This window comes from Balaenoptera ricei, chromosome 8, assembly GCF_028023285.1.
Source record: "Balaenoptera ricei isolate mBalRic1 chromosome 8, mBalRic1.hap2, whole genome shotgun sequence".
NCBI lineage: Eukaryota > Metazoa > Chordata > Mammalia > Artiodactyla > Balaenopteridae > Balaenoptera > Balaenoptera ricei.
This window is the reverse complement of record NC_082646.1, coordinates 9,063,986-9,136,074: the sequence shown is the minus strand read 5'-3', so window position 1 is coordinate 9,136,074 and position 72,089 is coordinate 9,063,986. Positions and strand designations below refer to the sequence as shown.

Genomic DNA, 72,089 nt, shown 5'->3' with positions numbered 1-72,089 from the left:
TCTACCTAAGGCCAACCCCAAGCCCCTGGATAGATGCAGCTGTTCAGATCCTGAATAACCTGGTCACCCCCATGCTCAACCACTTGATCTACAGCCTCAGGGATAAGGAAGTGAAGTCATCTCTGAGGAAAGTCCTACATCAACTGGGCTTCCTTCCTGAGCATTGTAGAGAGAGATCAGTTGCTAACACTTCAACTGCACTTCATAGTTTTATGAAACATTTTTATACGGTTCTCACAGATATCTTTGAATTTGAGATGACAGGTATCATTATGATTATCTCCATTTCACAATGTGGGGACTAAGATTGGAAGAGATAAAGTGACTTGTTAAGGACACATAAGGAGTGAATGGCAGAATGAAGACTCGAGGGCTGGCTCTCTGACCCTGGGACGTGTGCGCTCTTGAGAATATCATTCAGCTGATGGGGGAAGGAAGGAGATCACTCCAGTAGGCAGAACAACCTGGACCTTCTGCTTCTCAGTATCTGTTTTCTTCATCCTCCCACATCCCCTCCTCCTCTTCTTTTCCCCTTCACCCTGGTGCTTCTTCATCTTGGCTGCAGTGTTTGTCTCCCTCAATGCCTGCATTGAATAAGCCCTCATTTTATTGGTCTACGAGTTGTTGAAAAAATGGGACAGGTGCATCCCCAAGGCACCCTAAAAAACAAAAAAGCATTGTGCGAAGAGAAGGATGTGGGGCTGGGACCTGAGACAGGTCTCTTGTGAGTGAAGCAGAGGGGCTGGTGTACTGTATCACCTACAAACCCTATCTGTTGGGCTCATCCGGGAAGCAGTCCTGGCTGCAGACATGCAGCATGTGAATGGGGATGTGGAAAGGGCAGACGGGGGAATCCATGGAGTGGTGACTGTGCTGTGATGCTGTGTCAGAAAATCTGGACTTGGCTTTGTATTGCTCAGTATAACCAGGAGGCAATGCTGTGTCCAAGCTGTCATTGTTTTGTACCTTTGGCTTTTCTGTTTGCTGAAAGGATTTGAGTTTGGTCCCCATGCCTACATTTCTTTATTTTTTGGCTGAAATATGCTAAGGCTGATAAAAGTGCTATTTCAATACAGTGAACTATTGTTTTCACGACTGAATTCATCGACCGTACCAACACACTTGGGGAATATAGTTGCTATGAAGTTTATTCTAACAGTGATGTAGAGATAGAAGGACACTGGAAAAAGGATGATGGAAGAGAAGGGGGCAGAGGCAGAGACCATTTTTCCCCTGTCTCTGTACTTCTCAGAATCAGAGAGCAACCACGGAACCTTCCAGACCAGACCAGCACCACTGTGTCTGTGTCTCCAGGCACTGCGGTGAGCTAGCACTTGCTCCTGGAGTGGAGACAAACTCTTGCCTGGTCACTTCTCTTAAGCTCCTAAAAACCCCCTCAGTGCTGTTTCTCCCTTGTTTCTCAGTAAACAAGAACCTAAAGGGGAAGGTGCAAGTACATTTCAAATGATTCCAAATTTAGTGTATCCCAAACCCTCCTCAAGTCTCTCTGAGTCCATTTCAAGATCTTTTCCCATTCCTCAGTTTCCTGGTTGTAGCTGCTCAGATGGTCAGCCTAGAACAATTTGTAATAATAAAAGATGGGATCCAGTTCCCTTTCATTTTCACTCATTCAGATGTCATTTGATGGATAACTCGGTACTAGAAGCAGGGAAGGCAAAGATGAAGAAGACACACATGATCTTACCTGAATGATGTCATAGTCTGCTGGAGAAAGCAGATATATAACTAACTAGACCATCCCAGGATAAATACTGTGGTCAAGGTATGAAATAAAGCAGAAAATGTGGAGTATATTTTTCTGGGACTGGGGAGGGACCTCAAAGAAGAGGTGTTGAAGGTTGACTTTTGTTGTTTGTTTGAATGAATGAAATGAAGAATAGCTGAGAAATGCTTCACAGGGAGAAACAACACACTGCTGTGTGTGTGTGTGTGTGTGTGCGTGCGTGTGTGTGTGCGTGCACGCACACTCACACAGTGATGAGTTGGTATCTCTTAAGTATTTGGTATCTCTTAAGTATTTGCCATCTATGAGTGAATATTCTTGCAGGAAAAATAAAATTCATTTGACCTGTTTTCAGCGTTCTTCCTTCAGCTCAGCTCTTTGTTCCTGGATTGAAGGAATGACTCACACAGAAGGACTCTTATCATCTCCTTAAACAAATTGACCTTTCTGCTTGTCCCAGAGAATTGCTGGCAGCTCTCATGTCTCTAGGTAGTGTCTGAACTCTCTTTTCACCTGAGAAGGAGCCCAAAATGTCAGGCCCAGCCTGGGAGGTGGAGGCCCAGGCTGGCTTAGATAGTGGAATAAGACTTTTCTGTGTTCTACAATTAAAGGGACAATGTAAGAAGAACTTAAGAAAAAAATCTCAGTGGGAGAAACCCCAAATCAAGTAAACCATCTAGCAGAATATTTAATCCACATGGGCAGAGCAAAGAAAGAGAATCAAAGTCCAAGACCAGGGAGGCCAGAGAAGAACAAGAATATTAAAGCAAAGGTTCAGAGGATGTTTTGAGAAGAGTGACTACAAGCACCAGCATTTCCTGAGTCACTGGATTCAAACATGGTCTAGAAAGTGGTATCCAAGACCTGATTCCAGGTAGATTCTAGTTCCTTTAAAGGCTACTAAGTTCATCCTGACACTTATCACTTAAGTTGCAATTTTTTTGGTCAAGAATACGGGCTTTACTTTTACAAAAATAATTATTCAAGCTAAGAGAATAGCATTATTTATGCTCTGCTAGTTCACTTAGGGTAGGAGGAGTAATAATGCCTGTGATTACTGGGATGCTAAATTAGTGAAAAACAATGTAGCCGATTATTTAATCATCCCTTTATTTTACATTCCATTGTTTAAAAATAATATTTTAATGCTTGTGGCAACAATATTCTACAATGACATCAATAAGACATCCTTCATTGTCCTGTTGGAAGTCTTTTTCAAAAGTTTTTATTAAATAGTAAACAATTAAAAAATAATATTAATGGAAAATATGTAAAATATACAAAACTCTGATACAATGAACGCCTGGGTCCCACTACCTAGTTTAAGGAGGAGAGCGATGTCTGTACCTTGGATGTTCCCAGTGAACCTTGGGCTGATTCAGTGCCCTTCACTCCCTCTAGAAGTCATCACTCTCCTAAATTTTGGGTTCATTTTTCCCTTGTTTTAAAGTTTTACCTCATGTGTCCATATTGCAAGTTTTTGATCTTTATATTAATTTAATTCTACTGAAATTTGCTTTTTTTCACTGAAATTTTTACTTTTTCGACATTTATGTCATCACGTGTGTGTGAAAGTAATTCATTAACCAAAGTGTAGTATCCCATTGTGTGAGTAGATCAACATGTATTTTTCTGCTGTTGTTTTTATTTATAAATAATATGAATTTCCAGAATTTAAGAACCCTTTTCTTTTAAACATCCATAATGTTTTGGTGGGTTCTTCATACCCATCAATAGGTATAGATATGACACAAAGATACTATTACCAGCCTCCCTGCAAGAATTCCTTCTATTAGGGAAAAGAAAAATAGAAAACTTTATTCAGTTTGGATTTGCCCAATAGCAGACAATGAGACGAGGGTTTAGGTATAACCCAATTTCTTTGGAAGATGATCCCAAGAAACATGATAAGAGAATGCGAAAGTGAGTCAGGAAAGGATAGTCAGTTAAGCAAGTGTCAATGAATAGTTTACTGCTGTGGGGAACTGGGGCTCAATCACACTGGAGATTTTCTGAAAAAATGGTCTGTAAACACCTCCAGCTTGTCCCACTAGGGTGAAAAGGAAGCTGGGGTATTTTTGTACTGACTCCTGCCCCACATTGGTTCACGGCCTGCCTCATATATGTAAACCAAAAAGAGTCCTTGGCCAGAGACTACTGCCAGGCAGAGGATGTGGGGAGTCCTCAGGACATAAAGACATTGTCTGAAGGTGACCTCTGGAGTGGACTGGAGGGATGTGAACAGAGGTCCTAAGAAATGCTATGGTCATAATTCATTCACTTCTTCAACTATTATCTTTCCAAAATGCAAACCATGTAATACTGCTCTGCTTCTTTAGGATCTTCAATAATTTATTGCTTATACGTTGAATTAAAATAACTTAATAACTTTGTATAGTATTATGGAACTAACACTCAGACCCAACCTACCTCTGTAGTCCCCTCAAAGCCATGTGTTTACCCAGTAGCACACACATCTCTCTCAGGCACGCTCTACTATTTAGCTAAAATGTCCTCACCATTTCCCAGAGACACCCCTTTCATTTTTCATTCATTCATTGACTTGTTCTTTCAAGAAACACGTATTTATTGAGCATTTACTATGTTGAGCACTGTAGTTACAAAGATCTAGAAGTCCTATTCTTTAGAAGCTCATACCTGAGCATGGGAGGTAAACATACACTTGATGAAAATAAAAGGTAATAAATATTTAACAGAAATATGTAAAATATGTAATGATTAATCCTGTACAGATGTTGGAGAAGGTTTCCAAAAAGCGTTTAAAATAGATTCATTCACAATTTTGTGCCTTTAAAATTTTTACTCTCGCCACTTGGGATGCCCTTCCCTGATTCTTCTGCTGGAAAAACTTCTATACATCCTTCAAAACCCAAGTTAAATATTCATTTTCTTTGTGGAATATCCGTATCTCAGACATAGTTAAGTTCTTATTTCTTTGTGTTCCAATTTTACATCATAGCATACAACATCAATTAATCATGTGAAAATAAGATTGGTAAAGTGAACCTCAAGAGTAACAGTTAACTAGATGCAGGAAAGTGAAGAAAAGGAGACAATATTTACAGTTCAGAACTGTCCAGCCCTTCATTTGTTAACAATAAATGAAAGTGTGACTTCTCAATGACATTTTGTTGATGGCCAGAACCCCAGTCTATACATTTGTCAGAAGTTATTAAGCATCTGTTAAGAACAGATTCATGTTTTTCTTTGAGAGGAATAAACTGTAGTAATGGTTAAGCCAAGAGAAGTGATAGAATCAGAGATAGTTTTAATTTGATCTTAACATGTAAGCATTTTATGACTTGCAATAAGTTACTTAGCTAATTTAAATTGCTATGTTTTAATTAGCAAAATGGAGATATTTAAACCTACATCATTGAATTGTAAAGATTGACTTGGATGTTTCTTTAAAGCAATTCACACTGTATCTTGAACATAATAGGGATTTGGCAAATGTTATCTTCCTCTCTTCTCTGTTTCTTAAGAAATATATTTTAAGTAATAATTTTTTTAAAAAGCTAAAGAAAAGCATGTTTAGTTCACAAGGTTTTCCTTTGGATATAATTCTTCACAAATATTAGGGGCAAAGAACACTGTTGAAGAGTGTGCTGGGCTTCATAGCCAGACAGTTTAAGTTCCCACTGGTCATTCGTGTGGTGTTAGGCAAGCTCTCTGAGCACACACTCTTCAAATGCACTATGAGAAGGATACAAGTACCCGACTCACAGGTCACTGTGAAGAATAGATATTATCTGTAAAGGGCTTAGTACAGGGCTGAGTGTGTAATGAGTACATGGTAAATGTTAGCCAGTGTTAAGTATAATAAAATGTTTTAATTTAATTTAATATAAATATTTTATACATTAATTTATAATTATGTAATATTTTGAATTGAGGCAAAATTGGATGAGGCTGTTTCCTGTGATAGTTCTCACAATTACTTTTCCTTCACTTAGTCACTAAAATGCTGAACCCTTGAGTATATGATCCCACAAATATATGATAGATGGTAGAATATTAGAATTATACATTTTATCTCAACCCAACATCTATTTATGTTTTTTTCACATCTTTATTGGAGTATAATTGCTTTACGATGTTGTGTTAGTTTCTGCTATACAATAAAGTGAATCAACTATATGTATACATATATCCTCATATCCCCTCCCTCTTGAGCCTCCCTCCCACCCTCCCTATCCCACACCTCTGGGTGGTCACAAATCACTGAGGTGATCTCCCTGTGCTATGTGGCTGCTTCCCACTAGCTATCTAATTTTACATTTGGTAGTGTATATATGTCAATGCTACTCTCTCACTTTGTCCCAGCTTCCTCTTGCCCCACTGTGTCCTCAAGTCCGTTCTCTATGTCTGCATCTTTATTCCTGCCCTGCCACTAGGTTCATCAGTACTGTTTTTTAGATTCCATATATGTGCGTTAGCATACGGTATTTGTTTCTCTTTTTGACTTATTTTCTATTTATGTTTTATCTACAGCTAACAAATTGTAAAGAGATGTAAACAAAGACTTAGAAAAAAAGCCAAAAAAGACCGTTTTTCCAATTTGCCAAAAAAAGTAGACAAGATAAAAATTCTTAGGAAATATCAGAAATGCTGCTGCTGCTGAAAACTGCTACCAAAAATTGAGACTTTATCAAAGCCATTTAAAAGAAGCAAAAATACAAGCTTAAATGTTATATTAGATTGAATAGGACTTATAGTAAAGAAGCAAGCTGATAGACATTAAATTATAACTGTAGATGGAAAAGGATAAACTGAAGCTACCACCAGGAAATGTTTGAGATACCAAGAAAATGTAAATTTTTGTTGTGATTAGCTGAGATTTGTAGAGCATATATCATGTGCTGAGCGCTATGCTGGGTTCTTGCCATTCTTACCTAATTTTATTCTCCTAATGACCCTATGAGGTAAATGCTTATCATTATTATCCCTCTTTTACAGTTAGAAAAATGAGATTGAGAGCATGGGAGACTTGTTCAAAACCATACATGTGGTGGGTGCCTTGGCTAGCGTTCATCCCTATGTTTGTCTTACTCTCTGTTACGGGCTGAATCGTGTTTTTCCCCCAAATTCATATGTTGAAGGCTTAACCACCCCCTCCAGACCCCATATCACAGAATGGCCGTTTTTGGAGATAGGACCTTTATAGAGGTAATTAAATTAAAATGAGGCTGTTAGGGTGGACCCCAATCCAATGTGACTGGTGTTCTTATAAGAAAGGAAATCTACAGACACAAAGACACCAGGGATGCACTCCCGTGGGAATGACCATGTGAGGAGGCAGCAAGAGGGTGGCCAGCAGCAAGCCAAGGAGAGAGGCTGGCAGATCCCTTGTCCTCTCAGTGGAAACCAACCCTTCTGTCTCCTTGATCTGAGACTTCTAGATTCCAGAACTGTGAGAAAATTAATTTCTGTTGTTTAAGCCACCCAAGTTTGTGATATTTTGTCGCCAAAGTCCTGGAAAAGTAAGACACTTCCAAGCCCAGCTCTGCTCTGATACCTCTCATATCCAGTGTATGATTTGTGCTACTGATAATAGCATGCACTTTCTACGTTTGTTGTTTACCCTCGGCATCACGTGGCTGCCTGCGAGCTGGGGCTCACAGCTGCGCCCAGCATCACGAGAGAGTATCCCACCACACATCGTGAGCCTGGGAAAAGATCAAAATTCAAAATCAGAAGCAGGGTTTCTACTAAATGCATGTGGGTTTTGCATCATCAGAAAGTCAAAAAATCATTAGTTGAACTATTACAAGTTGGGGACTGTCTGTATTTCATTGTTTTAAATAGCCTCTTCACCCATTTGTGCCTCACCTTTCTGTCTTCGGTTCAGTAGTATGAAGATTATTATTTATAGACTCCTTACTTTGTATCCAGTATTATGCTAAATGCTATACAAAATGATCTCATTTAATCCTCAAAACAATCTTGTGACAGTTGTATTATTATCCCAATTTTTAAAATAAATGTCTAAGGCTTTAAAGAAAAGAAATTCCTTGCTCAAGATCACACAGCTAGAATATAATAGGGCCAGGTTATGAAGCTGAGGCTTTTTGCTCTTAATTATTAAGAAAGTGATTCCCAAATACCTAGGAATCTTTCCTTAAGAATAGATAAGGCACTAAATAGGAACACTTACTTTTATTCATGCCAACCCAAGAAGATAAAGTACCTAGATAAGGACATGTTTCCGACCCTTATGGAGGAAATGGTAACCAAAAGAGTCAGTGGTGTGTTCAACTACTGAAGCCCGCCTGCCTAGAGCCCGTGTTCCGCAACAAGAGAAGCCACCGCACTGAGAAGCCAGCGCACCACAATGAAGAGTAGCCCCCGCTTGCCACAACTAGAGAAAGCCAGCGCACAGCAACAAAGACCCAATGCAGCCAAAAATAAATAATAAATAAATAAATTTAAAAAACATCATAGCGTTTCTTTAAGAAAAAAAAAAGAAATAAAATTGCCAAAATGAAAACTAAAATGGCCAGTCTAAACAAACAAACAAACAAAAAAAAACAGGCATGGTTGAAGACCAAGTCACTAATATGGAATAAAAGTGTAGGAAATCTCCACAATATAGTAACAAATGACAGAAAATGGACAACGGAAATAAGGAGGCAAAGAAAAGTGATCAAACACATGACTAGTAGAAGTTCCAAAGACAGTGTAGGGGAATGTAGAAGATGACAAAATAATACAAGAAGGAAATTTCTGAGCTAAAGACAGACCTAAGCCTTCAGCCTAAAAGAGCCCATTGAGAGTCTAAAACAATGAATAAAAAAAGTTTACACTTAAGAGACACATATGGGTAAAATTTTAGAACTCTGAGTATGAAGAATATCCTTTAGAACTGCAAAAATGTATCTGCACAGGAAGAAAAATTAGACTGACATGAGTAATTCTTCACTGTCATAAGGAATTCTGGACACTATAGACAATGAAACAATGACATCAAAGTTCCATGGGGAAAAGATTTTCAACCTAGAATTCAATTCTCAGAAAACCTAACAATCAAATGTGAGGACAAAATTAAGGCATTTTTCAATTAAAAAATAAAAAAAGAGTCAGTGGTGTGTTTATCACACGATGGCTCTGGCCCCATAGTGAGATACGAAGGGGCACACCAATTAGGATCCAATACAGTGACAGAAAAGCAAGGAGGGCCACACAGCAATAAGAAGTTCTACATCTTTCTCTCTGTCTTTTTCCAGAATAAAAGGAGGGCAGGAGCTATAAATGAAGGTGCTAGAATCTTTGTATCATCTGAGGAAACTTGCAATGAGGAGAGAAGACCGAGGATACAAAAAACAGCAAGAGCTGGAGAAAAAGCTCTGTCCCCAGTCAAACATCCACCTCTTGCCCTCCTTCTGTCACCTGTGATCTCCATCCCTTTTGTTAGGAAGTTTCCTGGACCATGGAAGAGATGGATGTTATTTTCCTGGTGTTGATTCCTCACCTGATGTGGACCATGACCCTTTATTCTAGCAGCTCACAAGCCTCCTTCTCAGCCACACTATCGTTTGCATTGAGCCTGGTGAATTCACCTTCTGGAATCTCAGAAACAATACAAAGGCTCTGTTATGGGGAGGGAGCATCCTACAAAAAAACCCAAGAGCCCCTTGGTGGTTTTCAGCTTTACTCAAGGCCCTAGAGGAATGATAACAATGAGACTGCACTTCTCCTTTTTCACTAATACATATTTCTTTGTAATATTTTAAGACAAAAATGAAAAATTGAAGACAAAATACTGAAATAGAGCAGGACTCTATGGTCCCCCACCGTGTCCTCTGCCTGCGTTTTGTCTGTAGAAAAAGTTTAGTCAAAGAATAAATTTAATCAGAGAAGTGAGAAATGCAGAAGCAAAGGTAAATAGTCAAACAAGACCAAATAATAGTAGTTTAGTCATTAAACAAAGTCAAGGACCTTTAGTTTCCCTTCAAGAGCTATAGATAATATTCTGAGCCACATCCTTGGAGCTATTTTGCAGATACTGAAACCTCCACCAGGTGGAAGAAGTTAACTGCATGATGACCAGGCTGTAGCCATGACATAAGCTGCCACAGTTCCGAGAACTGGCCTCAAAGAAATGGAAACAAACCGACCCTGGAACTGAAGATTAACTGTACTTAAAACAATCAAGATGACGCTGATCAGACCACTGCATGACTAATTTCAAGACGACTGTCAGAGCTGACCCTGTTTCTGCATGTAGCCCCCGCCCTCCGCCTGTACCCCCCTGACACTCCCCTTGAAAAGCTCTTGCCCACTGTCAGTGGGGGGAGTCCACCTTTGGACATGAGTCAAAACCCCCCCACCCCCCCATTGCTGGCCTCCAAACTAAAGCAAAGTTTCCACCAACCTTGCCTTGAGTATTGGCTTTAGAGCAGCAAGCAGCGGACTCCACTTTCAGTAACAATATCACATCCTTTTTTTTTTTTAATGTATATTGTTTTTTTTTTAATACATCTTTATTGGAGTATAATTGCTTTACAATGTTGTGTTAGTTTCTGCTGTATAACAAAGTGAATCAGCTATACATACACATATATCCCCATATCCCCTCCCTCTTGCATCTCCCTCCCACCCTCCCTATCCCACCCCTCTGGGTGGTCACAAAGCACCGAACTGATCTCCCTGTGCGATGCAGCAGCTTCCCACTAGCCATCTATTTTACTTTTGGTAGTGTATATATGTCCATGCCACTCTCTCACTTCATCCCAGCCTCCCCTTCCCCACCCCATGTCCTCAAGTGTGTTCTGTATGCCTGCACGTCCACTTTAAAAGAAATGCTAATCCATTATTTTAAAAGTTTCTTATTAGTGAACCATTAATTAGTAGCTTGCTATGACTAGAGTTGAAACATCTATTTAAAACATTTCTTGCAATATTCTCTAGAGCTATGCTTCCTCTATAAATCTGTTGAGATCACTGCCAGTTACAGCGGAGAAGCTCCCGTAGGTTCTTTGTTGTTTTAACTTGCTGAAGAGAGACAGTGGAATGCACTCTATGGTTTAACTCCTCCTCCCTCTTTTCTTCTCAATTAGAAACATTTTTCTATGGCAGCCACCACTTTGGCCCTCCTCTCAGCTGGGCTGGCCACGTTAGACAGTAATTTGTTTCATAAAGAAGAGCCAGGTCCATCATCTCCCAGAGATTTCTCCCATTTTCTCCCCCAGTCACCCTCACAATCTGAAAAAAATATTAAAGTAAAAACAAACAAACAAAACCCAAACATTTTACTCCAGGAATATTTAAATTCATGTTAACAAAACAAAACATTTGCAAGATAAGTTTATTCAGTGTATCCAAGAATTTCTCCTCTGAAACCCCTGATAAGGAGATGCTGGGAGATCTGAGCCCTGACAGTCTATGATGGAAACATTAAAGTGTAACCTAGCAATGCCCCTTAAGCGGATTCAGACCCTGTGAACCCACTAACATTCTTACTACTATAATGAAACAAGGAAGAGGAACACAAAATGTGTACCTGGAGCCAACTTTAAAGTTTTCATAAAGATACTGGTTAACCATGCTTGTCAGACCACGTGTTCCAAAGTATTTTATCCTTTTCATGCCTGAAATTCTGCCATTAAAAAATGAATTTCCTCTCAAATTCTACACTGTCTTTTCAAAAACACATTCCCTTGAAAGTAACAGAGACGAGATGATGTCTAGCTGAGAAAGAAAGGTCTCTGTTTATGATTGACAAAAGGAGAAACAAAGGCAGATGAGATACAGAGATATATTTGTCTAGATTTTGATTTGGCTAAAGGTCAGCCTGATGTCCTCAGATCTCTTTTCCCACAAGACTCCCTGGAAAAGTAATTCACTTGGTATTTATTAAATGTCTGTTTTGCAGCAGATACTATTTTCATGCGAAGTAAGTCTATAAAGTCCCTGCCCTGAAGGATTCCACCGTTTGGTGTTTAGAATCAGACATAATAGAATTGTCTGTTATAAAATGTGATAACAGAAAACATTTTAGCGCTTACCATGTGCTAAGTATTATTTTTATGCATTTTACTTACAGTAACTCATTTAATCCTCACCAAAATCCTATTAAGTATTAATAGTAGTCTTATCCCCATTTTATACACGAGAAAATAGAGACACAGAGAAGTTAAGTCATTTTCCTAGCTAGTAAGTCGCAAAACTAGGATTGAAGGTCCTACGGTCTGACTCCTGTGTCTCTCCTTTTAATAATTTCATTACGACATCAACACCATAAAAACAGAGAAGCTATAAAAGCTTGGAGAAATGAGTGATGATTTTTGCTTAGGGATATTTGGAAAGGCTTTGCAAAAAGAGACACATGAGCTAGGCTTTGAAGGATGAATGGTGTGGAAGGATGAACAAATTTCAGATGAACAGTCTGGGAAATAGCAGAGAATAAGAGAGAAGGGGACAGCCTGTGAAAGCAGGGGTGTGTGATGTGCACATCATTTTCAGGGAAAACTATATCGGTAGATTGGAAGTGAGAATGGAAATGGGAGAGTGGCAGGGAGAGAGAAGGGGATGATACAAAGGAGATTAATCAAATTATTGGATTTCATATCTATGTAGGAAGGTCATTATTTCTAGGTTTACTAGGAGAGTTTACACATGATTTTTAATAGTGTCTAGACTCTCAAAAGTTTTCTGATTTGTAAGATAAATTATACAGACATCCTACTTCTGTATGACCTAAGGAGTTTTAACATAAGAACTTGGCAATGGAGACCCAATCATAGTGTGGAGGCTTAGTCTGACCTAAGTCTGCTGAGAACATCTGCCAGCACAGCCAGTGCCAAGCATAGCACGGGCAGGGCACCTCATTAACAGAGTAGAGAGGACTCTGCTCTCTTACCTGCCGCTGGGAAGTACTTAACACTTAACACTCACTAACCCCTGCACCATCAGATGGAGGCTGTCCTACTCAGTCACTCACCTCCCAGGACCTTTTCTCTTCCGTTATCTAAGCTTATGCAGCAACTTCATGGTAAAAGTGGGATTGGATCAGAGATCTCTAGTTTCTCAGTCCAATCACTTATTGGAATGTCTGGAACATATTAAACACGTAAGCAATATCAGCTATATTTTTTGTCATAGAATCTTAAGGATTTTCAGGAACATCTAATAACATTTACTCCCTTTCAAATGAAGAATTTGAGAGCTAGAGAGAGTTATGAGCCCAAATAGTTACCATATAAATATTAATTAAACCATATGTCTATAGAATTTATTGTATAAAGGCTTGTTCTGGTTTTTTGTTTTTTTGTTTTTTTGTTTTTTTAATTTATGGCTGTGTTGGGTTTTCGTTTCTGTGCGAGGTCTTTCTCTAGTTGCGGCAAGCGGGGGCCACTCTTCATCGCGGTGCGCGGGCCTCTCACTATCGCGGCCTCTCTTGTTACGGAGCACAGGCTCCAGACGCGCAGGCTCAGTAGTTGTGGCTCACGGGCCTAGTTGCTCCGCGGCATGTGGGATCTTCCCAGACCAGGGCTCGAACCCGTGTCGCCTGCATTGGCAGGCAGATTCTCAACCACTGCGCCACCAGGGAAGCCCCTTGTTCTGTTTTATAAACCATAATTTTTAATTCATGATTCAAAGATTATAGATTTTAAATTTTAAAAAAATTACATTGAAGTTACACAGTGTATCCTTTCCTAAAGTTTGTTCTTATTTGGGCTTTTACCTAGAAAAAACTACATCACTTAAGGAAAAATTTAACCTCTGCAATATGTTTTTTTTAACATCTTTATCGGAGTATAATTGCTTTACAATGGTGTGTTAGTTTCTGCTTTATAACACCTCTGTAATATTTTTTAAAAAATAGAAAGGTGAGTAGTAACATGGAAAAATGGAGAAATATTAAAAGACAGAAGACTTCTTATGTCTTGTATTTGTATAGCATACTTTAATTATGATATACAATGTTAATAAACATGAGGGTTATTTAAGCTACACTTATGGGCAAGTAAATTGAGATCCAGAGTGATTGAGATAGCCTAGGACCAAGCAAGTATAGGTACTAGTAGGATTAGGAGAACACTTATTCTTATAACTTATTAAGTGCCTTTCCAGTCTATAATCCTATTTCCTGAGTCTAATGATTTCAAGTCAATTCAATCTCAATGACTAAATATATACTACCAAGGTCCTAAAATATATATCATGAAAAAAGATGAAAATAAAATTTATCCTAGTTCAGTAAAAGCATACATTCCAGGAAAACAGAAATGCACACACAAATACATCTCTCCATATACATACATCTCTCTCTCCATATATATATGGCTGAATTAACAAGTGCTACCAGTGGAGGTCATGGAAGTTCTCTTGACTTTTCAGTCCCTCCTCATATTCCTCAAGTGTACATGTAGAAAGCTCTGGGAGTGGTGCTCCCACTGGTTTGGTGGTACCAAAACCAGTCTCTGTTCCTGGTGGGATTGCCTGCTTAAGGTCCTTTTCTCCCCATGTGTTGGTGATACTCCTCATGTCTTCCTTTCCTATACTGATAGACCGTCCCCTGGCCGTTCGCATAAAATCAGTTAATGTAGAAGATAATTAAAGGGCTTCAAGAGGGTCATATGACCCAGCATAGAAGGACTTAGAAGGTAGATCTTGAAAGATGGGTAGAATGGATACAAGTTAACTTATTGGGGGAGAATATTGGATTTGGTCTAATAATGTCCCTAATTTTAATCAGAGATGTACAGCACTGGCATCTCTGGCCTTATTACAAATGATGATAATAAATCCAAATATGTGCATAGTCATTTGTGGTTTGCAAAGTTATTCTACACAAACCATTTGATTTTATTCTCAAAATAAATCTGTGACGTTGGAAAAGTATAAAGTAAATATTATTATTTGCTCCCCCAGGCTCCCCTTGTGCCCCCTGGCTCTGTGTTCTCATGCTCCTACTACACCTCTGGCAACAACTCAGCTATCAATTTTTGAAGCAAAAATAGATTAATTTTAAAGACGTCTAATATTTTTGAGCAGTTAAGAAATTTGCTGACTTTCAGATCCCTCAATTTGGGAATGAGCAGCTAAAGTGACATTTTCAGTGACCTACATCCATTTTCAATGGATGTAAAGAGTTACGTGGATTTACTTCTGAATTGCAGAAACGCTGCTTAGGTGGATTTATTGAACGTTCCTGTTGATCTTTTTTTAACATTCCTGTCCAGGAAGAATTGACTAAGGATGGGATCTTCTAACTCAGCAGTGGAGAAATCTGTCAACTGGTGTCATAGACAGAATAACGCTCCCCAGAAATGCCCAGGTCCAAATCCCCAAAACCCATGAACATGTTAGGTGTCTGACAAAGGGGAATTAAGAATGCAGATGAATTAAGGTTGCTAATCAGCTGACTTAGACATGAGATTTTCCTAGATGATATGGGCGAGCCCAATGTAATTACAAAGATTTTTTAAATGGAAGAGGGAGGCAGAAGAGAACCAGAGAAATGATAGCTGAGAAGGAACTCAGTCCTGCCAACTCCTTGACTTTAGCACAGTGACACTCATTGTGGACTTCCAACCTCCGGAACTGTAAACGGTAAATTGGCATTGTTTTAAGCCACAACATTTGTGGTAATTTGTCACAGCAGCAATAGGAAACTAATACTGAAACCGTGCACCTCAGGTGTGGACTCGAACCCATGTGGTCAGGACTCGAACCCTATTCTAACAGCTACTACCAAGCTGAGGAAAAAGGATGAACGAAGGGAAATAAGATGACAAAGGCTTCTGAAACTAAGCTGAATACCTGATACACTGGCATCAAGCCCTACTAAAATCAGTAAGTTTATATAAAACAATAAGACCCAAATGGAATTTATAGCGGAATAACTGAGGTTCTGCAGGAAGGGTTTGAAGTACATTCATAGACTCAGATAAGCAGTTATATTTAGAATACCATGAAAACTAAAGGCATTTATTGGTAACTGGCCCATAGTGGTTATGACAGTTATGGAACCAATAGCCACCACTGAAATGTGCTTCTATTCAATACAGCTAAACTGAATGCCTCATTTTAGAGAATGATAATCCCTTATAAATTTTCCCAAATTTATGATTGTGTACTTAGGTAAAAGAGAAGTAACAAACATACAGTATATGTTAAATAGTACATTTTAAATTTATAATGGATCTGAGACACATTTATACTAATTTGTATGTCCTGGTCATAAGAATTTCTTATGTTCTGCTTCTTAACAACCCCAAGAGCTGGAGAACTTGGAACTTCCCTTTGAACAATTGTCAGTAATAGAATTTAATCTCTCCCTCTTTTGAGTCTTGAGTTACTGTAATGTGAGCAAAGGGCTGGCTCCTTTGGTCTGTGTGCCTCCAGGCTGTATTTAAATAGTCTGCTTTATCACATCAATGAAATGAAAAATGCAAAAAGAAGGTATCCAAGGTCACAGTGATCCCACTTGTGACCTATTTTACCAAACTGAAAGTAAATCGGTGGGTGCAGTATCCATTGCAAACCCAGAAGGACGGAAGATTAGGAACTCACTTTTGTACTCTCTGCGTTTGGAGCTTGTGATTCAAAAGAATGAGGCATGTAGGCTGTCTTCTAGCTCTTTAAATCATCCCTGGATATCCTGGTCTGTTCCCCATCATTTATCCCTGCACGAGATGGCAGCTATAGTCGCCTTCTCTTTTTCAACATATATTAGGTTTACAGTTAAACAGGAACCCTGGCAGTATCTTGTATCTGTGATGCAGTCTGGTAAGTCAGTAAGTCTAGACTTGAATTGCTCCAGGGTGGACACCCGCCAAGCATTTGTATTCTGCAAACTGTGCTCTGTCGCCCTCTGCTGGATGAGGAGCATCTCCAATCCTAGCACAGAATTAAACGTTCTCCCTGGCTTTAGAAATCATCAGTGTGTTTGTGTTTGGAGGGACAGGGATAGAGGAGAAAATTTGTTCTATGAGTTACTTGATAATTTTGAAGAGATGACAAACTGAATAAATGTTTATATACAGAGATGTTTGCTACCATATTTATAAGATTGGAAAATGGGAAGCAATTGAAATATTGAACAATGGTGTTAAAAATAATTATATCCAATTAATTGGATTGTGAGCATTTCTTCTGATATGACTTTTTAAAATTATAATGAATGCTTGTGATTATTGCTGTAATGTGATAAAATGTTTTCTTTAAATGACTGCTGAATAAAATTAAATATTTTTTAAAAATCAGTTTTTCCTGTTTATGTTGTCAAAAATCCAGAAAGAGCAAATTAAACCCACCGAATCAATACATAATATTTAGTAAGAGTTTATTGTTGTATATAAGAACTGCTCACAAACTGGGAACTTTCAGATGTAAAGACTGATGTGAAACTCAGGGGCATGAAGTTACAGAATGGCTAATAAAGTGAAAATCAGGAAGCTATGTAATCTTCACAATGATTGGTTATTACAGTGGGAGTTTCCAGATGGGAGGGGATAGGTTAATAGTGATTATTTCACACCATTTTTAGGAAGATGACTTAAGCTTCTTTTATGATTATCAGAGGCATATATAAGAAATAGCCTAAATTAAGTCTTATGTTCATGAAATAAGCTAGAATTAGTTTTACTTACATGGATTAAATAGTTTTGTCTGCTCAGGGAATTCATGAAATAAGCTAGAATTAGTTTTACTTACATGGATTAAATAGTTTTGTCTGCTCAGGGAATTCTCAAGTCCAAAGTACATCTGATGATATTACTCCCATGCTTTCAAGCCTTTTGTGTCTACCCATTAACTTTAGAATAAAATAAACTTTTAAATATGTATATAATAATTTGTATAATCTGGCTGTATCTAAATGTCCAGCCTCAGTGTCCATCTAATTTCCCTGTCAGTTTAGAATTACCAAGCTATTTGTCATTTCTCCAAAGAAGCGATATCAAAATTTGGTGCCTTTGGAGATGCTGTTCCAAGTCTCTGAAATGCAATTCAGTCCTATTTCATCTGCCAAAATTCCTCGGCAAAAAGTCTGATCTGATTCCCACAAGAAGACATAGATTATGTTTCCTTTGTGCTCTAATTTTAGATTATAAATATGTTAATGTTACACAGGTTACATTATACTGTGTTCTCTAAGCTCCTTGGGAGGCAGGGCTATATTTCTGATTTCTATGTAATATTTCATGTATGCTGGGTTCACAGAAGGAATTCAGCAATTGAAGGTAGGTGAATTGCCCACACATTATTAAATAGTACAGATGTTGACATAATTTAGTATATTTCAAAATTTTAACATGGTTAAATAAAAAATTATAGGGTAAAACTGAGTAGAAAAACAGCATACAAATATGATAATTTCAAACATACAATGAAATATAGTTCACACAAGAGGAAAAAAACTAATAAACACAGATGGTTAACCTATTAATTTTTTTTAATATAGCAGTGTGACACTACGATACCGTTTACATCTATTCAATTAAAAAAATAATATTAAAGAATTAAACTACATATTAACAAGCTACAGAACTCGGTGGCTTCTGGTAAGTAACCTTTATTGATTCATCTACAGGTAATCTTTATTGATTCATCTATTCATTAAACAAGTGTTTTTTGAGTATCAATTCTATATTTTGCATAGTGACAGGAGCTAGGCTTACAAGTCAGATAAGACATTGATACTGCCCTGAAGAAGGTTATTGCAATGATACACAAATATGCAGGATTTGAAGAGAGCATTGAAGAGGGATATTCATTTCAAAATGGGGGATATATCAGGAAAATCTTCCAATGAGGAAAGAAACCTTAAATTAAATGTTAAGCAGAGAATAAGAATTAGCTCCACAAATCAAATAGTGAAGAGATAAAGACAGCAGGATTAGCAATAGCACAGAGGAATAAATAAAACAGCAAGATTCATTCATGGGATAAAACATATTGGTGCATCCTTTAGAAAAACAATTTTATAATACAAATCAAGATTAATATGTTCATATGCAGTTGACTCTTGAAAAACACAGGTTTGAACGGCCCATGTCCACTTATATGTGGTTTTTCTTCAATAAACACATACTAAGGTACTACATGCCCTGAGGCTGATTGAATCAGATGATGTGGCACGAAGAACATTGAAGACTGACTGTAAAATCATACCTGGATTTTCAACTGCTTGGGGGTTGGCACCCCTAACCTCTGTCCTAGGGTCACTGTACTTTGGTCCAGTAAGTAGAATCTTGAGAAATCATCATACCAAAATGATGATTTCCAAAGGAAAATACTATATAGTGCTAGTTCACCTCAAATGGCAACAAGAAAAGGAAACAGCTTAAATGTCCAGTCACAGATAACATGTTAGGTGAATTCTAGCATAGTAACTTAGTATAATATTATATGGCTCTCAAAGTTATCAACTATTAAAATTCTGTAGCAGCATGAGAAAAGGATTACAAAATAATGTAAGATTAAAAAGGGCAAAACACTACATTTAGCTTACCAGGTCATTAAGGAAGTCTCTTATGTTTTGGACTTTATCTTCTCTATTTCTTTGATCGAGTTGTCTATCCTCACATCAATTTCACATTACACTGATTATGGTGGCTTTGTAGAGAATCTGAGTCGAGCGGTCTGTTTTTCAACATTGTTTTGTCTGCTCTAGGTCCTTTATAATACCATATTTCAAAATCAGCTCATCAAATTCTGTTTTTTTAAAAAAGAAATGTTTGCTAGGATAATTATTTTGGCTTAGAAGATATAGGTGAATTTGCAGAATTAAGCATCCTAACTTACTGAACCTTCAAATTCACAGGCATGGAATATCCCTGTACTTATTTATGTTGTCTTTAATTATTCCCAATGTTTTTAAATAGTTGTTATCATTGAGATCTTGCATTTATTTTCTTAAATTTATTTTGAAGTACTTGATGTGTTTTGATGCTATTATAAATATAATTTTTTTTTAACATTTTCTAATTGTTTTATGCTGTTATATAGACACAGATTTGATCCTTGTATAATGACATTATGTCCTGTGCCTTTTCTAAATGTATGTATTAGGTGTCATATTTGCTTTGCGGATACCTTAGGACTTTCTAATCAGTAAATCATGTCATCAGCAAATAAATATATGTTTATTTCTCTCCAACTTTATGCCTTCTTCCCCTTTTTATTGCCTTATTGAACTGACTAGGACCTCTGGTGCAATTTTGAATAAAATTACCAAAGAAAACAACAGCCTTCCCAATTTTAGGGGAACATTCTTCAATATTTCACTATTAAGTATTATGTTATATTCCTGAATCTATACAGATGACATTTTTTTTCTCCTTATTCTCTTAACCTCTTGAATCATTTTCAAGTGTTAAATCAAACTAACATTCGTGGATAAATCCCACTTTGTCACATTGTATTATCCTTTTGTATATTATGGCATTCTACTTGCTAATGTACTTTTAACGACTTAAGCTTCTTAATTTTTGTTTCTTGTAATTTCTTTGTCAGGTTTTGGAATCAGGGTTATACTTTTACTTCATAAAATAATTTGGTATGTATTCTCTCCTGTTCTATTTTGTAAAATTGTGTTTATATTTACATTATTTCTTAGAAGTTTTATGAAACTTTTTGTGCCCTGACCTTCCTTTGCTGCAGGTTTTTAAAAATATTTTAAATTCAATGCATTTAATGACCAGTGGACTAATGGGATTTGCTATTTCATTTTGTGTCAGTTTTTAAAAGTTGTGCTTTTAAATAAATTTTTTAATTTTTAACTTATTTTATATTGGAGTATAGTTGATTAACAATACTGTTAGTTTCACGTGTACAGTAGTGATTCAGTTATACATATGCATGTATCTATTCTTTTTCAAATTCTTTTCCCATTTAGGTTGTTAACATAGTATGAAGCTGAGTTCCCTGTGCTATACAGTAGGTCCTTGTTGGTTATCCATTTTAAATATAGCAGTGTGTACATGTCAATCCCAAAGAAATTTTTTAAATGTATAAATTTTGCTAAATTGTTGAATTTATTGGAAAAAACAAAATAGAAAGCTAAATACTTCTGCTCATCAAAATCACTGTTAGAAGATTCTTATTCTGGTTCAGATGGGCAAGCACACTCCATCTGATTTCTCAAAATGAATGCATGGAGTTGGTAACTGAGGACTCTGAAAAGTAAATAGTAGCAGGGAGTTTGGGGAGAGAAACTGGGACCCAAAGCACTGAATTTCCTGTTTTGTTTTTTTCCTCTCAGTGTCCTTCAGTCTGGATTCAAAGGCAGATTAAAACCCCAAATCACACCATTTGCAGACAGAAAGAGCTCTTAGAGATGCACCTTCTGATCTGAGGAGTGAGAAAGGGGGCCCCAGGGGTCAGAGAGGGTGGGAAGTCCCTGGACTTTTCTGGTGTGTGTGTGTGTGTGTGTGTGTGTGTGTGTGTGTGTGTGTGTTTTCATTCTCTCCTACTCCCCTGTCCTCAGGAGATGTTGAGGCAGCAGCAATGGTGGCAGTGACAGTCAGGGCAGTGGCAGACAGGCAAGTGCATAAAACTCTGAGGAAGGGGAATTGTAATTTCGAATAGGTAGGAGTGATTCGATTGCATTTTTCCCTATCCTGTCTTTCTTCTGCTTGTCCCTGAGGGCAGACACCATCACTGAAAACTACAGCAAAGTAGGAAAACTAAATTCCCAGCTTTCTAACTGGAAAATGAGTAGGTGGACCTAAAAGTGTAGTTTTCTAAGAGGGTAGATAACTAAAAGAAGGCAATCCAGTAAAGTTTGTATGTGAAATCTCTGGGCTCATCCCTAGGCTGTACAAGCAGGGATCTGACCATAAGCAGCTGAACTGTGGGGTACACTGCCCAGGTTCCAGACTTCATGAGGCGGCCCACATGCAGAACAGACCCAAATAGCACAGCAGATGCTTCCAGAACTGAACTGACATTAGAAACATAACCCACAGAAGGCAAGCCTAGACTTGTGACAACTTGTATGGAAAAAGACCAACTTTATGAATTACCAAAATTTACCCATGAAGCAAAAGGCAACCTGAATATTTATTAAAGAAATTATAATAACAATTTTTAAAAAATCTTTCACAAAAGGTAACTCTAAGCCCAACTGTGGAAAAAAGATTGCTAATATTTACTGAATTTTATCTTTTTCATGTTTAAAACCGGACTCAGAATTCACAACAAATCTTCACAGGGATTCACTAAAATTAGATAATACATGAGAATGTGTTTCTATAAATGGCAAAGTTCTATACAAATGAGGGGAAACAGTGACTGAGCAACCCATCACCACATACAGCCTTTGAAGAAGCAGAACTAACTCAGAGCCTGGGAGTATGTAGCATTTATGTCAAGTCAGGAATAATTTATTCCTTCCTGTCACAGACAGACCTATTCCTGAACATAATGACTCAGTATGTACAGGATGGTAGAGGTCAGCCTGTGGCCTGATGTTAACATGAAATGCAAACTCTTGGCTACTCCAGCTGGGCAAACACCCAACTAAAACAGAATAACAGAGAATGAAAAAGTCTGCTTTCTACCCATAACAAGGAAGTGAGTGGGTCCAGGAGCAAGAAAGTGATCTATAGATCTATAGATAGTGATCTATATCACTATGAAGGGATATTCTAAGGTTTGTTCTAGGTGTAGAAATTAGATGGCTACAATGGAACTGAATGTAAATCATCCTTCAAGAACAGAAAAGGAGTCAAAATAAAGACATCATTGTTGCATAATGATAGGAACTGAGAATAATTTAGATTCAGTTTAAATACTCCTTTCCTGATTTGAACTCATACCCTGAGAGGATTAAAGCCTGTGAGTTTATGACTAATACATTCCAGATTTAATTTTCCTCAATGATTAACTGTTTTAGCATCCTCTAAGAATTCAAGTAGACTATACAACTTTATAATAAATCTCACAGTTCCTAGTCTCCTGAGAAGCCGAGGCAAAGCCCTGCAGTGAGCTCTTTGAAGCACAGGCCTTGCAGATGAATCGTGGATTTCCAGGAAGAGTTCATTTTCAGTCCCAGGAAATAACAGAGTTCAGACTGTTGTGGTAAAGACCACAGAGCAGGGATGATGGAAGGTGAAAAAAAAATCCTGGAAGCACAAAACAAAGAAGAAGCCGTCAGTCAGCCTGTTGTCTCTAGGCAGAAATGAAAATGAAATCATTAACCATAACCTTTCCAAGTTTTCCAAAAAAAGACATTGATACTCTTTGTTAGTCACCTAGACCATGTGTTATAGTCCTTAAATGTATAATATAATCCCTTTTTCTGCAGATTCCAATTTTCCTAAAGCTTGAAATAAACAGAAAGAGCCTTGGAGGTAATAAGTTCATTCTTCTATGTCCATAGCAATATACAATAAAGAATATAATAAATAAAGAAGACAGAGCCAGACTGAGACTCTGGATTTTTTTCCCTTCTTCTTGGGATCATTCTGCAAAGTTTTGAACAAGGGGGTGGTTGGCTTGGCTATGTTCCTGCCTAGGCTGGTTCACCAGGCTTTGGAAGGCTCCTGTGGGCTGTACACTTCCTATTGCAAACATCTACCCTTTCTTGTTGATCTATTATTTGTGAAGAATACAGCTTTTAATACCTCATGTGTGAAACTCTTAAGCCCACCTAAGAGTTAACAGAAAATCATGGATCAGCATTATTCTCTAGATATCAACTTATACTGTTCAAGAAAAAGAATGCCTGGAAACCAGCAAGCTGTCAGTTGACATCTGTAAGAACTATCCTGACTCACCTTCACTGATCATTGTTTCTATGACTCCTGTTAGTGAAACTCAATTAGAAGAATGCCACAACGCATAATATGGATTTCAAAGTCAATCAGAGTTTTCTGTGTTTATAGTCAGAGACCTTAGCATAAAGAGACCTCAATAAACACTCTGTTTCAGACCTTTATTAAACAGATTTTTTAAAAAACAAAGCAGAAAAAAAAAACGCTGTGCCTGAGTAAATATTCTTAATTATTTAAAATTTCCTCTCTGATAATTCCAGTATTCCTATCATATCTGAGTTGGGTTCTCATGTTTGCTTGATGTCTTCAGAATGTTCTTTACCTTTCCATTTGACGTGTCTTGTGACTTTTTTTTAAACATCTTTATGGAGTATAATTGCTTTACAATGTTGTGTTACTGTCTGCTGTATAACAAAGTGAACCAGCTATATGTATACATATATCCCCATATCCCCCCGCCTTGTGTCTCCCTCCACCCTCCTGATCCCATGCCTCTAGGTGGTCACAAAGCACCGAGCTGATCTTCCTGTGCTATGCGGCTGCTTCCCACTAGCTATCTATTTTACATTTGGTAGTGTATATATGTCCATGCCACTCTCTCACTTCGTCCCAGCTTACCCTTCCCCCTCTCCTTGTCCTCAAGTCCATTCTCTACATCTGCGTCTTTATTACTGTCCTGCCCCTAAGTTCTTCAGAATCATTTTTTATTTTTAGATTCCATATATATGTGTAGGCATACAGTATTTGTTTTTCTCTTTCTGACTTCACTCTGTATGACAGACTCTGGGTCCATCCACCTCACTACAAATAACTCAGTTTCATTTCTTTTTTTGGCTGAGTAATATTCCATTCTATATATGTGCCACATCTTCTTTATCCATTCATCTGTCAGGGACACTTAAAAGCTTTTGCACAGCAAAGGAAACCATAAACAAGACGAAAAGACAACCCTCAGAATGGGAGACAATATTTGCAAATGAATCAACAGACAAAGGATTAATCTCCAAAATATATAAACAGCTCATGCAGCTCAATATTAAAAAAACAAACAGCCCAATCTAAAAACGGGCAGAAGACCTAAATAGACATTTCTCTAAAGAAGACATACAGATGGCCAAGAAGCACATGGAAATCTTCTCAACATCACTAATTAGAGAAATGCAAATCAAAACTACAATGAGGTATCACCTCACACCAGTTAGAATGGGCAGCATCAGAAAATCTACAAACAACAAATGCTGGAGAGGGTGTGGAGAAAAGGGAACCCTCTTGCACTGTTGGTGGGAATGTAAATTGATAGAGCCACTATGGAGAACAGTATGGAGGTTCCTTAAAAAACTAAAAATAGAATTACCATATGATCCAGCAATCCCACTCCTGGGCATATACCCAGAAAAAACCATAATTCAAAAAGACACATGCACCCCAATGTTCACTGCAGCACTATTTACAATAGCCAGGTCATGGAAGCAACCTAAATGCCCATTGACAGACGAATGGATAAAGACGATGTGGTACATATATACAATGGAATATTAGCCATAAAAAGGAATGAATTTGGGTCATTTGTTGAGACGTGGATGGATCTAGAGACTGTCATACAGAGTGAAGTAAGTCAGAAAGAGAAAAACAAATATCGTATATTAACGCATATATGTGGAACCTAGAAAAATGGTACAGATGAACTGGTTTGCAGGGCAGAAATAGAGACACAGATGTAGAGAACAAACTTACGGACACCAAGTGGGGAAAGCGGCGGGGTGGTGGGGGTGGTGGTGTGATGAATTGGGCGATTGGGATTGACATGTATACACTGATGTGTATAAAATTGATGACTAATAAGAACCTGCTGTATAAAAATAAATAAATAAAATAAATTTTAAAAAACACCTTTACAGACAAGCAAAAGCTAAGAGAATTCAGCACCACCAAACCAGCTTTACAACAAATGCTAAAGGAACTTCTCTAGGCAGGAAACACAAGAGAAGGAAAAGACCTACAATAACAAACCAAAACAATTAAGAAAATGGTAAAAGGAACATACATATCGATAATTACCATAAATGTAACTGGATTAAATGATCCAACCAAAAGACATAGACTGGCTGAATGGATACAAAAACAAGACCCGTATATATGCTGTCTACAAGAGGTCCACTTAAGACCTAGGGACACATACAGACTGAAAGTGAGGGAATGGAAAAAGATATTCCATGCAAATGGAAATCAAAAGAAAGCTGACATAGCAATACTCATATCAGACAAAATAGACTTTAAAACAAAGACTATTACAAGAGACAAAGAAGGATACTACATAATGATCAAGGGATCAATCCAAAAAGAATATATAACAATTGTAAATATATAGGCACCCAACATAGGAGCACCTCAATCCATAAGGCAAATACTAACAGCCACAAAAGGGGAAATCGACAGTAACACAATCATAGTAGGGGACTTTAACACCCCACTTTCACCAATGGACAGATCATCCAAAATGAAAATAAATAAGTAAACACAAGCTTTAAATGATACATTAAACAAGATGGACTTAATTGATATTTATAGGACATTCCATCCAAAAACAACAGAATACACATTCTTCTCAAGTGCTCATGGAACATTCTCCATGATAGATCATATCTTGGGTCACAAATCAAGCCTTGGTAAATTTAAGAAAATTGAAATCGTTTCAAGTATCTTTTCTGACCACAACGCTATGGACTACATATGAATTACAGGAAAAAATCTGTAAAAAATACAAACACATGGAGGCTAAACAATACACTACTTAATAACCAAGAGATCACTGAGGAAATCAAAGAGGAAATCAAAAAATACCTAGAAACAAATGACAGTGAAAACACAATGACCCAAAACCTATGGGATGCAGCAAAAGCAGTTCTAAGAGGGAATTTTATAGCAATACAGTCCTACCTTAAGAAACAAGAAATATTTCAAATACACACTTAACCTTACACCTAAAGCAATTAGAGAAAGAAGAACAAAAAAAACCCCAAAGTTAGCCGGAGGAAAGAAATCATAAAGATCAGATCAGAAATAAATGAAAAAGAAATGAAGGAAACGATAGCAAAGATCAATAAAACTAAAAGCTGGTTCTTTGAGAAGATAAACAAAATTGATAAGCCATTAGCCAGACTCATCAAGAAAAAAAAGGGAGAAAAATCAATAGAATTAGAAATGAAAAAGGAGAAGTAACAACTGACACTGCAGGAATACAAAGGATCATGAGAGATTACTACAAGCAACTATATGCCAATAAAATGGACAACCTGGAAGAAATGGACAAGTTCTTAGAAATGCACAACCTTCCGAGACTGAACCAGGAAGAAATAGAAAATATGAACAGACCAATCACAAGCAATGAAATTGAAACTGTGATTAAAAATCTTCCAACAAACAAAAGCCCAGGACCAGACAGCTTCACAGCTGAATTCTATCAAACATTTAGAGAGGAGCTCACATCTATCCTTCTCAAACTCTTCCAAAATATAGCAGAATGAGGAACACTCCCAAACTCATTCTATGAAGCCACCATCACCCTGATACCAAAACCAGACAAAGATGTCACAAAGAAAAAGCTACAGGCCCATATCACTGATGAACATAGATGCAAAAATCCTCAACAAAATACTAGCAAACAGAATCCAACAGCACATTAAAAGGATCATACACCATGATCAAGTGGGGTTTATCCCAGGAATGCAAGGATTCTTCAATATACGCAAATCAATCAATGTGATACACCATATTAACAAATTGAAGGAGAAAAACCATATGATCATCTCCATAGATGCAGAGAAAGCTTTTGACAAAATTCAACACCCATTTATGATAAAAACCCTCCAGAAAGTGGGCATAGAGGGAACTTTCCTCAACATAATAAAGGCCATATATGACACACCCACAGCCAACATCATCCTCAATGGTGAAAAACTGAAACCGTTTCCACTAAGATCATGAACAAGACAAGGTTGCCCACTCTCACCACTATTATTCAACATTGTTTTGGAAGTTTTAGCCACAGCAATCAGAGAAGAAAAAGAAATAAAAGGAATCCAAATCGGAGAAGAAGAAGTAAAGCGGTCACTGTTTGCAGATGACATGATACTATACATAGAGAATCCTAAAGATGCTACCAGAAAACTTCTAGAGCTAATCAATGAATTTGGTAAAGTAGCAAGATACAAAATTAATGCACAGAAATCTCTTGCATTCCTATACACTAATGATGAAAAATCTGAAAGTGAAACTAAGAAAACACTCCCATTTACCACTGCAACAAAAAGAATAAAATATCTAGGAATAAACCTACTTAAGGAGACAAAAGACCTGTATGCAGAAAATTGTAAGACACTGATGAAAGAAATCAAAGATGATACAAATAGGTGGAGAGGTATACCATGTTGTTGGATTTGAAGAATCAACATTGTGAGAATGATTATACAACCCAAAGCAATCTACAGATTCAATGCAATCCCTATCAAACTACCACTGGCATTTTTCACAGAACTAGAACAAAAAATTTCACAATTTGTATGGAAACACAAAAGACCCCGAATAGCCAAAGCAATCTTGAGAAAGAAAAACGGAGCTGGAGGAATCAGGCTCCCTGACTTCAGACTATACTACAAAGCTTCAGTAATCAAGACAGTATGGTATTGGCACAAAAGCAGGTACATTTTTCTAGTTAGGTACCAGAGCCTTGTAGAACATCCCTCTGCCACAGTGATCATGGCTGAGGAAAACTCCCACTTTCAAGCTCATTCAGAAACAATGCTCCAGGAGCTCTCTCTGTCCCTTCACAATTCTTTCTTTCATTCCATTTCTTTGTGAGATGAACAGTGGATTCAAAAACTGGGCTCTGCATCATTAGTTGTGCGATCTTGATCACGTCACATAACTATTTCCTTGTCTACAAAACAGGATGAGGAGACTTATCTTTTAATAGGATTTGTAAAATGTGGCACATATTATGGAGTACAGATTTTCCTTCTGAGAGACAAAAGGGAGGAGTTGAAAGAGTAAATCCCAGTAGGACAAGCTTTTGCCATATATTTTTGTTTGTGTTTTGAAAGCAGGAAATAAATCTTCCTTTGCAAAGGGGAACCCCTGTTTTGCAGTTAGACAAAGAATCCTGACATTACATGTGACAATCTATTCTGTAGACAAAAATACTATTGGTTAATTTTTAATCACAGTCACAATCCACAGATATGTAGACAAGTTAATAACAATTTCAATTCCATTTCTGACAAAATATCAGTTGACCAATACCATAAACAGAGGCATTTGTTATTGGTGTGGATTGTGAAAGGCGAGCAGAATAGTGTAGCTGATACATTCCCAAGCATTCTCAAGAATAAAGAACCTTAGTTCAACAAAGTATTCAATTGCTATATATATGCATACTGAAAATCTAGAATAAGAGTCATTAATAAAAGAACTCTGAAAAATTCTGGAAATATTTACAAGTTTACCATACCCACAATTTTTGTCATTCCTTCTCTGTTTTATGAAATTGTAAGTAATAAATCATTGAAACAGGAAAGGGTGCTGTGTAATGAAACCAAGAAAGAAAAAAATTGGTTAGACAGCATACCCCTCCATGGCTTACCTTGTATGGGAATGACACAAGAAAAGAAGTAAGTAGTGTTATCTTTAGATGGGAAAGTTTATTGGCCCATTGTCTCCAACTGGTATAGGTTTACTTAGGGCTGAGAATGACCCTCTAGTCCAAGAATAGGCCCATGGGGTTACATCATGTGGCAAGAAAAGAAAAGAAATTAGAGAAGAAATCCTGCCAAGAAGAATTTAGAAAGACAAATGAAGAAAATGAAAAAAAAAAAAAAAGAATAGTAGGAAGAAGATAAAGTGGAGCAGGAAGAGAAGGAAAAGACACAAAAGTGGAGGTATAAATGGTTCAGCTCAGTTTGTAATTCTCTTCAGGGTTTTCTTCAGAGCAATTTTGACATCCTGGTTCCTGAGGCTATAAATGGGAGGGTTCAACATGGGTACTACATTGGCGTAAAACACTGAGAAAAATTTCCCCTGACCCACAGACCCAGCAAATGATGGCTTGACATGAATGAGCAGCCCAAATCTATAGAATAGACCAAATGTTATGTGGGAGCCACGGTGCTGAAGGCTTTGGAGCAAACTTTATCTGATGGTATGTGAAGGATATTGAAAAGAATCAAGGTATAAGAAACGGAGATAATGAAGCTAGATACCATGACAACTGTGCCCACAACAACAGAAACCACAAGCTCATTGGCATAGGTGCTGCTGCAGGAGAGCTGGAGGATGTGGAAGATGTCACACAGATAATAGTTGATGATGTTGGAATCACAAAAGATCAGCCTGATCATATACCCTGTGTGGACCACGGCACTGGCAAACCCCATCACATATGAACCAGACATCAGCAGAGAACAGACCTGAGGGGACATGGTGATTGTGTACAGCAATGGCTTACAGATGGACACATAGCAATCACAGGCCATGGCTGTCTACACATAGCACTCAGAGTTGACAAAAAAGCAGAAGAAAAATAGCTGAGACATGCATCCTGTAAAGGAGATGATCTTCTTCTCTGAAATAAATCTCATTAGCATTTTGGGGGTAAAGACACATGAGTAACAGAGATCAATAAAGGACAGATTAAAGAGGAAAAAATACATGGGGGTGTGAAGGAGTGAATTTAGACAAATTAGATTCATCAAGCACAAACTGCCTACCACAGTGACCATGTAGTTCACCAGAAACAGGAAAAACAAGAGCAGTTGGAGTTCAGGTTGGTCTATGAATCCCATAAGGATAAACTCAGTCACAGGGGAGGCATTTTCCATAGCCATTCATTGCACAATTGTGATCTGCAGGAACAGGGGTAGAAACTGACATTAACAATGGACTTTTCTTCTTTGTTTTCCAAGGGAGAGCTGGATCTGCTGGTTTATAATCTCAGTTTTATAAAGACATACATTAAGACATCCAAAAAGCAAGACTTACGATTATTTCTGATGATTCCTCATTTTCTCCTTTCTACCCTTACTACTGTTGTTTGTCTCTGTTCAGAAAGCATGCTGGTAGACTCCCAGTGTCTCTGCATGTCATTTTCTCCGTTCTCCCCTGTGTCCGTTAAGGATCAGGGCTGAAAAGAGCAATTAAACAGATAGTGTTCCCCACAACCATTGATTTATGTAGTTTGGGGTCTGAAAAGAAAAGAGGGGGTTGATTCAACCCTCACCTTCTTTTTCCTAAATGCCTCACTGCCATTGAACTTTAAGGCTCCTTCTGCCCTACAGTCCTGAGAGGGTCGAAGTTTCTGACAATGAAGGAGGCAATATCTGCCAGCACGGTCCTCAGTCTTTGACTTGCTAAAAGAGGTATGCTGGGGAACAAGCCATAATTTCTATTTGAGAATTTACCCAGAAGGTCTTCTTCACTTGCAAGGAGGAAAGCAACCTTATATGAGCTCCAAAACAATCAGTTGATTCAAATGAGATTCTATTCCATGCCCTATAGTTCTGGGAAAATTGGAAGCACAGAAAATTATTCTCTCCCTCATGATTTCCTTTCAAGTTAAATGAGCCCACTGAGGGTAGAAATTACTGAGTTTGTGTTTCCATCCTGTATCATAGATCCTTGGAGACACAATGTTCTACTCAGTTTATAATTTCACAGTGAGAATTCTTAACCCCCAATGCAGAAAAATGGGTGCCCCTTTTGTACTTTCTTCATCATCTCCTGGTGTCTATGCACAGTTCTAAAAAAGGAACATCTGGGGCATGATCACTTGCCTTTACTAGCACTTTCCTAGAGCCTCTGGGATTGCATTAGTGAAACAGTGTATCATAGCTTTAGCACTGTCCATGCTTATGGATTTCACCTCTGTAAAGACGTGTTGTAGCAAAATGGTTAAAAGAACAGGCCCCTCAAGTCAGACTTAGTTTAAATCTGGATGTTAAACTTCTTAATTGTAAGACTGTAGACAATCATATAACCTCTCTGATCCCTGCATATTTTTATATACTTATCCCTATGTATATCTATAAAATGAGGCTAGCAAAAGAGCTATCTCATAGGGCTGTTTTGTGGATTAAATTAATTAAGTTACCCAAAGTTTATTAGGAACATGCCTGACATATAATAGAAGCCTGAGAAGTGTTCCCATTGCTATTAATCCATATTCATTATAGCAAGATTTCTCAACTTAGCACTAATGGTATTTTGAAGTGGATAATTCTTTGTTGTGTTCTGTGTATTATAGGATAGATCACATGCTAGGGCACAAAACAAGTCTCAACAAATTTTAGAGGACAGAACTTATATCAAGCATTTTTCCAACCACATGGTATAAAACTAAAAATCAATTACAGAAAGAAAAATGGGAAAAACACAAACATGTGGAGACTAAACAACATGCTACTAAAAAAGCAATTGGTCAATGAAGAAATCAAAGAGTAAATCAGAAAATACTTTGAAACAAATGAAAATGGAAACAACACAATCCAAAATCTATGGGATGCAGCAAAAGCAGTTCTAAGAGGGAAGTTTATAGTGATACAAGCTTTCCTCAAGAAAGAAGAAAAATCTCAAGTAAACAACCTAATCTACCACCTAAAAGAATTAGAATAAGAAGAAGTAAGAAAGCCCAAAGTCCAGGAGAAGGAAGGAAATAATAAAGTTCAGAGAGGAAATAAATAGAGATAGAAAAAATAACACAAAAGATCAAGGAAACAAAGAGCTAGTTTTTGAAAAGATTAAAAAAAAAAGATAAACCACTAGCCAAGCTCACCAGGAAGAAAATATAGAAAACCCAAATAAACAAAATAAGAAAAGAAAGAAGAGAAAGAACAACTGATACCACAGAGATACAAAAAAATCATAAGAGAATGTTACAAACAGTTATATGCCAAAAAATTGGACAACCTAAAAGTAATGGACAAATTTCTAGAGATATACGACCTTCCAAGACAGAATCAAGAAGAAACAGGCAATTTGAACTGACCAATCACTAGTAGTGAAATTGAATTTGCAATTAAATGTCTCCCAGAAAAAAAAAAAAAAAAAGCCCATGACTGAACAGCTTTACAGGGGAATTCTACCAAAAATATGAAGAAGAAATAATACCTATTCTTCTCAAACTGTTCCAAAAAATGAAGAGGACAGCACATTCCCAAACTCATTCTACAGGGCCACCATTACCCTGATACCAAAATCAGGCAAAGACACTACAAAAAAGGGAAGGTAGAGGCCAATATCTCTGACACATATAGATGCAAAAATCCTCAACAAAATATTAGCAAACCAAATCCAACAATATATAAAAAGGATCATACACCATGATCAAGTTGGATTTATTCTACAGTCACAAGGATGGTTCAGCATTCACAAATCAATCAATGTGATAAACCACATTAAGAAAAGGAAGAATAAAAATCACAGTCATCTCAATAGACAGAAAAAACATTTGACAAAATTCAACATCCAGTCATGATAAAAAACACTTAGCAAAGTGGGTATTGAGGGAACATATCTCAACATAATAAAGGCCATTTATGACGAATCCACATCTAACATCATACTCAATGGTGAAAAGCTGAGAACCATACAAGGATGCCAGTCTTGCAACTTCTATTTAACACAGAATTGGAAGTCCTAGCCACAGCAATCGCACAAGAAAAGGAAATAAGAGGTATCCTAATTCGAAGGGAAGAAGTAAAATTGCCACTATTTGCAGATGACATGATACTTTATATAGAAAATGCTAAAGTTTCCACCCCAAAGCTATTAGAATAAATGAATTCAGCAATGTTGTGGGATACAAGATAAACATACAGAAATCTGTTGAGTTTCCATACACAAATAATGAAGTATCAGAAAAAGAAAGTAAAAAATAAATCCCATTTAAAATAGTTTCAAAAAGAATAAAATACATAGGAATAAACTAAACCAAAGAGGTGAAAGACCTATAATCTGGAAAATATAAAACACTGATAAAGGAAACTGAATATGATACAAAGAAATGAAATGATATCCCGTGCTCTTGGGTTCAAAAAATTAATGTTGTTAAAATGGCCATACCACCCAAAGCAATCTAAAGATTTAATGCAATCCCTAACAAAATACCCATGATATTTTTCACAGATCTAGAACAATTAATCCTAAAATTCACATAGAACCAAAAAAGACCCCAAACTGCCAAAGCAATCTTGAGAAAAAAAGAACAAAGCTGGATGTATTACCCTACCAGACTTCAGACTATACTACAAAGCTACAGTAATCAAAACAGAGTGGCGCCTGTACAAAACCAGACACACAGATCAATGAAACAGAATAGAGATCCCAGAAAAAAACCCCACACATTTATTGTCAATTAATCTACAACAAAGAAGTGAAGAATATACGGTGAAGAAACGACATTCTTTTCAACAAGTGATGCTGGGAAAACTGGACAGCTACTTGTAAAACAATGGGATGATAACATTTCCTGACCATATACAAAAATAAACTGAAAATGGATTAAAGACCTAAATGTAAGACATGAAACCATAAAACTCCTAGAAGAAAACATAAGCAGAACACTCTTTGACATAAATTGTAGGAATATTTTTTTACATCTGTCACCTATGGTAAATGAAATAAAAGCAAACAGAAACAAACAGGACCTAATTAAACTTAAAAGCTTTTGCATAGCAAAGGAAACCATCAACAAAATGAAAAGACAACATACTGAATGAGAGAAAATATATATATATATATAAGTAATATGACTGATAATGTGTTAATATCCAACATATGTAAACAGATCATACAACTCAATATCAAAAAAACACAAACAACACAAGTTAAAAATGGATAGAAGACCTGAATAGACATTTTTCAAAAGGAGGCATATAGACGGCCAACAGACACATGAAAAGATGCTCAACATCGCTAACTGTCAGGGAAGTGCAAATCAAAACAACAAGATAGCGCCTCACAGCTGTCAGAGTGGCTATTATCAAAACTCTACAAATAACAAATGTTGGAGAAGATGTGGAGAAAAGAGAACACTTGTACACTGTTTGTGGGAGTGTAAATTGGTGCAGCCACCATGGAAAACAGTATGGAGGTTCCTCAAAAAAATTAAAAAATAGATCTACCATATGATCCAGCATTTCCACTGTTGCAGGTATATCTGGGAAAAAAACAAAAACACTAATTTAAAAAGATACATATGCCCCAATGTTTGTAGCAGCACTATTTACAATTGCCAAGATATGGAAGCAACCCAAAGGCCCATTGACAGACGAATGGATAAAGATATGATAGATAGATAGATAGACAGATAAAGATGGAATATTACTCAGCCATAAAAATATTGAAATTCTGCCATTTGCAGCAACATGAATGGACCTAGTGAAATAAGTCAGAGAAAAACAAATACTGTATTATATCACTTATATATGGAATCTAAAAAAATAATACAAATGAATGTATATGCAAAACAGAAACATGCTCACAGATATAGAAAACAAACTAGTAGTTACCAAAGGGGAGAGGGAAGGAGGGAGGGGCAGATTACATGTATGGGACTAAGACTTAAAAACTATGTATAAAATAAATAATCAGCAAGGATATATTGTACAGTACAGTGAAATATAGCCATTATTTTGTAATAACTTTAAATGGAGTATAATCTATAAAAATATTGAATCACTATGTTGTACAAATGAAACTAATATGATGGTATAAATCAACTATACTTTGTTAAAAAGGAAACATAAATCTTAAGTGTATGGCTCAATGAATTTTACCTATATATATGCCCATGTAAAATATAGTTCAAGATACACATTTCCTAGAAAGGTTCCCTTGTTCCCCTTCTCAGTCAATACCCACCCCCTTCCCAGAGGTAACCACTATTCTTACTTCTTGCCCTCCAAATACATCTGACATTCTAAATATACAAACAGAAAAGCACTGGAGAAATAGGGAAATTAGAGAAAACAGCATCTACTTTATATCTGTTTATTATCTTATTGGAGAGACAAGGTGTTATGGTCAAGTGTTGAAATACTAAACCCCCCAAAGGTGATGATATTGGGAGATGGGGCCTTAGGAGGTACTTAAGTCATGAAGATGGAATCCTCATAATTGGGATTAGTACCTTATAAAAGACATCTCACAGAAATCACTAGCCCCTTCCACCTTGTGAGCATATAATGAGAAGGCAGCGACCCAGAAAAGTGCCCTCACCCGTTTATGCTGGTACCCTGGTCTTGGACTTCCAACCTCCAGAACTGTGAGAAATAAATTTCTGTTGTTTATAAGTCATTGAGTCTGTGGTATTTTGTTATAGCAGCCTGAATGGACAGAGATACAGGTTTAAATAAGCACAAAAAATGTTGAAAAAAATATAGTTTATTATCATTAATATACACCTTTTTTCATGATAAATCCCATTAGATAAGTAAAACAATGTCTAACATATTTCTCCTAACTTAATGTGCAGTATTTTCCTTTAAAGTGATAAATAACAAACTATGCAGTAAGAGCTATGTGTTCTTTTTTAAAATATTTGATGTCATTGTAGATAATATCGAATGCAAGTTTTATAATAAACCAGTCAGCCCCCTTGCTAGGATCCTAAGTTACATATGTATTATTCCTTTAATGGTACTTTGTTAACACCATCTTTGGCAATAAAAGGTGGAGCTACATGTATTCTCTTCAATATTAAATGAACTGGGCTGATAGAGGCTCTCAAAAACAGGTGGTACATGGTATAGATTTTGCCATTCTCAAAGGGAATAAGAAAGGGCAAAATATAAAAAGAAAGTTGATAAGAAATATAGAACAAAAGGAAAAGATCAGAGAATCTGATCATACTTCAAGCTATATACTAGTTTGTATTAAGACATTTTATTGAATCCTGTTCCCTATACCAGCAAGAGTATCGACAAGAATGAGAATATTTCTACAGTATTTGGCACTTCTGTGTTTAGATGAGTAAGATATAATTTTAACTTTCTGTGATTTATGATTCACCATATTTGTCCAGATTAGGAATAACTCAGAAGATGGAAGTATGAAAAAATTATTTTTAAAAAGGTCAGCATATTTATTCCTTTTATAAACATGTTGTTAGTTATTTAGTAAACTGATATGAGGTGCAGGAGATACAGAGGCCAAATATGAGACAAGATCAGCAATGAGGGAAGTGATAAGTCTATACCACATATAAAAAAATCTGTAGAAGCAACATGGTGATAAATACACTCTTCTTGAAAGACACCAGTAAAAATTAATAAAACGTTGAATTTCTTTACAATATCGCTGATTCAAATTAGAACATGGTTCTCCTCTGGATTTTTAAACAGGGATTTCCTCAGTGTAACTTTGATATCCTTGTTTCTCAAAGTGTAAATCAAAGGATTGACCATGGGCACCACATTAGTATAGAAAACAGAAGAAATTTTTTTCAGGTCCATAGATCCAGGAGAAGAATATTTAAGGTATATGAATGCTGCTGAACCAAAAAAAAGAGAAAGAGCAATGATGTGGGAGCTACAGGTGCTGAAGGCTTTCGATCTTCCCTGAGCGGATTTGATATGAAGAATGCTAGTAAGGATGAAGATGTTAGAAACTAGGATGGTGAAACTGGGTACTGTGATATTAATACCCACAACAATGAGAACTACCACCTCACTGACATAAGTGCTGGTACAAGAGAGTTGGAGGAGTGGGAGGATGTCACACAAGTAATGGTTGATTATATTAACATTGCAGAAGGTTAGTCTAAGCATGCACCCTGTGTGGGCAGAGGCTCCAGTAAACCCCACCACATACGCAGCCAAAGATAGCACCAAACAGACCTTATGGAACATGGTGACCTTATACAGCAATGGAGTACAGATGGCCACATAGCGATCACAGGCCATTGAGGTCAACATATAGCACTCAGAGATGACAAAAAAGAGAAAGAAAAACAGCTGAGTCATGCACCCAACATAGGAGATGATATTCTTCCTGAATACAAAGTTCATCAGCATCTGGGGGGTGAAAACAGAGGAGCAACAGAGATCAATGAAGGTTAGGATGAAGACTAAATAGTACACGGGGGTGTGGGGGTGAGAATTTAGACCAATAAGAATGATCGAGCCCAGGTTGCCCACCATGGTGACAATGTAGATCATTAGAAACAGGTAAAAGAGGGACTGCTGGAGCTCTGGGTGGTCTGTTAATCCAGAAGAATAAATTCAGTCACTAAGGAGTCATTTCTAGCCAGCATTCTCAACTTCGGAAATCTGTGAGAATAGAAGAAAACTACATTAATAGGGAACCCAGCTCTGTCCTTACAGACTCTCTTTTATATGAGCTTTACAAGAAAGAGACTCAGACTGGCAGAAATCATGTCTTCCTTTGCTTCATAGGGTCTGTAAGTACTTCAACACACACCCCTCAACATTTAAATCACTGTCTTTTGTTGCATGAGCTGCACGGAACAAACAACGGCTTTATCTTTACTAGAAGACAGAGGGATGGGGTAGCTGAGGAACAAGCCTACTTGTTGATGGGCTTTGGTGGTGGGGTTGTATCCCCATCTCTCCATCCTATTCATCTGACCAGTCACTTTTTAGTTCCTACTCATGTTTCCATCACTCTACTAGGTATCTCAGTTCCCCTGTGATGACCTTCAAGAAAGAGAGAACTCCCACAGGGCAGAGACCATAACCATATTCTGCTTCCTAGAAGGGAGTTGCTAAGAGTCTCTCGGATTTTCCGGTACTTTACTACAAGATTCCATGAAGTCAGTAATTGATAACAGGTACGGAGGAGAGCCTTGGTGGCCTAAACTTTATACTTAACCATATACTGCATTGTTTCCACACATTCTCCTCCTCTGTTCCATCCTAGCTGAATATAGAATGAATAAAGGAAGTTGGATGTGCTTTCCCAGGTTTTGTAGGATGGCATGAAAGCGAAATAAATTAATTTGGGTGCTGATTAAATTAGCTGTTGTTAGTGAATATATATCAAGCTGTATACTTACTATGACATGTAAACTTGTACAGTACATATATTTCGACAAAAATATTTTTTTTTCACACACACTGTATTTTATTTTTACAAGAAATAAACTGACACCAAGCATTGTAAATGGATGACCACAACAAAAGCAACAATGATTGCAATTACCAAACATGAAACACACTCATACTATGTCATAATACTGACATTCAGTCCAGTAATCCTCCACTGTAACAGCTCCTTTACTTTGCTGTGAAAATTGATTTGTATATTTTTTGCCTCTGAGTCCTTGTGGGATTTTTTTTTTTTATTCAAACAGAAAGTCACAAAAATTATAATCATCCTCATCAGTTCACTCAGTCCCATGTAATTTTTTTTTTCATCTTGATCTTTTGTTAGCACTTTTATGAATTCATCAGTTTTCCATTAGAGTTCTGAAAATGCTTATTCATTCAGTTCAGCAGTATAGTCAGTTACCAGAAACCTGTACTTGTCAGAGTCTTTTCCATGAATTCCTTGAAGATGAAACCCTTTTATAGGAACATTTTTGCGAAAACATCAGAGTACACCCAGAACTGTCTGTAAATGACAAAAGACTTAAAAATGACCACGGTTAAAGATTTGATGAAAGTTCATAATAATGCAATTGACAAGGAAATTTAGTTATTTCTGAGATATACATTTTAAAGTAATAACTAGAATTATGACTTATAACATTATACAAGAGCATATAAGAGTTTTAGAAATTTCATGTAAGGTCTGAAACATTTATATTAACATATTTCCATACAAATAACTCTGGCAACCATAGACACTACAGAATTAAACATAGCCAAAATCCTAGCCAGGATACCAAAAATTCTCACCCTAATAGCCATTAACTAAGTTTTTAGTACCTGAGACAGCACATTCTCTTTCAACAAAATACTACAAGACAAAGAAACAGTCTAAAGAGATAATGCAAGCCACAGAACCAGACTCAGATAAGAATGAGATGTGGAAGTTATTGAAAAGGAAATTAAAATGACTATAATGAATATGTTAAGGACTCTAAGGGAAAAATAGACAACGTGTAAGAATCGATGGGTAAACAGAGAGATGGAAACTCTAACAAAAACTATCAAAAGAAAGTGCTAGAAATAAAAGGCACAGTAACATAAATGAAGCATTCCTTCTACGTGCTCATCAAAACCCAACACAGCTTAGAAAAAGAACCAGTGGCTTGAAGATCAGGCAACTGAAAGTTCCCAAAATCAAATCCAAAGAAAAAAAAGTGTAAAATAGAACATTCAAAAACTCTGAAACAACTTCAAAAGTGAAAAAATATGCATAATTGGAATATCAGAAGGTGAGAGTGAACAGCTGATCCTCCTCTTCCTTACATTTTCTTGAGAAGTGATTTATATAACTAAGTTAATTTACACATTTAAATCATTTACATTTCTTTTTTGATTTCTTACTATTATCTCCATAGCATTATATGTTTGCCCTTATGAGGATTTGGCATCAATAACTAACACAGATTTCATTCAGGAGAACACCCTTTTACTCAAAGTCTTACTCAGTGCAACTTGGACATCTTTGTTCCTCAAACTGTAAATGAAAAGATTCATCATTGGCCCCACAATGGTGTAAAAAACTGTGGATACTTTATCTCGATTCAGAGACCCAGCAGGAAAAGGCTTCAGATACATGAATGCTGATGATCCAAAGAAAAGAGAAACCAGAATTATGTGAGAGCTGCAGGTACTGAAGGCTTTGGACCTGCCCTCTGTAGTACAGATGCCGAGGATGTTGGAGAGGATCAAGGTATAAGAAATGGAGATGGTGAGACTGGGCCCTATGACACTGACGCCCGCCACAACGAAAACCACCAGCTCATTGATGGAGTTGCTTGTGCAAGAGAGCTGGAGGAGAGGAGGAATGTCACACATGTAATGATCGGTGATGTGGCCATCACAGAAGGAGAGTCTCAGCATGCACCCAGTGTGGGCCATGGTACCCACAAGCCCCATCATGTATGCACCCACCCTCTGCGTGAGGCAGACCTGAGGGGACATGGAGACCCTGTAAAGCAGGGGCTTACAGAAGGCCACATATCGATCATAGGCCATTGACGTCAAAATACAGCACTTTTCAATAACAAAGAAGGAGAAGAAACAGAGCTGAACCATGCACTCTGCTTAAGAGATGACATTTTGGTTTACAAAACTCATCAGCATTTTAGGGGTAATGACAGAGGAGTAGCAGAGATCAATGAAGAAAAAGTTGAAGAGAAAGTAGTACATGGGAGTGTGCAGGTGAGGGTTCAGACCGATCAGAATAATCAAGCCAATGTTCCCCACCATGGTGACCAGATATATTCCTAAGAAAATGAGAAAGAGAGGCAGCTGGAGTTCTGGCTATTGTGTTAAACCCAGCAGGATAAACTCAGTCACTGAAGAGTCGTTCCCTGGGGCCATGCTTCCCTAGGACATATCTGTGGGAACAGGACAAAGGGTAACATTAAAATGAGTACCCAGCTCTCTCCACCCAATCCCACTATAATGAGGTTGAGACCCAGAATAGGAGAATGAACCCAAGCCAACCCTCTGTGTGCCTTTGTTTTCTCCTTTGTGTAAAGGCTGAGGGAATTTTTAAAGATAATATATATCAAAAACACTAACGAGCAAGTTCTACAGGGATAAGATTCAGTAACCCTGTGACCACACATGACTACAGCATCTCTGCTCCACTTCTGCTTTGATAGCTTACCAGGCCCACCTAATGATCAATGATTGTCTCAGCAGAGAGAAGGTGTGTCATTTCAGGGAGTCCTTGGCTTTCTGAGATGAGGTTTGGAAGAATAACATGACAGATAAAATTCAACACTCACCCTTTTACATGGGGGCCTCAATCCTGCTGGATTAACTGAGCTCAGAGAAATAAAGTAACTTCCATCCTCCCAGACCGTCAGACTTCCACAAGCTCTCAGAAAGGTCCTAATGCCTCTCCCTGCTGAATTCAACATAGACTCAGATCAAAGTTGCTAAGCTCAGAGAAAAGAATATAATTTCCATCCTCCCTGAATGTCACAAAGAGGACTTCCACAGACTCTCAAAAAGGTCTCAATGTCTCTCCCTGACTGCATAGACTCAGATCAAAAGGCAGATTTGGGTCAATACAGGAAGTTTTCAAATGCTAAAATCAAGGTCAGCTCACTATGAGAGGCCATTAGGAACCATTCGAGATTTTTACTTCTCTTTTGACACAGGATTGAAATAATCTAAGTGCAAGCTTAGAAAGAGTAATATGGCAATGGCTGGCAGAATGGACTGGCGTAAGAGAGACTGGAGGCAAGGTGACTCGCAAGAGGCAATTACAATAGTCGATGAATGATAAAAATGCCCTGAATTAACAGTGCTACTGTGAGCAATTCAAAGAAACAAACACATGCAAGAGACACTGAAAGGAAAGAGCCATCAGAACTTCTCACAAAGGGGATAGAAGTAGACCAAAAAAATCCCAAAGATATTAGCCTAGGTGCTTGGTTAAATTATGGTGTTAACTACAAACAGAGAGAATTCAGAAAGAATGGAAATATTCATAAACAATATGCATTCAGTTTTGAACATGGTGATCTTGAGTTGCCATCTGGACAAGCAAGTAGAAGTTTACAACCTAAATAAGGCTAAATAATGCTCAAGAGGAAGACCAGAATCTGAGAAAAAGATTTGGGGACCATTTCCACAGAGGTTAAAGCCATGGAATCAGGTGAACTCAATGAGAAAGAATAAAAAGAAAAAGAGCAGAGACGCAAGAAAAACATGTGGGAAATCCCTCATATGGTTTTTACACGTAGGATAGTTGAAAACCTAATCATTACAAAAATGAGTCCCAATTATTATCATCAGACACTTAGAAATTACAAGGGGACTAAAAATTCCTTAGGGCAAACTTGAAATGTGTCTCACAAGATAGACATTCTTGGGCTTAGCCTTGATGAGGACCTTAGAGATTCATTAAAACTATTTTATTTCCTGGAAAATGTTAAGAACTCTTATTTAGGTGATGCAAGAACCAGAAACACTCCCTTTAAGTTTATATTACATCAAATCACATTACAAGAAAAGTTTGTGGCAAGGTACTAAATTAGAATTAAAGGTCATTCTTTCACCTTTAACATAACCAATGTAAATACAGGCAGAGAATGAGTGTAGAGATACTCTGAGCTTATTCTTACATTGCAAAACTAACTCATTACCCTCCTTTCTTCTACCTACATGATGGTCACAGTAGCCTGATTTAGTTATAATGAAATGTGTCAAATAGTTATCCTTTTCACTGATATATACCACGGTATCTTTTGTTAATTCCTGGCTCCTTTTTAAGTAACTCAAGCCTGATATGTTCTAATTTATCAAAGTCAGTGGCAATTTAAGTTTTATACCATATTATCATAAAGATGCAAAAAATGTAAACCTTTTTTAACTAAATAGAATTTTAATTTGCAGTATTATGTCACCCTGAGCTAAGCTGCTGCAAGCATCTGGAATCACTGGCTAATAATATATTTTTAAATGTAAATATATAATGGAAAGCGTTAAATCTGCAAGTGTCAGGAAGAAAATGGGAAGGCAAGATCTAATTCAGCAGATCTGGGGTGGGGTCCTAGATTCTGGTTTGTTTGTTGTTTGTTTGTTTTTGAAAGGTGTAAAGTCTGTGTCTAAATTCATGTTTTTGCAAATGGACATCTGATTTTTCTAGCATCATTTGTGAAGAAGACTACCATTATTCCATTGATTGCCTTTGCTCTTTTGTCAAAGATCAGTTGACTATATTTTGTAGGTCAACTTCAGGTTCTCTCTTCTGATCCATTGTCTTTTCTTTCATCACTACCACACTGACTTGATTACTGTAGTTTTATAGTGAGTCCTGAAGTTGGACAGTATCTGTCCTACAACTTTGTTCTCCTTCAGTATTGTATTTGATATTTTGGGTCTTTTCCCTTTCCATATAAACTTTAGAATCAGTTTGTTGATATCCACAAAAACTTGCTGGGATTTTGATTGGGATCACATTGACGATATAGATGAAGTTAAGAAGAATTGACAACTTAACATAATTGAGTCTTCTAATCCACAAACATGGAGTATATTTCCATTTATTTAGATTTTTTTATTACTTTTATTAGAGTTTTGTTGTTTTCCACATATGGATCCTTTATATATTTTGTTAGACTTATAACTAAGTATTTCTTCTTTTTGGAGGGTAGGGGTGGGGTGACAATATGAATAGTATTGAGTTTTCCATTACAAATTCCAATCATCCGGTGCCTGGTATATAGGAAAGCTATTAACCTTTGTATGTTAACTTTGTATCCTGTGACTCTCCTGTAGCTACTTATTAGTTCCAAGAGGTTTTTTTGTTCATTTGTTTAGTAGTTGTTGCTGTCAATTTTGAGGGACTGTCTACAGAGACAATCATGTCATCTGAGAACACAGACAATTGTATTTCTTTTTTTCCAATATGTATTTTAAAATGGTTTAAAGTTATCATTCCAAGAAGCAATACAGGCTCAAATATTAATAAATTTGAAAAAAGGTATCTCAACATCCTTTGTCCTAAGGAAAATGTAAATTAAAATTATAATGAGATACCACTGCATACACACTAGAATGGCTAAAATTAATGACTGTCTATACCAAGTGAACATGTGGATGTGGAACACCTGGAAATTTCATACACTGCTGTTAGAAGAGTAAAATTATATAGGTACTTTGGAAAACAAATTGGTATTTTCTAGTAAAGTTGCACCATATGTAGCATCTGATCCAGACATTCCACAGCTATCACATATACAGAGAAATTAGTGCATATGTCAAAAAAAAATACTTGTACAAGAATGTTCACTGAGGTTTTATTTCAATAGCCAGATTTCCATCAATAAGAGAATAGATAAGGAAATTGCAGAAAATACATTCAATGAGATATTTCTCATAAAACTATGTTCTGATACATGCACCAATATGGTTGAAATACAAAAATCATTATGTTGAACGGAGATGGCAGACTCAAAAGAGTATAAACAGTATGATTTTATTTATAAGATTTTAAAGAACAGGCAAAATTACTCTAAAGTGATAGAAATGAGAGCAATGGTTACCTCAACTGGTGCATGGGATTTGTCTACTGACTAGAAAGTGACATAAGGGAAATTTCTGGGGTCATAGAAATGTTCTGTATCTTTTTCTGGGTGGTGATTAAATGAGTTTATACTTAGGTAAGAAGTCATCAAGCTGTAGACCTCATATTTGTATATTTTACTGTATGTAAACTAGGCCTCATAAAATATAATTTGAAATGTTTTTATAAAACTTTATAAGGAAAATTTATTTGTATAAAAATTTATACAGCTCAATAGTTTAAACAATATATTGTTCAGTAGATCTCTCAGGACTTACTATGGAAAACTAGTCTGTGTTTTTGTAACACATCTCTAATATCTACTATCAGTATGGGTAGGCCAATCCACACCTTTCCATACCAACCTTAGAGGCTTAATACTGGACCAGATGGGTCAGTAGTCTTACATAGGATTGGGCTTGGGTGTTTCCATAAAGAATATTCTGACTTATATTGAATCCATGTCTCCAACCTGGGGAAATTCAATGAAGTTGACATAAAGAAAGAAAACCGAGAAAAAAAATAATCAGATACAACTGGGACATTAATCACTTCCCGTTTAAGCTTGTGCTCCATGAGCCCTGCCAATTATTACAGTGTGTTTGTGTTTCTATCACCAATAGTGACAGCCAAGCTTCAATCTCTTTTTTCTTTCTTATAAAAAATTTACAAATGAGTTATTTCAGTTTAAAAATATGGCAACATTTCTTGTTTAAAATAACAGGAAATCCAACTAAAAACCAGCCTAAAACTTGGCATGCAAAAAGCAGGAAAATTCAATCCACAATGAGGAAAAACCTCAATCTGTAGAAACATACTGAAAATAACATATTTTAAAATTAGCAGACAAGAAAAAAAGAGCTGTTATTAATATATTCTATATATTCAAGAAAAAAATGTCAAGGCATGACAAGGCCCACATTGACTTCCTTGATCTGAAAAATACAATGTGTGAAATGAAAAATACACCAAATCCAAAAAAATACATAATCCAAAAATAAGTATGAGAAAAACATTAGAAATCCCAATTGAGGGATATTCTACAAAATACCTGACTAATACTCTTCAAAACTGTCAAAGTTATCCAAAACATGGGAAGTCTGAGAAAATGTGACAGCCAAGAGGAACCCAGTGAGACATGACTAATCAACGCAATGTGGTATACCGAATGGGATCCTAGGATAGAAAAGGGACATTAGGTAAAAACTAAGAAAATCTGGATAAAGTATGGACTTTAACAATAATTATCAATATTGGTTCACTAACTGTGACATATGTATCACACTAATGTAAGATAGCAAGAGGAACAAGATATGAAATATATAGTAACTCCCTGTATTATATTAGCAATTCTTCTATAAATCTAAAATAATTCTAAAATAAAAAATTTATGTAAAAATAAATGTGTTGAATGGAGTTAACACCACATCAGAAGAAACGGTGAGTGAACTTAAAGAATAGCAATAGAAAGTACCCAAAATGATATCCAGAGACAAAAAAAAAAAGCCTAGAAAAGAATGAACAGAGCATCAGTGAGCCCTAAGACATCATATTATGTAATTGGAGTAACCTCATATGTATGTAATTGGAGTCCCAGACAGCAGAGAGGAGGAGTGGTAGAAAAATATTTGAAGACATAACAGCTGAAGACATCCACCTAAAGTATCACTATACAGTGAATGCCCCCTTACCACCTAATCTAATTTGAGAACAAAGTTGACTAAATAAGCTATTTAACAACTGTCATTTCTGGTATTGTTGGACTAGGCTATTGGGTCTACCACTCACTCAAAACAGCTAAAAATACTGAATAAAATATTCTACAATATTTTATGAACTGGTTTGTGATTACATAAATTTTGCATTATTTATTAAATTGCAAATGTATGTATTATGAAGTTTTCAGGATATATTTGATGGTAAAATCAGAAAAGTTCATATATTCATTACCTACTATAATAATGTAAATTATTCAAACATCAGAAATATCTCTTAAATGAGATTTATCATTTTTTATTAAATAACATTCCCAAATAAAATATACTCATAATTCTAAATGAAAATTGGTACTTGCTTCTGGAATATAATTTCTTTGTTAACAGGCTTTGTGCTTGAAAGTTATTTGCAATTCTTGAACAAGAATTTGTAATGACTATATCTCCAATTTCTTTTATAATCATCATCAATGAGAAATTTTGTATGCATAAGTGGTAGAGTTTAGATCATTCTTACCACCATTTAATACTTTGCCGTTGAAATCATATTTAAATAATGTGAGTTATTTTCTTTTTACTGACAAATTTAATGTTCAACAAATTTGGAACTAATTTCGCTTTTTCATTTCAAATATTTCAAAATAACAGAGAAACCCAATTTGCAGAAGGCTTGTGCATTCTTAGAGCAATCACACTTCAACTAGTTTAGATGCCACGAAAAGGATAAATTGGCTGGAGATGGACAGAAATACGTGAAATGGGGAGCTAGAGACTAGGGCATCTGCCTGGAGCTGCGAACATCAGGACTCCTTGCCTGGCGTCCACCACAGGCCAAGCACTGTGCTCCTGGGCACCTGAAACAGACTCCCCCAGCAGCCCTGTGGGACTCTGGTCCACCACAGGCACTGTCCCCTCTGCATGTGGCTGCTGTAGCTGGTGACCAGGTGGTGGAGTGCCTTTTTGGTTGGGCTGTTGAAATAGAGCAGTGAGTGCCTCCCTTGGCTGACCATTCTTGATGCTGGCCAAAGTACGGTATATGCCATCACGTCAGACACATTCTATTCTTACCCTTCCGAGAGCATCTGTCTAGGATATACTCTAGGCTCGATGCCTTTAATGTGAATTCATCTGGGGATTCCGCATGAAGAAAACAAACTTTTTTCCCAATTAAAATTGTATTTATGAAGCATATACAGAAGGATAATAAAGATACCTATATCTTCAAGAAATTCATCAAGTTATGGACATAATACTTCCAAATATCCTAAAGGTGTTTTAAAAATGTTTGATATATTGAAAAAATTTTTACTTCGAGTTCTATAATTATAGTTATTTTTAAAACACAATTGAATTTTTAATCATTTTAGTTTTTTATGAGTTTTGATTTTAATAATTTTAAATGATCATTTTTGCCACGTTGATCAAAAGAATATAAAGTCAACTTGTAAAGTAAGTCTGTTGATTCACAGACCAAGCCAGGCATTTTACTGACTCATACTGCCAGCAGAGTGTGCTGGGAAATTGGATATCACATTCAGACTACAAGGCATGTGTCATGCCTGCAACTATATTTTGCCTACATAAACCAACATAATCCCAAAAAGGGTGTGAAACTGGTAAGTCATGAATATACATGGCCTTTTATTTGGCTGGACAGGGCCAACCATTCATGGAGGTGTGTCTCTCTCCACACGTTTTGTCTGCTTGGTTCTACTGCATTTTAACCTCAGATGAACTCTCCCCGTGTAGTGAAAACAGGACTACTAGAATCCCTAGATTTAATCTTACCAATTCAGTAACTACAAGTAGAAAAGTTTGTTTAAATAATTTTGGCAGAAAAGACTGTAGTCAAATGACTATTTCTGACTAATCACTGTCATCAGGGTTTGGCATGTGCTAATTAGACAGGATATGTCTTGTGAAATGGGCAAGTCCGTCCAACAAAATCACATGAAAGGTGTTCCCTGTTTCAAATTCCAGTCAAAAAACAGCATACTATGTATTTCCCATGGAGGATATTTTAAAAAGATAATTGGATATATAGACATTGCAAGGAGGAAAGAGCAAAAGATGAAGCAGAGAAAACATAAAGACTAATAACCTATAAAAAATAGCTACCCAGAACTGAGAGAACAAACAGAAAGAATAAGAAGCATAACCAGATTCTAGAATCTCAGAGGAGAAGCTCTATAGGATTGATGCTTGGATTAATGGAGGGTTTGGAGATGCCCCACAGCTGGTGCTTGGACCTCTGCAATAGAGGCTCCAAGAAGGTGCAAGGTCCAACATGGAGGGAGACCAAGAAGAAGGCCTGACAAGTGCTTGAGCCACTCAAGGGGCAAAGTATGGGCAATAAAGTGAGGGAGGATACTACAGCTGTTAAGGAACTGTTGTCCAGCTATTTACTATACATAAGGGGGTGTACCAAGTTTGGCACATTTCCATGTGCTTATTGGCTATTTACATATGTTCGTTTGGGATGTGTCTTTCAAATCATTTGCCAATATATGATATGATGTTTTCATCACTGAGATACATTTTATATTCTGGATACAATACCTTTATCAAATATATGTTTTGCAAATATTCTTCCAGTCTGTGTCTTGCCTATAAATATTTTTTTGATAAACAGATGTTCTAATTTAAATGAAACTCATTTTCTCTTTTTTTTTTTTCTTTTAGATTTAGTGCTTTCCAGAATATGTTTAAGAAATCTGTGCCTACACTAACATACTTTTCTATGTTTTCTTCTAGAAGGTTTATGTTAAAGTTTCATGTGTATAGTTTTGATCTATTTAAAATTAATTTTTGTGTATGATGTGAGGTAGAGATCAAAGTTCATTGTTTTCCTCATGAGTAGTTAGTATTTCCAGCATCAATTGCTTAGAATGATTTTTCTTTACTTACAGATTTACACAATTGCTCAGTTAAAAATCAATCAACTATATAAGTGAGGATCTGTTTCCGAATATTCTATTGTGTCCCATGGATTTATCTATATTTATAACAAAACCAATCTGTCTTGATTAACATATCCTAAAACTAAGGTTTAAAATCAGTTAGTGTTAAGTCCTCTATGTCATTTTAGAGTTCTCCAAGAAACAGATGCTAAGAAATGATTAGACTTCCAAGACATTTATTGTGGTAAGTGCCTGTGAAGGATAAAATGGGAATGAGTGGGAGTCAGTGAGAAAGCCTTCAGACCAGGATGAAAGTGTGATACCTACGAAAGGAGAGAGAGAAGAAAGGATTGGGTTGGAAAACCTCAGACCACAGTGCAGTTCAAAAAAATCTCAAATAGGATGATAGGAAGTCCCTAAACAAAGACTGCCTATCAGAAGAGATCCACGTTACACAGAAATTGTCCAGGCCGGTATGACCCACCATGCTAAGCCATTGGCTGAGCCCATCTTAGAGTAAGCATGGACTCTGCCTGAACACTATGGTGGATCCAAAGGAGTATTGGCTATAGACAGTCAATGATGCTCCCCACAGGTGGCTCTACTGAAAGGGAGTCAGCAGCACCTCTCTATGGTTGCCACACTTTACTCCTCAAAAGAAATTATACCCCAAAGTTCCTTCTGACTTATTTTTTGTCATTTATTACTATATTTTATTAATTATTATTTATAACATTAAATTTATTATTATTCAAACAAGATAATCCAATTCAACAAGAATATTTTTGACCTGCCACTATATTTGATACTCTAAATATATGAATGGGAAAAGCACTGGAGAAACAGGGAAATTATAGGGAGAAGCATCTAGGTAAATATATTTATTGTCTTACTGGTGAGATGAGGTTTAAGTAAGTTCAAAAAATGTTGCTAGGATTATGGTTTACTATATTAATACACAACTTTTTTCATGATACTTCACTGGATAAGTGAAACATGGCTAAAATGTTTCTCCTAACACCATGTGTAGTATTTTCCTAAAGTGATAAAAAACAAAATTGACAGTAAAACCATATGCTTTTTTCAAAATATCTGGTGTCATTTTAGAGAGTAATAAACACAAATTTTATAATAAACCACCCATTATGCTTACTGGGATCCTGAGATACATATGTATTATTCTTCTAATCATCCTCTCTTAATTCCATGTTTGGCAATAAATGGTGGAGTTATATGTATTCTCTTCAATATTAAAGGCATTTGCCTTATAGAGGGTCTCAGAAGCAGGTGGCATGTAAAACAGATTTGGCCATTTTCAAAGGGAACAAGAAAAATAATAATAATAAAAGGAAAATTGGTATGAAAAATAGAACAAAATGATAACATCAGAAGGATCTGATCCTACTTTAAGCTATATATGCAATTTGCAATGAAGACATTTCTTTGAATCCTTCTTCCTATACCAGGAACAATATTGTTTTAAAAGACAATTATTCTGCAGTGTTTGGGCACTTCTGTGTCTAGAACAGCAAGCTCTAATTTTAACTTTATGTATTTATGAAACTCACCATATTTGTCCAGATTAGGAATAGCCCAGGAGACAAAGACAGTATGAAAAAAATCATACTTTCCTTTTATGAAGATGCTACTAGTTATTTAGGAAACTGGTACAAGATGCAAGAGATACGTAGGAAAAGTGAGACAAGCTATAAGGAAAGTGATGAGACAAGTCTATTATACCACATATAACACAATCTGTAGGACATAGTTATGAACAAATATCATCTTGAAAGACAATAAAAATTGAATGTCTTTACATTATTGTTGTTTGTAATTAGAACATGTTTCTCCTCTGGATTTTAAAATTTATTTATTTTTATTTATTTATGGCTGTGTTGGGTCTTCGTTTCTGTGCGAGGGCTTTCTCTAGTTGTGGCAAGCGGGGGCCACTCTTCATTGCGGTGCGCGGGCCTCTCACTATCACGGCCTCTCTTGTTGTGGAGCACAGGCTCCAGACGCGCAGGCTCAGTAGTTGTGGCTCACGGGCCCAGTTGCTCCGCGGCATGTGGGATCCTCCCTGACCAGGGCTCGAACCCGTGTCCTCTGCATTGGCAGGCAGATTCTCAACCACTGCGCCACCAGGGAAGCCCTCTCCTCTGGATTTTAAACAGGGATTTCCTCATTGCAACTCTGACATCTTTGTTCCTCAAACTAAATCAGAGGACTGAGCATGGGTCCCACATTAGTATAAAAAACAGGAGAAACTTTCCCCTGCTCCATAGATCCAGGAGAAGAATATTTAAGGTACATGAATGCTGCTGAACCAAAAAAAAGAGAAAGAGCAATGATGTGGGAGCTACAGGTGCTGAAGGCTTTCGATCTTCCCTGAGCGGATTTGATATGAAGAATGCTAGTGAGGATGAAGAGGTAAGAAATTAGGATGGTGAAACTGGGTACTGTGATATTAATACCCACACAATGAGAACTACCACCTCACTGACATAAGTGCTGGTGCAAGAGAGTTGGAAGAGAGGGAGGATGTCACACAAGTAATGGTTGATTATATTAACATGGCAGAAGGTTAGTCTAAGCATGCACCCTGTGTGGGCAGAGGCTCCAGTAAACCCCATCACATACGCAGCCAAAGATAGCACCAAACAGACCTTATGGAACATGGTGACCTTATACAGCAATGGAGTACAGATGGCCACATAGCGATCACAGGCCATTGAGGTCAACATATAGCACTCAGAGATGACAAAAAAGAGAAAGAAAAACAGCTGAGTCATGCACCCAACATAGGAGATGATATTCTTCCTGAATACAAAGTTCATCAGCATCTGGGGGGTGAAAAGAGAGGAGTAACAGAGATCAATGAAGGATAGGATGAAGACTAAATAGTACACGGGGGTGTGGAGGTGAGAATTTAGACCAATAAGAATGATCGAGCCTAGGTTGCCCACCATGGTGACAATGTAGATCATTAGAAACAGGTAAGAGAGGGACTGCTGGAGCTCTGGATGGTCTGTTAATCCAGCAAGAATAAATTCAGTCACTAAGGAGTCATTTCTAGCCAGCATTCTTAACTTCAGAAATCTGTGAGAATGGAAGAAAACTCCATCAATAGGGAACCCAGCTCTGTCCTTACAGACTCTCTTTTATATGAGCTTTATGTGAAAGAGACTCAGACTGGCAGAAATCACATAAGTCCTCCTTTGCTTCATAAGGTCTGAAGGTACACACCCCTCAACATTTAAATCACTGTCCTTCATTGCATGAACTGCATGTGACAAACAACTGCTCTATCTTACGAGAAGATAGAGGGATGGGGTAGCTGAGGAGCAAGCCTACTTGCTGATGGGCTTCAGATATGGGAATGTATCCCCATTTCTCCCCCCTATTCATCTGATTCATCATTTCCTAGTTCCTACTCATGTTTCCATTACCCTACTAGGTACCTCAGGTCCCCTGTTTTGACCATCAAGAAAGATCCCTACAGGGAAGAGACCATACAGATATTCTGCTACCAGGAAGTCTCTCATAGTCTCTAAGGTTTTCAGATACTTTACTATAAGAATCCAGGAAGCTAATAATTGATAACAGGTATTGAGGTGAACCTTGGTAACCTAAGTTTTATACTTAACCATACACTCCAGTGTTTCCACACATTCTCCTCTGCTCTATCCTAGCTGGACAGCGAATGAATAAAGGAAGGTGGATGTGCTTTCCTAGGTTTTGTAGGATGGCATGAATGAGAAATGTTAATTTGAGTGCTGATTAAGTTAGTTATTAAATTTGTGAAAACATTTCAAGCTGTATACTTATTATGATATATCAACTTTCCTCTGTTTATACATTTCAATAAAAAAATTTTAGAAAAAACCACAAATCTCTTCTGATGTTGCTGTCTGGATTTGTCACTTGGAACTGCTACAGTTCTCCTGCTCCCAGAATGAAGATGGAGTCAACACAGAGTGTATGCTGAGAACAATACAGGCAGTAGAGTCAGAGCTCCAGACTTTGGAGTTTCTTGTTATTCAATATAAATACTTCTCATTTTTCAGCAACAGAGGGAGTGGGCAAAAAATAGAAACTTGGTTAACTCACTCTCCATCCATTGAGGGAACTCAGTGCTGACCCTTTATGTGTGTTTTACCTCCACTGTCCTGAAAGAAGAACTGGCCTTGGAGATATCAAAGCTGAGCAGATGTAGTCACAGAATCTTCCTCTTTCCCTGGAAAAGTCATAGCATAGATCTCACAGTATGAATGTTCCAAGAGTCAGTCTATGATTTAGATCAAACTTGTGGTTATAAATTTACTAAGAGATCATGAAGGGAAACCACAGGCTTCACATCTAAACCACAGTGTCATAGAGCACACAGCATTTGCTTAAGGCTTATAATTCTTTTGGACCTGATTAGAAATTCAGGTATAGGGGTCCCCCAGGACTTTCCCATCATGATACGCTCTGCAGGGGAGAAATGTGTCTGTGTTTACACCCTAATTGTTACAGTAAGTGTTAATTTCCCATCAGGGATTATACATTCCCCAGAGCATAGGAGAAAGGATCCTCTGCTGTCCCTTATAAAGATGCAAATAATTAATGTCATTGAAAATTCACTAATTATAATTCTAGGTAACATTAGTTTCAAAAATTTAAGTTCATAAAGATATATGACCATTTCAGAAAAGTTGATTATGGCCCTTTATAATAGTTGAGTCTCTTTAAATAATCAGTGTTTATGCAAATTTTATAGACATAAACCAAAGGATCTTTTTAATTGATTTCAGAGATTATTGTTTTTTTAAAGTTTTTTTTTTTTTTTTTTTTAGAAATTCACGTTCTTCTATTTATTTATTTATGACTGTGTTGAGTCTTCGTTTCTGTGCGAGGGCTTTCTCTAGTTGCGGCAAGTGGGGACCACTCTTCATCGCGGTGCGCGGGCCTCTCACCATCGCGGCCTCTCTTGTTGCGGAGCACAGGCTCCAGACGCGCAGGCTCAGTAATTGTGGCTCACGGGCCCAGTTGCTCCGTGGCATGTGGGATCTTCCCAGACCAGGGCTCGAACCCGTGTCCCCTGCATTGGCAGGCAGATTCTCAACCACTGCGCCACCAGGGAACCCCAGAGATTATTGTTTAATAAAACACTATTTACTATAAAAATGATTCCATGGAAATTCAATTACCTTGAGTTGTTCTGATTCAATATGCTTTTAATAGATTAAAATCAAATCTATAAGAAAAATCACTGTAAATAAGCTTCTATTACAAGGAAATATGACTTTAAAATTCCTATGTACGTATTAGCTTATGATTATGCTTATGAGAAAAAAATCTAAGTTTAAAAAATTTTTTAAATTATTATATATTCCCAGGAAATTTCAAAAATAATGGATAGAGTCCCCTGAAATCTACCCAGCTTCCTACCATGGTGACATCTTCGACAACTGTAGTATAATAGCAAAACTACAGACATTATTCAGCTTTGAGCAATTTTATATGCAGTATGTGTTTCTGTTGTGTGTGTGTGTGTGTGTGTGTGTAGATCTATGTAATGTGATCACTTGTGTAGATTCATGTAACTACCACCATCATGATACAGAACTCTTCCACTAACATAAAGGAACTCCCTTACACTACCTCTTTATAGTGACACCTATCCCCTCCCACCTTCATCTGTCTTGCGGCAACCACTAACCTGTTCTTCATCTCTATAGTTGGGTCATTAGGAAGACAACGGATGAAACTATACAATATATAACTTCTGAAACTGGCTTTTTTCACTAAGCATGATGCCCTTAAGTCCATCCGAGTTGTTGCATGTATCAACAGTCTGCTCCTTTTATTGCTGAGTTGTATTGCATTTTATACAACCCACATTTATTCAAATTTCTGTAGTAATTTTAAAACTACTAGGTTCTTGTTTAATGCAAAACTAAATCTGATTTATTTATGGAAAATGTTTAAGGGGCAGGGGATATAAGATCACAGTTCAGACTGGCTCTTCTTATTCTCTTTTTAATCAGTTTTATTGTGGCATAATCTGGATACAATAACATGCTCTCATTTTAAGAGTACAGTTCAGTGACTTTCAAAAATAATACAGTCATATAAAGACTACCATGGTCAAGATCTAGAGCATTTCCCTCACCCCCAAAAGTATACTCATCTCCCTTTGCAATCCACCCCCCCCCTTTTTTTTTTATCATGAAAGGATGTTGAAATTTGTCAAATGCTTTCTCTGCATCTAGTGAAATAATCATATGATCTTAATCTTTCGTTCTATTAATCTGGTATAGCACATTTATTGATTAGTGTATGTTGAACCATCCTTGCATCCCATGGTTAAATCTCGCTTGATCATGGTGTATGATCTTTTAATGTGCTGTTGAATTGGTTTGCTAGAATTCTGTTGAGAATTTTTGCATCTATATTCATCAGAGACATTGGCCTGTAGTTTTCTTTTCTTATAGTGTCTTTACCTGACGTTGGTGTGAAGGTAATTCTGGTTGTAAAATGAGTTTGAAAGTTGTTCTTTCTTCCATTTCTGGAAGAGTTTAAGAAGTTTTGGCATTTATTCTTGTTTAAATGTTTAGTAGAATTCACCAGTGAATTCATCTAGTTTTTGGTCCTGGGCTTTTCTTTGTTGGGAGGTTTTTGATTATTGATTCAATCTCCTTACCCGTTATTGATCTGCTTCGATTTTTCTGTTTCTACATAGTTCAGTCTTGGTAGATTGTTTGATTCAAAGAATTTATCTATGTGTTCTACAGTATTCAATTTATTTGTGTATAATTGGTCATAGCAGTCTCTTATGATCTTTTGTATTATTGTGATATCAGTTGTAATGTTTCCTCTTCATCATGATATCACTGCCGTCTTTGTCTCTTGTTACAGCTGTTAAATTAAAGTTTATCTTGTCTGATATATTTACCACTGCTGTTTTTTGGTTTCCACTTGCATAGAACACCTTTTTTTATCTCCTCACTTTCAGTCTGTGTGTGTCCTTAAAGCTGAAGTAAGTCTCTTGTGGACAGCATATAATTGGGTCTTGTTTTTTGTTTTGTTTTGTTTTAATCCATTCAGCCACTCTTTTCTTTTTGATTGGAGAATTTATATCATTTACACTTAAAATAATGATTGATGGGTAAGGACTTACTAATTCTATCCTAATTGTGCTCTGGTTGTTTTGTAATTCCCTTGTTCTTTTCTTCCTCTCTTGCTGTCTTCTTTTGTGATTTAATGATTTTCTATAATGGTATGTTTCTATTTCCCTTTTCTTTATCTTTTTATATTAATGTAGGCTTTTGCTTTGTGATTACCATGAGACTTACAAAAAATATCTTATAGATATAACTCTATTTTAAGGTGATAACAACTTAACTTTGATAACACACAAAAACACTACACTTTTACTCCCTTCCCACATTTTATGTTTTTGATGTCACAATTTACCTCTTTTAATATTGTGCATCCATCAGCAAGTTATTGTAGTTATAGTTATTTTTAATAGTTTTGTTCTTTAGTTTTGTCAACCTTTACTAGAGTTGACTGGTTAACACACCACCGTCTTATAGTATTATATTCTGAATGTGACTATATACTTACCAGTGTATTGTATACTTTTTTACATTTCATGTTACTAATTAGTGTTCTTTTGTTTTAGCTTGAAGAACTCCATTCAGCATCTCTTAGAGCAGGTCTAATGCTGATTAATTCTCTCAGCTTTTGCTTGTTTGGGAAAGTCTTTATCTCACCTTCATTTTTAAAGACTGCTTTGCTGGGTACAGTATTCTTGATTGGCAGGCAGTTTTTTCTTTCAACACTTTGAGTATATTATCTCACTCTCTCCTGGGCTGCAAGCTTTCTCCTGAGAAATCTACTGATAGTTTAATGGGGGTTCCCTTGTATTTGAGTATTATTTTTCCTCTGGATGATCTTAAATTTTTGATTTTAGACAGCTTAATTATAATATATCTTGGAGAAGATCATTTTGAGTTGAAATAATGGGGTGACCTATTAACTTTATGAAGTTGGATGTCCAAATATCTCCCCAGATTTGGGAAATTCTTAGCCATTATTCCTTTAAACACGCTTTCTGCCCCTTTCTCCATCCTTCTCCTTCTGGGACTCCAATAGTGTCTACAATGTTTCTCTTAATGGTATCCCACAGTTCATATAGGCTTTCTTCACTCTTTTTCATTTTTTTTTCTTTGTTCTCTACTGACTGCATAATTTCAAATGTCCTGTCTTCTACTTCATAGACTTGTCCTTTTGCTTGATCTAATCTGCTTCTGCTGTTCTTATCACATTTTAAAATTTCATTCATTGTATTATTCAGCTCCAGGATTTCTATTTGGTTGTTTTTTATGATTCTCTCTATTAAGATTCTCATTTTGTTTGTCATGATTTCATTGAATTGTCTTTCTCTGTTTTCTTGTAGCTCACTGAGCTTCCTTAAAACCGTTATTTTGAATTCTTTATCAGGCAAACTGCAGATCTCCATTTTTTTTGGCTCTGATTCTGGAAAATTATTGTGCTCCTTTGGTGATGTCATGCTACACTGATTTTTCAAATTCCTTGAAGACTTTGCTACTGTCTTCAAATCTGGAGAAGCAGTCACCTCCTCTGGTCTTTCTGACAGGCTTCAGGAGAGAATTACCTTCTGTCAGCCCTGCTAGTAATTCTGAGGCTTTCTCAGATCTTTTCTATGGTGCTCCACACTTCTTGTTTCAACATAAACAGAGTTCTTATGCTTGTATGCCTTCTTTCAACCCTGCAAAACTAGTTCAGTTACTGATAGCCTCCTTTTTGCTTTCCCTAGGGTGGTGCTGCATGCTCAAGTTTGTGGTTTCTCCCAGGCCTGCACAGTTGGGCCAGAATTTGAGTTGGTCTTATAATCAGTCAAAGACAGGGTATGTCCCACTACTAACTCTTTGTGAAAATTCACAACATCATCATTATGTGCCTGTGTGTGTGTGTATGTATTGTGTTTTATTGTTAACAACAAAATGTGCAGAATCTCACTTTAGGAGACGTCTTATGCAGCATGGTGTGGGAGGATACAGACAGGAGGCTCTTTGAGTCTTGGCTGGGGTCCCAGTCTTTGGCCTCTCCATGGGCAGAATGCCTGTTAGGGTTTTCCCTTAGCAACAGGCCTGGAATGGTCTGCTCAGAACAGTGACACACCAGGCCACATGAAAACAAACTAAGGAGCAAGCATATGAAGGCCAAGAAATGCTCAAGTTCATCCAGCTCCCCAGTGACCTTTTCCACCTGAAGAAAAGTCCCTGATGTCACCACTCCCTGGGCAGTGGCTTTGGTGGACAGAGAGCTAAAAGGGAGTGAAAGTGACAGTGTCCCCCAAGCCCCAACACCCTCCCTTCTCCATGCTGGGAGTCAGAACTGCTGCCTTTGCTCAGTGGCCTTGTTTCTTAAACTCTTTCTCTCTTGGGAGTTCTTAGACTTAAAAACAAAAACAAAACAACAACAACAACAAAAAAACCTATTTGTAATGAAATAGCAGAAACACTAATTTCACAGTGCTAACACCTACATGTTGGGGGGGGATTGGCTTTTGGTACCAAAAGGTATCATTCCAAATCAAAGTTACTCTCTGGAGGTGAAAAAATACAAGAAAGTTAAGAGGACAGATTTTGCAGGTTGGTAACAAAGAGGAAAGGCTCCAAGAACCGGGTAGAGATGGGGTCTGCTGGGCACCTGTAGAGCAAAGACCACTCCCACCTCATGGGGTGCCAGGACCCCTCCAGAGCAGTGGGTTGGGGCTCAGCAGCCACCATACTCTGCCTTCACCTGTTCAAGAACAAGCGCTCCACATTCAGCCCCTTTCCGGGCATAGCTGGGGATGGTGCCTGTGAACACGTGTCTGTGGGGCATGCCAGGGACTCTTCATGAGGCTGGGGCATCACCCATCCAGACCAGGTTTTATCGTGCGCAAAGCCTAGCGCTCTCACTCCTCACCAGATGCTGGCCAGAGCCTTGCTGGAGGAGGGGGCCAGGTCTGCTTCAGTTGGCCTGGGCAGGGCAGCCCCTCAGGGAGCCCCTTACCCCTGGCCTCCTACCAAGGTCTTATCGCACTCGCCAAGAAAGGCATTTTTTGAAGCTGGCTCCACCCCTCCCTCCCAAACTGCCTGCAACCAGCTCACTTCCTCACAGCAAAAGGATGGGCCATCAGGAAAGGTGCCTGGAGGCAGGGAAGGAGGTAGTGAGGAAACGGGAATACAAGCAGGACAGGAAGTGAGCCCCCAGCTGCCTGAGATGCAGGTGGGAGAGAAAGGGTCTGAGGAGGACAGAGAGGATGGGGGCTGCCAGAGACAGCAAAGCAGCAGCAGGGTGAAGAAGCTGCAGAGTCGGTAAGTCGTGAGCAGAGGGGAACCCCAAGAACACGGAAGGCCCAAGACAGGAGGCCTCAAGAGAACGCGGAACTGAAGTACAAAAAGGTGACCCCTACAAATGGGGGACTGAGGCACAAAGCGATGGGACCCTGAAGTGAATGAGGGCCCAAAGGGGGCGTGAAGCCCAAGGAGACGGTGGAGGCAGACGCGTAAGAAGGGGAGGCTGAGAGCCCAGACACTGAGGTGTGAGAAGAGACGGGAGTTGGGGGAGCAAGGCCTGGGGCAGTGAGGGCCCAGAGCCCCAAGACCGGAGAGGCCGACGGGCGAGAGGCAGGGCATCCACCGGTGGGCCCCAAGGGGAGCCGCGCTCCGCCGTGATCAGCGGCTTCCAGGCTGCCTGGGCACGAGGGCCAGGTGCCCTGACGGGCGGCAGTGGCGCGGGAATCCCGGCCTGAGCGGGTGGCCGGGAGACGCACTTCTTGTTTTAGAACATACCCAGGGTTATGGACGGGCACTTACTCAGCTTGCTGCCCCTGGTGTCCCTCTTGGCCAGGCCCTGGCCCGCCGGCGCTCTAGGGCCTTGCGCCTCCATTTTGCGGAAGACCCGAGGCGGCAGCGGGCGCGCTCTTCGTGCGCATGCTCCTCACACGGCGCCACAGCCGCCGGCTCCACCGAGGCGGGTGTGCGGCTCGGCGGGCCTGGGGTCCCCAGGCTGCAGAGCAGAAGACGGACGAAGCTTTGTCTTTGTGGGACCGTCAGGGGCCAGGCCACGGGCAGCTGGTGGGCGGCCAACTGGGGGCTGCAGCGGGCCGGGGCGTGGGCTGCACGGCGCTTCCGGTGCTAGCCGCTGATTTGCCCCAGGGTGGCTTCCGTGCCGTCCATCTCGCGGTTGCTGCCGTAGGAGGCCTTGGCGGTGGCCCAGGCCGCGCGTGCCCGCAGGCCCCACTCGTCTCCCGTGGCAGCCTCCGTGCGGTGACCCAGGCCCAGCCGGCCGCCCGGGGCTCTCAGGCTGCCCGTTCTCCAGCGGCCGCTTACTTCGGGGCCCAGCAGATGCCGGAGACCAGGGAGCCCTCGCGCAGGACCTCGCAGGGGCCGCTAGCCGCCTGCTGCGCCCGCCGCGTCTTCAGAGACTCTCCGGAGAAGGTAAGAGTGAGGCTGCGCCTGTGCTCGGGCACAGGGCACAGGGCCTCCGGGTTGCCCCTGGGCTCCGGGAGGCTGCGGTGGCGCTAACCTTGGCCCGCGCGTCACGTCGAGCGGCGGCTGTAAAGCTGCGGCGGCGGCTGTGGGAGGAGTCGCGCGGGTGGAGCCGGCCGCTCTCGCTGCTGCGGCGCTCGCTCCCCAGATCAATATTATTCTTCGTAAGCAAATCAGCCGGGAAGAGGCATTTGAGTATAACAAAATTTCTTTTATCTACAATTTATTATTATTCCGTCAACCCCAGTATACATGGACTAGGGTTTCAGAGTTGGAAACACATAGCCGTGTGAGAAAGAAATTCAGCAACTAGAGTACAGAGTTTATACGAAGTTCTAAGAGCCAGTCAGAATTTGGCCTTGGGAGGAGTCCTGTGTAAAATATCACAGACTCCCATTGTTCTTACATGAACTTCAGCACTTTCTGAAGCATCAACATTTCTCAGATTGTTGTGTGCGTTGGTTGATTTCCAGAGTGTTGAAATCATTGTGTTTGTCAGTTTTGGCCAAGTTTATGGATGTTCTTGTGGAGATTTGCTGACCTCACTCAACCATAAGTTCCACTGAAGAAGGTCCTTTTGATTTGACTTACCCATATTTTTCAGGAAATATAAACTGTGTTTGTAACTTACTTCTAATAATTTTTGGTGGAAAAATCCAAAGTTGTAGCAAATGAGTTTATATGTTACATGAAACAGGACTTATTGGGAAAACCAATAGTGACATTGTTTGCCAAAGAAGAAGCTAGAATATTCTCTTTTGAGAAGTGAGGTACAAAGATTACACAAATTTCAATGATTAACTGAGAATTAAAACACCCTGAAATCTTGTACTGCAAAGTTCATTCATATTTCTAACTTAGAATTTAACCCATTTGACAGATACGTGTTTTGCCAGTTAGATCACACTTTGGCTGATACATGTGGGGGAGAAATATTGTATCAGGGTTTATGTGCAGAAACAATAGATAGTGACTCTAATTCAGTGCTGTATGTCAATTATACCTCAATAAAACTAGAAAAAAAATGACTCTAGCTCTTTTTTTTTTTTAATTTTTCAGTAACTTCTTTTTTTTTTTTTTAACATCTTTATTGAAGTATAATTGCCTTACAATGGTGTGTTAGCTTCTGCTTTATAACAAAGTTAATCAGTTATACATATACAATATGTTCCCATATCTCTTCCCTCTTGCATCTCCCTCCCTCCCACCCTCCCCAACTCTAGCTCTTTTAAATAGAAAAGAGTTAATATAAAGAAGATTGGGAATTCAGACAATTGGTTTGAAGTTCTAAAACCAGGGTTGGAGAACAGGCAGATGTGGCAGGTATCCGCATCTATAAGGCATCTTATAGACAGCTTGGTAGACAGAGGTTCTGCAAGGGTGGGGCAGGCCAAAAAGACTGGCAGCTGTGCTACCACTGACAAAGGCTGCTCACCCAGTTCTGAGCAGTTGGCAACACCCACATCATGTAGTGTAGTTGTGGATGTGTTATTCTCTCAGTGTCAGGAGAGCAGAGCAGGTCAGTGATTCTGCTAGTCTAAGGTTTTGACTTGCGGCAAAGCGTTTAAGGGAACGGGCCGTCAAGTCAGACTTTCTGAAATTTAAACCCAGGTGGATTCTCCACTTTCTAATTGTGAAATTTTAGACAATTTATGTGACCTCTTTCACTGTTGATATCCTCATCTGTGAGATGAGAATAATTGTCTTTTGGCTTAAATGACTTACTACATGTAAAATGTTAGAACACTGCTTGGAACATAGAGTCTGATAAGTTTTTGTTCTTCTTCTCCTCATTCATATTCACCTGAATGTACAGCCTGAACCTGTTCCCTGCCTGCCTCCTGGACAGTTTTGTTTTATGTCTGTTTATGTGCCTCAAGTTAAAGTGCCCCAAACTGCAGTCAACATTTACTTGGTGATTCTCAGCACTGCTCCTCCTCTGGTCATCAGTTTCTAAGCTTTTTTCACTACCACCTAGGCAACAAACAAATTGTAAACATCTTCGTCTCACTCAACTTCTTCATCCAGTCTCCAAGTCCCAGAGAACTTATCTCCTTGAAATCCTGGTCTGGCCTTCCCTCTCAATTATACTGATTTGATAAGCTTCTCCTCATCTCATGTTTAGATTACTCTAATAGTTTCCAGTGTGAGTTCCTATGGAATCTTACCTCCCTGTCACCACACACACACACACACACACACACACACACACACACACGCCTCTCTTTCTTGCAATATGGTTATAACTGTAAATTGTTAGATAAATATTGCCAGTTAGATTATTAAACACTATTTATAGATAGTACATAAAATGCTATTTTTGCTTTCGTTTCCTTTTTTGTTTTCCTTGAAGTGAATATTTTTAGGTGCTTTCATTTGCTTAATAGTCTATGGATTTCTGTGATTTATCCCTAACCTCGTGCCCATTTGTACAGATCTCCTCTCAGAATGTACAGCTGTAGCTATATGATGTTAGCTGGTATTCTAAAAGTGTTATCTTCTTTAAGGTGTCTTTCCAAGAAATTTATGATCCACTCCAGTGACAACAGGATGCCCTCTTACTTTGTTGAAGATTTAACATCTTGAGATCCCCCTTCACCATCTTTCTGGGGATACTCTTCACCTCTTACCTATGTTAGGTCCCTTATTCTCTGGATCCTATATCTTCCTGTTTCTTGGTTTCCTTCTTCATTTTTGAAAATGAATTTTATTTTTTAGAACAGTTTTAGATTTATAGAAAAATTGAGAACACAGTACAGAGAATTACCATATATCCCACATTCTGTTTCTCCTATTATTAACACCTTGCAGTACATTTGTTACAATTAATAAACCAATATTGTTATGTTATCAATAACTAAAATCCATACTTTATACAGATTTCCTTAGTATTTACCTAATGTCCTTTTTTTTTAACATCTTTACTGGAGTATAATTGCTTTACAATGGTGTGTTAGTTTCTGCTCTATAACAAAGTGAATCAGTTATACATATACATATGTTCCCATATCTCTTCCCTCTTGCATCTCCCTCCCTCCCACCTTCCCTATCCCACCCGTCTAGGTGGTCACAAAGCACTGAGGTGATCTCCCTGTGCTATGCAGCTGCTTCCCACTAGCTATCTATTTTACGTTTGGTAGTGTATATATGTCCATGCCACTCTCTCACTTTGTCACAGCTTACCCTTCTCCCTCCCCATATCCTCAAGTCCATTCTCTAGTAGGTCTGTGTCTTTATTCCCGTCTTGCCCCTAGGTTCTTCATGACCCCCCTTTTTTTTCTTTTTTATTCCATATATATATATTAGCATATGGTATTTGTTTTTCTCTTTCTGACTTACTTCACTCTGTATGACAGACTCTAGGTCCATCCACCTCACTACAAATAACTCAATTTCGTTTCTTTTTATGGCTGAGTAAGATTCCATTGTATATATATGCCACATCTTCTTTATCCATTCATCTGTTGATGGACACTTAGGTTGCTTCCATGTCCTGGCTATTGTAAATAGAGCTGCAGTGAACATTTGGGTACATGACTCTTTTTGAATTATGGTTTTCTCAGGGTATATGCCCAGTAGTGGGATTGCTGGGTCATATGGTAGTTCCATTTTTAGTTTTTTAAGGAACCTCCATACTGTTCTCCATAGTGGCTGTATCAATTTACATTCCCACCAACAGCGCAAGAGGGTTCCCTTTTCTCCACACCCTCTCCAGCATTTATTGTTTCTAGATTTTTTGATGATGGCCATTCTGACCGGTGTGAGGTGATACCTCATTGTAGTTTTGATTTGCATTTCTCTAATGATTAATGATGTTGAGCATTCTTTCATGTATTTGTTGGCAATCTGTATATCTTCTTTCGAGAAATGTCTATTTAGGTCTTCTGCCCATTATTGGATTGGGTTGTTTGTTTTTTTGATATTGAGCTGCATGATCTGCTTATAAATTTTGGAGATTAATCCTTTGTCAGTTGCTTCATTTGCAAATATTTTCTCCCATTCTGAGGGTTGTCTTTTCGTCTTGCTTATGGTTTCCTTTGCTATGCAAAAGCTTTTAAGTTTCATTAAGTCTTATTTGTTTATTTGTGTTTTTATTTCCCTTTCTCTAGGAGGTGGGTCAAAAAGGATCTTGCTGTGATTTATGTCATACAGTGTTCTGCCTATGTTTTCCTCTAAGAGTTTGATAGTGTCTGGCCTTACATTTAGCTCTTTAATCCATTTTGAGTTAATTTTGTGTATGGTGTTAGGGAGTGTTCTAATTTCATACTTTTACATGTACCTGTCCAGTTTTCCCAGCACCACTTATTGAAGAGGCTGTCTTTTCTCCACTGTATATGCTTGCCTCCTTTATCAAAGATAAGGTGACCATATGTGCGTGGGTTTATCTCTGGGCTTTCTATCCTGTTCCATTGATCTGTATTTCTGTTTTTGTGCCAGTACCATACTGTCTTGATTACTGTAGCTTTGTAGTATAGTCTGAAGTCAGGGAGCCTGATTCCTCCAGCTCCGTTTTTCATTCTCAAGATTGCTTTGGCTATTCGGTGTCACTGTTTTGGGGAAATGGACATGCTAACAACATCAAATCTTCCAGTACTAATTTCTCCTTTATTCTGTTAATGTTGTAAATTATATTGAATCTACAAACATGGTGTATCTCTCATTATTTATATCCTCTTTTATTTCTCAGAGCAAGGTTTTGAAGTTTTCAGTTTAGAAGTTTGCACATCAGTCATTAAATTTATTTCTAATGATTTTAGTTTGATGCTATTTAAATGGAATTTTTATTAATTTCGTTTTCCAAATTTTTGTTGCTAGCATTTAGAAATGCAGTTGGTTTATGTTTAATGACCTTATATCATGAGACCTTGCTATATCTGTTTATTAGTTCTAGTATTTTTGTTTTGTGGTTTTTCTATATTAATGATCATATTTTCTATGAATAATGCTAATTTATCTTTGTTTTCAGTTTGCTGGCATCTTATTTCATTTTTGTTTCTTATTTCAATAGCTAGGCTCTTTACCACATACAGAGAAAAGAGGACAATCTTAGGTTATTCCCAATCTTACAGGGAAAGCATTCAGTCTTTACCATTAATTACAATGTTAGATGTATCAATAGAATTTTTATAAATGCCCTTTGCTACATTGAGAAAATCTCTTTTATTCCTATTTTTCTGAGATTTTTATGATAAATGGATGTTTAATTTTACCATATGCTCTTTCAGTGTCTACTTATCTGATCATACTATTTGCTCCTTTATTCTGTTAATGTTGTAAATTATATTGAATGATTTTCAGAGGTGTAACCAATCTTGATTTCCTGTGATGAACTGCACTTAATCATAAAGCATTATCCTTTTTATAGAACACTATATTAGATTAGTAATATTTTATAAATAATTTTTGCACTTATGTTTACAGGGGACATTTTTTCTTTTAATTCTTTGGCCTCATAAAATGTGTTTGGAAAATGTTTTTTCTTTATCTGTTTTCTGAAAGAATTTGCATAAAATTGATATTATTTCTTCCTTATATGTTTGATAGAATTAACCAGTGAAGCCATTAGGGTGAAGATGTGAGCACATGTGTGTGTGAAGGATGACCTACTTATTCAATTTATTTAATAGATAAAGGATACTTCATGTAATCTATTTTGACCTAGTAATTCTTTACACTCTTCCAGCTTTTCAATCTTATAAGAAAAAAATCTATATTTTATATGACAGCATCGTTATTTCCAACAAGATGGTTGGCTTGAATAAACTAGTCCACCATATTTCCAGTAATAGTCCTAGTAATCTTTTGAATATTTACTTTCTCTGAAATAACACAAATCTAAATGACAGGACTTCCTTGGTGGCACAGTGGTTAAGCATCCACCTGCCAATGCAGGGGACATGGGTTCGAGCCCTGGTCTGGGAAGATCCCACATGCCACAGACCAACTAAGCCCATGTGCCACAACTACTGAGACTGCGCTCTAGAGCCCGCGAGCCACAACTACTGAGCCCATGTGCCACAGCTACTGAAGCCTGTGCACCTAGAGCCCGTGCTACACAACAAGAGAAGCCACCGCAATGAGAAGCATGCGCACCGCAACGAAGAGTAACCCCCGCTCGCCACAACTAGAGAAAGCCTGTGTGCAGCAATGAAGACCCAACACAGCCAAAAATAAATTTAAAAATAAATTTAAAAAAAATCTAAATGATGAACAATGGTGTTTTTAACAAACTAGAACTAAAAAAAATGTTTCTGAGTTCACTGATAAGTGAACCATATTGAAGTCAAAACAACTGTTTGAAATATACAGACATTTTAACTTTTATTGGGGTATAGTTGATTAACAGCCAAGTGATTCAGTTACACATATACATATATTTATTCTTTTTCAGATTCTTTTCCCATATAGGTTATTATATTGACTAGAGTTCCCTGTTCTATACAATAGGTCCTTGTTGGGTTATCTATTTTTATTTATTTTTTTAAATAGACTAGTGAATTACATTGATTTTCATATTTTTTTAAAAAATTTATTTATTCATTTTATTTTTGGCTGTGTTGGGTCTTCATTGGTATGCACGGGCTTTCTCTAGTTGCGGTGAGTGGGGGCTACTCTTTGTTGCGGTGTGCGGGCTTCTCATTGTGTTGGCTTCTCTTGTTGCGGAGCATGGGCTCTAGGCGCACGGGCTTCAGTAGTTGTGGCACGTGGGCTCAGTAGTTGTGGCTCACGGGCTCTAGAGCACAGGCTCAGTAGTTGTGGCGCACGGGCTTAGTTGGTCTGTGGCATGTGGGATCTTCCCAGACCAGGGCTCGAACCCGTGTCCCCTGCATTGGCAGGTGGATTCTTAACCACTGCACCACCAGGGAAGCCCTCTATTTTATATATAGTAGTTGTGTGTATATTAATCCCAAACTCCTAATCTTTGCCACCCCCCCACGTTTCCCCTTTGGTAATCATAAGTTTGTTTTCCAAATCTGTGAGTTTGTTTCTGTTTTGTAAATAAGTTCATTTATAACATTTTAAAAATTAGATTCCACATATGAGTGATATCATATGATATTTGTCTTTCTCTGTCTGACTTACTTCACTTAGTATGATAATCTTTAGGTTCATCCATGTTGCTGCAAATGGCATGTTCATGCATGGCTGAGTAATATTCCATTGTATATATGTACCACATCTTCTTTATCCATTCCTCTGTCAATGGACATTTAGGTTGCTTCCATGTCTTGGCTATTGTAAATAGTGTTGCAGTGAACATTGGGGTGCATGTATTTTTTCGAATTATGGTTTTCTCTGGATATATGCCCCAGGTGTTATTTTTGAGAAGACTTTCAGGAAGCCAGAAAAAATGACAGCTGCCTAGATCTGCACCTCCCAATATTTCTGGTAAAAGCAATACAGAAGAATAAGATGAACAAATAAAAATCCATAAAAACAATATCCACAGCATAATCCAAAGACAAAAAATGCCCGAACTTCAAAATAACTATAAATTAAGAAAGAAAAACTCCAAATCCCAGGAAGCAATCTCTCTCACTCCTGCTCTAGAGACCTCAAGCTTTTGCAATGAGCAAGAGCAGGTGGAAAAAACTTAGGTAAGAGAGAAGAGTTGTGATTGTGATATATCTAATTTGATCCAAAACCACAGTCAGAAAGAGTTAAGTTCACACTAAATGTGAAAAAGAAGAATCTGTCTCGAGAGATGAGAGTGAAGATATACAGGAAGGGAAGGGAAAGGATATGCAATTTGAAGTGTCACTTCTTGGTACCTTGAGAGAAGAAAAAAAATTATAATTATAAAAGTGCTATGTGTGGAGTAAAGAAATAAAGACACTAATAACAGAGAGGTCAAATACAGAATAAAATTTGTGTTGTAACGGTTTTAAAAATAAAATCTTAAAGACTAGAACAAGGAAAAGAAGAAAAATAGGCAAAATCAAGCAAGGAGTGAGATTCTTCACTGGGTTGGTCTCTTTCCAGTCCCTTCCTGAGAATGATATTCTCTTGAAATCTCACCCAGAGTTAAGCAATTGAGGGTGAGATCATTTTCTTGGCATCAGTCATGTTTGAAAGATGCATCTCTTTTAACAGAATACTGAAATTAAAAGTATAGGCATTGAGCAGTATATATTGAGTCTTTTCCTTTCTCTTTATTTCTTCTCCTCATTTTGGACTATAAAAGCTCAAAATACCTGTTGGGTAGTCTTGGGTGAAGGGTGATAATGTTGATGCCTGCCACATGTTGACACTGGAAGTTACAAAAGTAGGTACCTAGATAAGAGCTACTCAATTTCATGTGATCTGAGTATATGGAAAACGGCGGTGGAGCCCCACAGAACAAGCTAGTCCTATATGGTCTCATGGTAAGCCATTTTCCCCTTGAGTTATACCCCAACTCTTAGTAAGGTCCATTTTGAAATTTCAGCTAAAATAAGATCAAGCAAAGGAGTGATCTTTTCATTGCATGAGTCAGAGTAATAAAGGTGGAGATACATATTCATGAGGAACAGAGTAGAGTCTTCTGTTCTACACGAGGAGAAAGTCTGTCTGAGAAAAAAGCCAGGTAGAACCAAGCATATTCAAGTAATTGAAAGAAAGAGACACAACCCTCTGGATTCCTTGGATCCATTCAAACCTGAAGCAAAATGCATCCCTGGACTTGCCAGTTAAGTGAACTTTTTTGTTTGTCTCAGTATCATTTCACTTACATGACAAGTAATTATTTATTATAATGAAAAGGTTTTTAATTAATACATGTCACTACTGTACCTTGTACAAATTTCTATGATAGTAATTACTCCATTTTTTCTGTATAGCATTGTAAGAGAAATTAATTTTATATTAAGAAAGATCTATGTTTAAATCCTGGCTCTGCCATTAGTTGTTATGACTTTGGCAAATTTTTTTTTAACGTCAGTTTTGGTTTCTTCATATGTAAAACAGAAATACTTTTCTCAGATAGTTCTGAAGATTATAAAGGATAAGTTAATGAAAGAGTTTAGTATTGTAGCTAGAGCCAGATATCTATAAATTGTGCAGTTCTCACTTTCTTTTGTTGCTTCTCTAATTAGAATGAGAGAACCAAGGGGCGGGATCTGCATTTTATTCCTTTTTGTATTCAGAGTACCTTGCAGCTTAAATCCACCAAGACCATTATTTACTCTAGAGAAAACAGGGTTGTGAAGGAAAAGTAATCAGCGTATTTTACTCCTTAGATGTGCAAAGCATTTACATCCTCATAATCATGTAAACAGTGAATATTAATGGAACTTTAAAAATTAACTGTACTGGGAAGATGAAGACATTAGGAAGTATATTTGTGGTGGTAGAAGGTGAAAATTGGCTAGATTTAGTTTCCCAGACTTAAAGTCAATTGACAAGACATAATAGTGAAAAATCAGGAAACAACTGCATGTTATTTAGAAATATAAAGACCAAAACAAAAAAAGAAAAAATAGAAAGAAAGACCTGTTAATAGCATCAATAAAAATAAATAAGATTGACTTCTTGCCCTCTAGGAGTTTACAGTTTAAATGAAGGTAACCCATGTAAACTCATTGTATATAAATGGGAGAAGATAAATGCAGAAGATGCTTCAGCAGCACACAGAGAAGACACTTTAGGTTCTGGGAGTAGAGACAGGAGAAGAGGTCAGAATAGATGTTCTATCAGAAATGATGACAGAACAAGTCTCGGAGAATGAGTAAGAGGTATCCAAGTGAGAATAAGAGAGAAGGCATTTCAGGCAGATGAAATGACATGAAGCCAAGAAATCATCAAAATGCATGAGAAGTACTACTAGAGAGTAAAATTCAAGAAGTAGACACGTGGGATAAAAGGCTGTGGACACCAAATTTGGGGAGCAGACCCCAGAAGGCTCTTTCTGAGGGATTTGCACCTGTGTTGAGAGAGAAGCTGAGAGAAGCTAAACAAGGGAATACAGCATTTTCACAAGTAATTCCATATAAAGTGTGTGAAGAATAGATTTCCAGAGAAGATAGATGTGGCAGGCAAAATTCTGAAACGTGACCCGCCCCCCAATGTCTTTTCCTCTTGTGTAATCCCCTCTTATTTGAATGTGGAAGGAACCATATATATAATGATATATCACTTTAGGGATTATGCATGTTTTATGGTACAGTTGACCTTAAATTAGGGAGGTTATCAGGGCAGGCCTAATGTAATCACATGAGCATATTAAAACCAGAGAGTTTTTCTCAAGCTAGTGGCAGAAGGGGAAGTCGGAGAGATTCAAAGCACAGCAAGGATTCTCCATTTACTGCCAGGTTGAAGACAAGAGGGCCACATGATGAGGAATGCAGGCAACCTCTAGAAGCTGAGAGTGACCCCCAGCTGACAGCCAGCAAGGGAATGGAGCTCTCAGTTCTACAACTACAGGAACTGAGTTCTTCCAACAACCTGAATGAGTTTGGAAACAGATTCTTCCCCCAGAGCCTCCAGAAGGGAATGCAGCCCTGCCCACACCCTGATTTCGGCCTGGGCAGAGAATCCAGCCATGTCATTCCACACCAGACTTCTAATTTACAGAACTATGACTAGTAAGTGGGTGTTCTTTTAAGCCACTAAGTTTATGATAATTTATTACACATCAATAAATTCTTAATGTGAACTGATAGTTGGAGAAGAACACTGAGTCCCAAATGTACCAGTATCAACTTACTAACAAAAGATGTAAACACAGCCTCAGTAATTTCTTCCCTAAGGAGCCTGATCAAACTTTGATCCTAAATGAGCCTCATTTTCCAAGCTTCCAAACAAGTTGCTGAGATCCACAGAGAATATGATGCATTCACACTATTAGCCCGCTGATGGTTTGGAGACATAAAGCTGATGCATTTGCCTTGCCCTGAAGACATATGCGAATCTACAGACAGAAGGGATGTTGCCTTCTCCTTTGTCAAAACCTCTGTCTCCTTCGGGCCAGTGAAGGGAAGAGAGCACATAAGGCCTGGTAGTAGTGAAGTCTCCAGGTTGAAGGAAGTTGGGCGGCGAGTCTTCTCTGTTCTGATGTTTTCATTCCCACCGCTACAGCAGTGGAGAGATGTGGGAGGCCACCTGCCCTTCTTAAACAATCCATTGTGATTTTGAGGTAAGATTGGATAAAGGGAATGGGTGGGAGGAATGCAGGATCGTAGGGGACACTCTCAGTACTTTTGCTAAGCCTGGTGCTGAGTTTCTGAAAGGTAGGAGAAAGAGAA

General features: G+C 37.8%; 4 protein-coding genes and 1 pseudogene across 4 annotated transcripts in view; 1 reads left to right on the top strand and 4 right to left on the bottom strand.

The window, feature by feature from the left end:
• The window catches only part of LOC132369547 (olfactory receptor 10D1B), a 12,072-nt gene extending 11,767 nt beyond the window's left edge, over positions 1–305 (top strand). Inside the window, 1 exon segment of the mRNA XM_059929226.1 lies at positions 1–305. This exon segment is cut by the window's left edge and continues 19 nt beyond it. Within this exon segment, the coding sequence (XP_059785209.1) occupies positions 1–305 (305 nt within the window).
• A 29,137-nt stretch (positions 306–29,442) lies between these two features.
• LOC132369577 (olfactory receptor 143-like) lies at positions 29,443–30,395 on the bottom strand. The gene is given in 2 exon segments (XM_059929264.1): positions 29,443–29,651; positions 29,654–30,395. Coding segments are annotated over 2 exon segments (927 nt in total). The 5' UTR covers positions 30,372–30,395.
• A 6,450-nt stretch (positions 30,396–36,845) lies between these two features.
• Positions 36,846–37,795, bottom strand: LOC132369545 (olfactory receptor 8B3-like). The gene is given in 2 exon segments (XM_059929225.1): positions 36,846–37,756; positions 37,759–37,795. Coding segments are annotated over 2 exon segments (948 nt in total).
• Positions 37,796–40,064: 2,269 nt separating this feature from the next.
• On the bottom strand, positions 40,065–41,012 carry LOC132369576 (olfactory receptor 8B3-like; annotated as a pseudogene).
• A 6,168-nt stretch (positions 41,013–47,180) lies between these two features.
• Positions 47,181–52,395, bottom strand: LOC132369543 (olfactory receptor 8B3-like). Its single transcript, XM_059929223.1, is given in 4 exon segments — positions 47,181–47,433; positions 51,485–51,529; positions 51,531–51,789; positions 51,792–52,395. Coding segments are annotated over 4 exon segments (1,161 nt in total).
• Positions 52,396–72,089: the final 19,694 nt, after the last annotated feature.